This window comes from Aptenodytes patagonicus, chromosome 1 (assembly GCF_965638725.1).
Source record: "Aptenodytes patagonicus chromosome 1, bAptPat1.pri.cur, whole genome shotgun sequence".
Taxonomy (NCBI): domain Eukaryota; kingdom Metazoa; phylum Chordata; class Aves; order Sphenisciformes; family Spheniscidae; genus Aptenodytes; species Aptenodytes patagonicus.
The window spans coordinates 29,576,723-29,648,811 of NC_134949.1; the positions used below are offsets into that span (position 1 = coordinate 29,576,723).

Genomic DNA, 72,089 nt, shown 5'->3' on the forward strand with positions numbered 1-72,089 from the left:
AGTATGAAGATAAACAGACCATGACGTTAGCCTCTCACTTCATTATAATCTGAGAAAACACCCTTCAGTGTTCCCCATTGAAACATAATGATTAATGAAAAATTGATGGTGGCTAGATAGAGTTGTGAAAGGATTAGACCCTCCAGTGATATGCAGAACAAATTGAAACCAACATGTTGGTTCCTGTGTTCTACACTTAGTCAAACATGTTGTATTTAGTACAGTAAACATTTGTTTTACGTGCTAAAAGAAAGTGCTGTGTGAAATGAAACTTGCTATCAAATTTTGTAGCTGCAGGTTACCTATTCTTGGTGAAATTGAATTAAAGCACAAAACCCCCACAGATTGCTCCCCGTTTTTCTTATTAACTCTTTGATCCCAATTGTGCAACTAGTTTTCATGCTGAGTATGCATGTGACTGGTCCTGCTGACCCAGGAAACCACTTGAGGGAGGAAGTACTACTCAGAGGAAGCGAGTGTTGTGCTTTGCCACCCTCAAAGCATGAACTGTCGCTTGAACTTCGGCATCGCCCTCAGCCTCCTGAGGTATGACACTATTAAGGACAAGGTAGTCATGTGATTAGTCAAGGAAGGTAGTTAAATACGTTTAAATATGTTCTAAAGCAAAACATACAGTAGAAGCTTTGAAAGAAGACGTATTGTCTTCTTTTGGGTTACTTTTGATGTTCAAAATATGTATTCCCAAATGAGATTCCATGTTTCAAGGCATCAACAACAGCCTCAAAGATTCAACCTTATGAGGCTGAAGTTGATGATGTTGTTCAGGCTCTGATGGGTTCTGAAAATAACCCTTGGTTGCGTCCTTCAGATGCTAATTCTGGCAAAGAGAGAGAGAAAGAGAGACACTAGGGCACCCATTAAACTGATCTCTTTCCCTCTGAGCTTGAAGTTCACAGCCTGGCTGATCGTCTTGATTGGGCACTTGCAAGCCTTTTCTCAGGCTTTCCAATCCACGAGCTTATGTTTCAAATGGTAGCCACAATGTTTTTAGATCAGAAACAAGACTCGCAATGTAATGCTGTAGTTTACATGGGTTATCCAGCATTTCTGTGTCAGGGCAGAATTGCCACCTACTTGCTTGCAAGATTTAATAGAGGACTTTTCCACTAACCATTGTGAATGGGATGTACCTGGTATTTCAACAGCCTTGGCTGTTCAAAAATCCTAGTGATGACATGATAAGCTACTAATTGTTTTTCCTGGGTCTGAAGTCTCAACAATGACTTCTTTTAAAGGCATTCATTTGACCTGCTCTGTCCCTACCAACAATTCCCTGCCTGGCACATCCCAAATTTGCCATCATCCTCCTATTACTGGTGGCTTTTCATAACCTTCTGATGACTACTTTACCCTGTTTGTTCTCCTCCTCTCTTATTTGCAGCTGAACGGTTGCCAGATCATAGCAGAAATTATTGAGATTAGCTCCGAAATGTGTGATATGGCACTTCAGACTATTTATTACAAATCATCCCATTTCTGTTGCTGCAACTGTAAGCAGGTCATGCCTAAAGGGGTTCCTACAATAACAACATCAAAAGTTTGATTTCAATCCAAAATATTGGATTCACGATAGATTTTTAGGTTATTTCTACTGAGATTTGTGTTTTTATGGAACACTGCAGTTGCAGACTGGAGAAAAAATGCTGCTCACATGACAAGGACTATATATTCCTTCCTCCATATCCCCAACAAAGAAACACAGAATCAACCACATGTTCTGCTATTTTAGTAACCACTTTGTAAATAGAGAGGATTTTAAAGAAGGACTGGGCACAGAGACTAGACTTTGAGTGCCTACAAATACCCAAATTAAATCAAGAATAAGCAAAACCATATTATTGAGGTTTTCAGTTTTAAGGGCAGGTTTTCAGAAACTGAGGAAACTGGGGTTATTAAAGGGAGCCAGACTGAAGAGTTCAGAAATTTAAATGTAGTAAATGCCCAAAAGTCGAAAGCATGAAATGAACTCAAATCCTAAGCAAGAAGAAAAAATGTGTAAGAAAGGGCTCCTTACTTGAAAAGATGATCAGTCCTTTCAGTAAGTAAAGGAAGATTCTACAGGGAATGAAAGATAAAAGGGTGAGCAAAAAGAGCTACATTTGGAAGGGCTGAAAGCCCTGATCTTCGAGATAAAGATTTTTTTTTTTTTTCCCCAGATATGCCCTCGAGGAAAATATTCATCCCATACTTCTGGGCATCTTGCTTGTTCCTCCTTTCTCCACATTATTTCTGGAATTAACTTTTGTTTTCCTCTGAATCCTATCTTTAAAGGTGAAAGGGTGAAAATCTCTCTCTTTCCCCAAATTATGGTTCCTTCTAAAAAATGTAAGGCGAATTCCCTGTTTGATCCTTATTCTTTGTGGGAATCTTCTTGTCACTGCCTGAAATGTCTGCAAAACTTTCACATTAGAGGGAGAACCACCCTCACTGGCTCAATGTCTGAAGAATCAGAGGCAGGGAAAGCATACTGCCCACTCTTACTATACAGACTTTTTCCAAATCAGGGAAGCAGATTCTTCTTCAAATATTCACACACACTTTATTAAAGCAGCATTTTTGTTACTGCATTCTCTACAGTGCTGCTAAAACATTGGATAGTTAGAAATCTGAGATTTCCCACAAAACACCATAACAAAGATGGGGCTATCTTTATCAGCCAGACTAGTTAAATTGTTTGTAATTTTGATTTGTCAATAAATGAAATGTTCTTGAAAAGATGAATGAGGAAACCAGAGTATTTGGAAATTCTGTTGCAGTAATTCAATCTGTTTGGAATTTTCACTGTGCAAAGATTGTCTTTTCCTTCGTCAGTGTTTGGCTCTCTATCATCAATTTAGGATAAAGAGAGTTTTGTCAGTGACTTAGCTGTGATTGTATGAATCTGGGCTATCCCCTTACAATAATTCTAATGTTTCTTTTTTATGTATTTACAAAGACTGCAATTTTTCTGCTTGGCGCTCTGAAAACAATACAAATTTTAAAGAGTGAGCTGGTTTCTACTCTGGGTCACAGAGTAGACCAGTTGCAGTCATAGGACAAAGTTTTGTAAAAAAATTCTGACAGTGCATACAATCTGTAACTAAGAGCAGAAAACAATGGAGGGCAGCCTTTGTCCTCGCTCATCCTTTATTACTGACATTTAACTTCAATCATGTGTAATTTAGAGAGAAAACCTTGCTTAAGTGAAATGCTGTGCTTTCTTCTTAGCTGTACATACTTTAAGAATGAATTGCTGTTTCAAAGTACCTCTCGCAATATGCCAGCAATGTTTTTTTCTAAAGGATATAACCTTTAAAATCTTTCTTCTACCTCTTGTTCAGCACTTTTGACCATTCAACAGTCAGCTAGAATAGTGTTCTCTGCAAGGAGAAAATGTTTTTATGCCTTATCCTAATAGATGTATTTAATAGCAGTGAAGTAAGTAATACATCTCATACTCTCAGCTGAAGAAGTGCAGTTTTCTAGGGCATCAGGGAATACACTGTTAGGAAGCCAAGTGGAACCAGATTTTATACTGCTCATCTTTAGTCCATGCTTAAGACACAATTGTTTTTCAGTTGACACAGAAAGGTATATTCTCTCTCCTTCCAGTTAAGGCCAAGAAAGATCAGCTGGCCAGTGCTAAAGTAGGTATGCCAAAAACATAGGCAGGCGCAAATATTTTTTAATTAAAGGTCTATTTGGCTATTGCTTTTGTTGCTCTGCTGTGTGTTTAATTAAGCCCCAAGCCTGCTAAGTCTGTGACATTCTTCCCTGTCATGTTTACTATGCTGTTCAATAGAGAAGCTATCCCATATAGAGCCGTCTTATTTTCTACACAGTCTTCCTCAATTCTACATGTTGTTTCCACTGTTACTTAAATAGTATTTAAGAACACCTGGAAACCATTTGTCTTGATTCAACATTTGAATTTGGTGTGTTTAAAAAACAGTGAGGAAGATGAGGCTTTAGAAAAGAAGTGATTAGAGAAGTTGTCCCATTAAAATGTTCTAAAATTACCTGTTGCTGTTACAGTCTGAAAGGAAATAGTTCCTCTGTTGCCCCATTTAAATATTTTTGGGCACCATTTTGCAAGATGCAGAGAACAAATGATATTATTTTTCATTACAATATTTTCAGTGTTAATGCAATTCTTATATGTATAACTATGCTTGCTTTGGTGTTACTCTATATACATGTTTGATAAAATACTTGCACTGTCATGAAAAGTTTAACCCAGTACAAACTGTCCAGGCAAGTCCTAAATCAGATGGAGAACAGACGTATACCTCTACCCCTCTGTACTGGAGATGAAGCTTGTGGATAGGAAATTGCTTTCCACGAGAGTGTGGCCTTCCTCTGTTCTCAGCTATGTTTGTTGGTCTCAACCCTTATAACTACTGATATTTCTTTCTTGTGTGAAGGCAGAATCTTTTCCCTCTTTTATATTCTTTATAACATATATCGCTTATAAACATTTTTCTGTTTCTTATTTTAACTGACCTTACTAGGTACATGCTGCTTCTCTCACTAGATAATGGCACGGGACTGAAGACTTTGTCGCTCAGTGGTAGCACTTAGGCTAAACTGCTAAATAACCCTTTGGTTCCCAGCTCCCATGTTTCTTTACATCCAGGACAGAGGTAAAGGATTTGAACTCAATGAATGGCAAGACAGTTACAGGTGCACAGAATAATCTGAGCCAATTATAGTCACTGATATTACTTGGTTTAAAAAATAAATATTTGAATACATCTTTGTTTTCAGAACATCCTGCAGCCCTTGTCATGACATGTAGGGATTTGATGGCTTGGGCAGATTGTCTAACCTAGTACCTGCTGAAGCCAATGGAAAGGGTCTCCTTGACTGAACTGGTGCTCGACTAGACCAAGACAAATCACTGTTTGGTTTCAGTGAGCATTAAGAAAACAAAAATTACAACAAAAAATAATGAACAGATCAAAACCCTCTTTAACTGGACTTTAACCTATTTTCATACAGTCTAGCAGCAATACTAGTTTCCATGGTTTTTCTTTTTCTGCTTTTCTCCTTCCATTTTCAACTAAAAATGAACCCATTCTCAAAGCATGCCTTGGCCTGAGAGACACTCTTCTTTCCCCCGAGCACAGTCGGTGGGCAGCCCTCCTCCTTCCTGCACCTCTTACCTCTGTGACCCACCAGAGTCCACCGGGGAAGTTACCTTCCCATTTGCATTTGTCTGTGCAGCTTTTTGTAAAGAAACATACAGAATGAAAAAGGGGAAATGACTTTTCGCAAAAATATGTGTAACCCTTAGGGTAACAGTGTCATAAATAAGTTCTTCCTGTTTGTATAATTACTACAGTAGTATTTTCTTAGATTATGTTGACAGAAGAAATTGAGTTGCCATTAGAGCAAGAAGCCTCATTTCCCAAAATGTACCTAATTCACACAGTACAAAGCCAAAATGTGCATGCGGCAAATCAGCTCTGCAGCTATGTACAGAGCAGTAAGCGGGAGCAGGCAGAAGTGATGCTTCTGGGATCCCACTGAGAAAAACTCTGGACTCTTCCCTGGGGGGAGCTCTGGAGATCTCACTCCTTTCTTAGACACTCATGAATACATGGCTGGATAGCACTACTGTCTATCTTTAAACAAGAAATCTTGAATGCTTTTACCGTTGGCCCTTGTTGAAAAATACAGCATTGTACAGTACTGGTTCAAAATCACTAATATCCCAGAAGTTTATGGGCTGAGGTATGGGTTTATGTAGTTTATGGTAGAAAGCTATTTTATCTCTCCTTATATGCTGTTGTCTCCAAGTATGATGGTGCTAGGGGAGTATGAATGTTTTTACAGTAGCAGGTGGGATGGCTATTGAGAGGTTAAGATGGAGAAGCATTGGTAAGACCTGGAGATGCTCTCATGGTGTGGGAGGATGCCTCATCAGAAAAGGGGATTCATGGTAAGGTGTGGTTTACTTTGTTGTCTGGTGATAGACATACCCAGGTCAGCTTTAAAGCTACCAGTGACACTGTAACAACAGGGAGAGGGATTCAAAGTGGCCTGCAAGACCTGAGCCATTTGGAAATGTGAACGAAGAGTTAGGTTTCTAGCCTGCACTGAGATCTGTGATGATGCCGCTAATTCTGTCAGTCTCTGACGTGGCTAATTCCAGGCAACTCCTGTTATATTTATTAGCTCGTACTGCACCATTAGATTATAGTGTAGGCTTACCCTTTGAGACAGACACAGGGGAAACAGGAGAGGTTAAGCAATACGAAAGAAAAAGGTGACATGTTGAGTTCATGACCTTTGTCCCATAAAGACTGTGTCTTTCCATGCGTGGAACACCATAAAAGTAAAAGCCAAATGCTAACTGATTAAGCTGATTGAGAAGCCACGGTATCATTTCGTATCATGGGAAGATGTCCTGCACAAAGGTTGAAAACCCTTTAAACAGTGTTTCTTCCTCCTGTTTATAGCTGTGTGGCACAGGGTTTGTGTTTCAGGGTTGGTTGCACAAGTTAATTCTGCAAGTTGCCTTTCTCCCCGTTTGGCTGGATGATGCTAAATGCAGTCTAGCACTAGATGATTTCATAATCTAATTAGTGGTGAATTCAGTCATATTTACAATGATGCATTACAAGTTCATCTCCAGTGTACTCGCTTCAATGTTTTATAGCATTTCTGGTTCATTTAGGTTGTGATGGCTAATCCTTGGCTAGAAAAAGCTGGCATAGTCCTAGGATCTGGCCCACTGAGTTAGCATGGTACAGAGCCAGGGCAGAATGTGACATTGCACTTTTATATTGGAAAACATTGTAAAAAAATGGCCTTGAAAATATATGCAGGAATAGTTTACAATATAGAAAATATTTACCTGGTGAAGTATACATCCTAATCAGACATGAATAGCTCTTCATTTGAGCAATGTGATGAATTTGTTGTGCAACATAAGTTGATCGTCTAAAAATAGCTCCATTTGTGCAGTTTAACAATGAAGTTAGTTTTTAAATACTGTTTTTCTTCTTAGCATGTAGAGTCACATAAAAATAGGGAATGCAATATTTGAAATGTATCGTTGAAATTATAATACCTAATACTGTCAGATGGAGGACAGGCCAACATAGCTCACACACCATAGCATCTATTAATAGGCCTGACTCCCTTTTGCAATGTCAACTGTAACATTAATCCTTGTTTTAAATCACAGCGTCTCAAATATCAGCTGCTACTAGTTGTACAGTTCTCTTTCAGTGTATATCAGAGAGCCCAATGGAGTCTTTTGAAGGACCTAGTCGGGTTAGCAGGGCTAACTTATTAGAAGTCCCCACTGTAAACGATTTCTCTTCAGAGGACGAAGATGTTAAACCTGACATTAAACATCGTTTCTCTCCACTTCCCCGAAGGCGGAATTCTGCTTCTTCAGAGGAAGAGGAGGCAGATGCCCCCACCACCGTTGCAAGAAAAGTTTCATTTGCTGATGCATTTGGGTTTGATCTTGTGTCTGTTAAAGAGTTTGATACCTGGGAAATTCCAAATACAGGACAAAATGATGACATAGAAGATGAAATTTTCCCTCAGGAGGAATATTTTTTCTCTCAACTGTTTACGTTACCTGCTTCACAAGAAGAACTTTTGCAAAAAGTACGAGAGCAGAAAGTACTGTTGGAGTCAATCGTGTTCCTGCCTGGGATTACCTGTATGAACGGCATTATACGAGTCCTCAATGTATCCTTTGAAAAACTGGTGTATGTTCGAATGACACTGAATAACTGGCTCAGTTATTATGATATCCTCGCAGAGTTCATGCCTAATTCTTGTGGTAGTGAAACCGATCAGTTCTGCTTTAAGATTTCTTTGGTGCCTCCTTACCAGAAAGATGGAGCTAAAGTGGAGTTCTGTATACGCTACCAGACATCAGTTGGTACCTTCTGGGCAAACAACGATGACAAAAATTACACACTGATTTGTCACAAGAAAGAAACTGTGCCCAAGGTGGATAACAAACCACACAAAGAGGTCACTGATAAACATCTTAAAGGCTGCTTAAAGACGACACAAAGCAGGTGAGGTTACACCTTAACTTTTGGTAATTTACAATATAGGTGGCTAATGCTAACTTTCTAAGTGTGCTTGCTGGAGCTAAGACTGCCCATGCTGGTTTTTTCTATTGTTTTTTTTTTTTTAATGATAAATTAGACCTAGACTTGTTTTCAGTAAAGCTCTTGTATATATCAGCCAGTAGTTTTCTGCAGACAGATTAGTTGGGATCATAGTTTTAATATACGGCATGCATGCCACTCATTTGAAAAGTAGTGTGAGGGTCTATAAATTATGGGCTGTGTACCAATTTTGATCTCTGTAGGATATAAATTGAGCTGACATCAGTAAGAGCTTTGCTCCAGACTGAGGTAGCTGTACAGTTAAAACACTTTACATCACTTCCTTGGTAAGTCAACAAAAATTTAAAAGCAAAACAAGTCCTGGGTTTTCACATGATTTATTTCCTATTGCATTCTCTACATGCAATTATTAAAACAGAAATGGCACTGGTGGTTCAGGAAGCTGATAACTCAGGGAACAATCCTATTGCAATTTGAAGAGCTGGTACAAATTTTCTGCAAGTTGTTGGGCTATACTGCAAGTTGTATATTAGGGTAATAATTCCTTTTTCCTACTACTGGTTGATGTTTCTGTTTCACAAATAGTTAAATGAACAATGATTTATAAGGCAGAATTGGTAATATATTAAAGAAAAAAGATATATAGAATTTATCGCATATATATTATTCTAATTAAATGTACTATGTTAATTATAGAGTAAAGTGGCACTGGTTAACTTATAACAACCCCACATAAAGAGAGACACTCAGGTATAGTAACTTTTGGCTTCCTACTCTGTTTTTAATTCCTCTTCTTTCTGTAAGCAAAACAATGTTGCCCGCGAAAATCTAATTCTCAATTTTTTTCTCACCAAATTTGCTATAAATCAGTTGGAGTTCTGCAGAACCAAATCTATATTTTACCTGCAGCGTCCTTTGCAATACTTAGATCCCAGAACTGATTTCATGTTGAGTTTTTAGCTCCTATACTCTTTCCAAGTAACGCAGTGCTGTTTGATTTCCCTGGTGCTCTTCCACCGGACCGAACTGGTGAAGAAGGGGGAACAAAACCGCAGCAGTGATGGGAGCTTAAGGAGAAGGGAGACAGCCAGGGCTTCCCCTGTGCGGAACCTCTCTTCCCAAAACCCAGACTCGCTGCACTGAGAGCCTCTGCCAGCCCTAATCGCACGTCAGCCCTGTGAGGAGAGGCGTGCAATACCGCTTAGTGCCTGCATCAACACCATGGTGTAAGAGCAGCCCGGGGCTAACCTGAGGCCCGATTCATAGCCAGTCCACAAAGCTCTCCTGATAAGCGTCCCTTGGGCCAACTCTGGGGCCACCACGATGATGCTTCCACGGGGGTACGTCAGAGCAGAGGGAACGATGCCTTTACCTGCCATGTGGTCAGACCCTGACATTTGTGCCTGGTTCTGTACATCGTATCTGTCCTTCCAGAAGTATCACACAACCCATTCTGGGTAAATAAGATAGCCCGAGGTCCCCTGCAGAAGGCCTGTGATATCAAATACCGCAGGCATATGCAGGCAGTGTGACTTCAGCCTGAGTTCAGGTAGCCCACATGGAGCAGATGATGGACGCGGTGAGCTGAGTCTTAGTTTAGTGAGCCCTGGTCTTCCAGTTGCTTTCAGGACTGATCTGCAAATTTAGATAAAATTGGGCATCTGAGGTCGAATGACTCCTAAGAGTTTAATTCCCTGAAGTCTCCTGTGACATACCTAGTGCTAGCATAAGTTGTAGAAGCGTTTCTTCTGGATGATCCTCTTTTACATGTATATGCTAAATGTATTATATGTAAGTCAGACAGAGGTATTTTAAAAAAATGGGAAAGGAGATAACATGTCTACTCCTTAACATAAAACTACCTTGTTTCTAATCGGGGTGTAAAGTTGTCTCCCTCCATATCAGGCTGCAGAGGAATGTATATATGTATATATGTGTGTCTGTGTGTATACATATATATAGGTATATATACACATATGTATATATTTGTTCATATATACACATACACACATGTATATCTGTAATATTAAACCCAAAGTGGTCAGATTCTTGTTTACATTAAGATCTGTTACACATTTTTGGCAAACACTTAACTAATGTGCACTTTCAAGACCCTCTTTAGTGGCAGAAGGATGTAAAGAGACCTTACAGTAAATGCAAAAATAAGCTGAAAGTATTTTTGGAATATGGTTTCAGTGGTCATCAAGGCTTCTGAAAGACAGTTCTGGCAGATTGTAATCCAGGACCAATTTTATGCTGCAGGAACTTCATTGACTTCACAGGAGTTACAGCTTTCACCAGTGTAAATGAGGTCAGCATCAGGGCCTTCCGTTTCAAAAGAACTAAGATGCCAACCTCCATTGCTCACTTCTTTTTCAAAGTGTCTTTGTACATGTTGCCCCTTTGAGTGAGGAGGAACACCCTGCGGACATCTGCAAAAGTACCTCATTATTCTCCTTCAGACCCTCATTAAAACTCCTTTGCTTTGATGTCTAGAAAAAAGCACAAGAAAAACAAACCCCCCAAAATTGGCAAAGTGAGGCTGCTGATGTGCTATGACTCCTTCATATCACGTTGAACAGTGCTGCCTGTTTCCCTGCCCTCCTCCACCAGCCCGTCTCTCTCTCGCCTCTTGTTTTCTCTTCAGATGATGAACTCTGCAGCACTTATATATGCTGTGCTGGATGTTTATAGAACATTTAGCAAAGTGGGGGTCCTGGACCATAACTAGCTTGTCTTAGGAGCTGCAGCAATGCAAACAGATATACACAGAAGTAATAACAATTTTACCTATGGTTCACACAATAAATACACAGGTAAGGAATATTGCTATCCATGCCCAGGAGCTGGACATCTTAAATTAAAGATTTCTTTATAGCAATTTGAATAGAAGGATATTTTAACAGGACGCTTATTTCAAATTTAGAAACCTGTTATAACTTTTTTTTTTTTTTAAATCTTGGCTCTGAGATATTTATACTTTCTCTTAAAATGTGCAATTTACCTCTTCAGTTAAAAAATAGGACTGTTAAAGAATTATGTTTTTTAAGCAGGGAGTCTGATCCACTCTAGGGCATACTTGTGTGGCTCATTAAATGTCATTAGCGAGGATTAGTTGCGTCAGTTAAGTGAAAGGAATAATATGCACTTTCAGAGGAAGTTACTGAGGAAACACAATATGACTGTATCATGTTACCCTTAAGAATACGAGCCAGGACAAAGTTGTGTGAATGAGGGCAATGGGGTGGCTTCTGACACCATTATTAAGAAATAAAATAAAAATGGACTTAACCCTCAAAAGTTGCACCTGAAAAAAATGATAGTGAAAAGCAAAACTGTATGGAATAATTAATGCTGAAAACTGTCTAGATTTGGATATTCAGAACCACATGACTTAAAATCCTCCCTATTCATTACATGTTTCATTTGCTTTTGCTTCTATATCTAGGCATAAACAAATAGTCTTCTCTTAAAATTTCATAAAGTATATGCTTCTACCTGTATTTTTCCAAGCTAAAAATCTTTCCAATATTTTAGCAATTTTTGCATTTTTCTAAAATCTTGAAAGGATTCACAGGCACAAAATATAGTTTGAAAAAATAACATTTGAATGAATTAGTTTATGTTTACCTGGAAGTGTGCATTTAACTTATACATACTTATAAATATACTTTGGGGAAAAAAATTGACTCCTAAAATTTGAAGGCTGTCATTGGAAAAGAGAGCGCTTCTGTCAGTAAACAACCCTGATTTCTATCATATATATACACATCTAAACATTCAGAAAAATGTAAATTAATTGTATCAGCTCCACTCTTTTCTCTTTTTGTTTGACTCTTGTGCTTTTGGGACATGGATAATGATTCTGAACACAAATTTCTCCTGGTCCTCAGGTGTGGACCACATGATTTTGTTGTGGACCCCAGGCTCCTGCATCGGTCTGATCAGACAGGAGCTGGTTGTGTGTTGCATGAGGCAAACTCCTGTAGATCATGCTGCATGGCGCAGTGATAACTACCTGCAAACCATTCCCCCGGTCACTGGTGAGGCTGCGCCCCATTTCTGTGCTTGGTCCTGGTTTGCCATCTGTCAAGAGAGCAGTGGGAGCAAGAGCACAAGGAAAATGGTTGATAAGCATGAGAAATGTTTTACAAAAGTGTAAAATGTGTATTTAGACTCCTGTCCTCCGACAAGGAAGGGGGAGGCTAGTATTTTTATCATAACTATTAGACTTATCCCCCTCTTACCTCTCTGAGCACACAAGTGTATCACTCTGAACTGATGTTGGTCCTGTGCTTTTTTTCATAATTGCCAGACTGTACCTTTCTTTGAATGGTAGTACACCAATTCACTTCCCTCCATGATGCCACTTTAAAACAGAACACAAAATAGGGCGATGTCTTGTACAAGACCTGCCCTATGTACAATGCGCGATGAGAAGGAAGAGATTAAAAACCCCGAGTCTGTGGGCTGCCAGTGCCAACTTCAGCAGCATAAATGCTGAATGGTTTTAAAGCAATTGCCAGTGAGAAAATTTCTTCTGTGCATGAGTACTCTCCCGTCTTCAGCTGCTGTCTCATCCCCTTCCTGATGGAAGGCGAAGCTGCTGAAGATCCATCCTGGCAGGACTGCACTGTGCTCAGTCAGTCTTCCCCAGGCAGATGGCAGACCAGCGCCTAGGTTGCCTCGAGAAATGCAGTTCTGCATCAGCTCCTCTCGGCCTTTCCCACAAACCCATGATATGATTAAAAAATCAAAGACTTCTAAGGAAGATGTTTGGAAATAGCTTCACATATACTTTGCTATGAGGAACAACTGTACTATTCCCAGCTGGTCTATTTAAAATATGGCATTTAAATTATGTTCCCTTTTAATCCTTGTTCTTTTGATTATTGCACATCATAATCGGAAAGGGAAAAGGAGAGCAGAAAAGGTGTTAAAACACACGTCTTCTTTGTGTACTGCTATTTTATCTCAAGGTTGTTTCTGGCATCTCAAGTCACAAGTTACACCTTCATCAGCATACAGATATGGGATTTAACTAAAGTTTATTGCTATTATTAGGAAGTGACTGCAGTCACTGTTTTTACCAGGAGAGCAGCTGCTAGAGAAGCTATCCATTCACAGGGAGCCAGCTAAAAGCAGCACTCCTCTGCTGTTCAATCTGACCTAGTATTCCCAGCCCTTCTCTTGCCTCCTGGTCATTGCCAGTCTTTGCCAGTTGTAGAAGTAGGTAGCACTGGCACCAAAATAAGACTTCTCCAGGTACTTGAAGACCGTGGTTATCAGGGACACAGGATAATTTTTTAAGCTGGTCTAAAATATATTATTCAGACAAGTAGGGTAAAAGCAAGCTGTGGAACTGAGGCTGAGTATTAGGACATGCTTCTCAATAGCGACTCGAGTTATCTTTTAGGGAAATTGCTGCAGCCTTACTCTCCAAAGTAATTTAAAATAAGTTAAGATAAACCACTTGAAAAATGTTCTACAGGTAACAATCCTACTTGGCCAGGAACTACGCTCAATGGTCTTTTTTCTATCTGTCTAATCATAATATTTAAAAATCCTGGCATACTTACTATATTTGAATTATGAAATACATTAAAGACCCTAAAGATAGATATCTAAGTTAACGGCATAAGGCTCTGAATGCTATCACAGAAATGCTGAAGAAACAGGTGGAGGTTATGGATGAGAATGGCATGCACAGAGCAAATAGACACTTGCTAACCGTACTTGTGGTCTCCTAATTGGAGAGTACCTGCAGACTGAAAAACTGTCTCATTTTTGCTTTCGGTGATTGTGAACTGTGCCATCCATTTGTTGCACTGGAAATACTAAAATAAGCTTCTAAACTTTTAGGTAACAACATATGAAAATAATACGTTGCTTTGCTGGCAATCTTAGTGTAGTATTTACTCTGGATCTTATTAGTACCAGTGGTTTCTCACTCACTTCCATGATCTACCTTAGAAACTGCTCTCACCAATGTTACAAAACAGAAATGTGTGCTCTAATATATGGGAAATACTGGCTGCTATAAAGCTTTTTTGCTTGTTTGCATAAAACCATATAAAACTGATGCTTTGTGATCTGAGTATCATTTCTCAACCATATGATAAGTAAGTACTTGTAATTATACATGCATTGCTTGGCTTTACACTTGTAAGATTTTTTTTTTGCAGTTGCTACAATTTCATCAGTTTATTTAAATATGCCAATACTGTAACACTATTACAACTGACTCTTAGAGCTCTTTAAGGCAGCAACTGGCTTGATCCTGCAATAGGCACAATAAATAATTTAATGTACATCAAGAGTCTCACTGAGCTTGGTAGAACTCTGCATGTGTAAAACTATCCTTGAATGTTAATATTTACAGGACCAGAGCTTATTTCTGTGCTCTTTCAGACCACCGATTAAGGACCTTTGGACAAACAGAAATATATTGCTAAAGAAACTCCTGTATTACATTGTTCAATGACTCTTTTGTTTAGTGAGATATCTGTTTTGCAAATTGAACCAGGCTGCTAATGAACATTTCAATACTCTGTCTGCTGTCCACTGTTCAGGTATCACAGTTCATAAATGTTCAGTTGGAAAAAAATTGTTCCATTACATTCACCTTGACTTGGCTAAATGTTAGTACTGAAAAGATGTTTAAAGTCAGTGAAACATTAACTGAGAGCACTGGAGTCATATTTAATCAATGCATTCACTAGCAGTGTCATCTGAGCTGTTTATTCTGATTATGAACTTTAAGCCATGATCCAGCTACAGCACTGCAGCTCTGAAATGGAAGCAATTGATTCAGCTACAGTGTAAGTCCAGAGAACCAATCGCCCATCGTACTTTTAAGATAAAATGTGTATTATCTTCTCAGTTACAAAAGGTAGAAAAAATGGTCCAACCAAATACTTTGCAAGTTAAATGCAGTCCCTGCCTTAGGGCAAAGGAAAAGATAAGAACTTTTAAACACCGCAGGAGCATGTTAGAAGTGCCTATGTGATCCCTAGGCCTTCAGCGACACACAAGAAAATATTAGTTGATATGCCAAAGCATAATGGGGGCTTGGTTTTCTGACTGTCTCTCCACTCTCCTCCTGATCTGTGGAACCAGCTGGTACTCTGACGCTAAACCCAAAGATTTATTCCTGCTGGTTACAACTAGCAGTCCTAAAGACAACTGAAGAGCACCGAGCTACACAAGTGAATGTGAACTAGGTAAAGCTGTCAGGTTTTTCTTACCTTACACTTAGGTGCACCAAGTGGATTTGCATTTACATTTTGCTTTGATGCATAATAATTGTCCCTGCAATAATGTTTATGGCTGTTGGACAATAAGCATAAGATGTTGAAGCCTGGATCACTTCATGTTGTGGTAGAGGGTTGGGGAGTTTGTCAGTCTTTCTCCCTCCCCAGCTACTCTAGTAAATCCGCACCAGTGTCTCCTAGGTTATATTCCAGGTCTTCTTCATAGAAATATTGATATGTATCACACAGCTGCCTTCTTGCTGTGTGGTAGTAAGACAGCATGTGGAAAAAAAGAAGGTTATAAAAGTCTCTTCTTGTCATGCTAACACATGGGAATTTTATCCTCTTGAGATACTTATTGAATTTACAATTGCTTTCCAAGATTTAGATCATAGTTGTCCTTTCTCAGGAATGACTAGCTAAGTCTTTTTGTGGTCACCCATTCTGTTCTCCTCCCCGGGGGTGGTATCTGTGTCTTAGTCTCACCTGACTGCCATCTATCTATCTACAGTCTCTCCAAGGCATCTGTCACCTTCTTGCATACATGCCTCAGCATATTGCAGTCAGCCTCTAGGAAATTACTCTCTTCTGACGTGCCAGTAGGGGACTGCTCCTTCTCTATTTTTTTCCACATGAGATCCAGGGAAAGACCAGGTGCCACATAGACTAAGGTCTTTTTCCTCTCAGATGTATCCAAAATAGATACAGTTTGGGAGAAGTGCAAGACCTGTTGATGGTACTTGGTTTACTCTCCTTCCATCTTTTAAAACAGTGGGAGAAAGAAGCAAGAGAAGAACAGAGGGGTTCTACCCCCAACTCCTTTCTACAACACCATTTTGATATTTGGCCATGGGCCTTCCAGGCAAAATAGCAACCTAAGAAGTGTCTCCTCTGACCTCAGGCCAAGCTTAGCCCTTAGGAAACTTGACTCCTAAGTCATCTTTTCAGTAGCCTGGCCCTGGAAATAGGCATCCCAATAGTAAGGTGCTGCATTAATAATTCACAATGGAGCTGTCAATAGATCTTCTGACCTTGTCCAGGGAAGTCTTTCCTAAAGAATTTCCTTGTTTCTCAAATAGTTAACCCATTCTGTTGAGGGATTTATGCAATTTTCTGACCAATCTGTGTACAAAGCAGCTGTGTAAAAAGACTTCTGAACTGGTTTATTTTCAACATTGTTATGTGCATATCATAAGGTACAACAATCATGACAGAGCTATAAAAGGGTCTGATAAAAGTTGCACTCTTCCTGTTCATAGTTTCTGTAGCTTAATTTGAGATATAACTGACTTATTATGCATGGCTTTTTCTGCAGTCTTCATACCTATAGGCATGAGAACTGGGGATAGACAGGGCTATATTAAAGGTTTGAGCCTGGCACGAAATTGATGTTGGGCTCCTGGTTCAGACTGTATGGAACTAAAATCTTCAAATGGACAGATATACATCTATAGTTTTAAAAAAATTGTACTAATGTTTTGCCATTAAAACTCAAGGTCTTTTTTAATGAGCTAGAAAATAAAGACTAATTTCTTGGGACTCTGCTTGCTTTGAGGCTATGATTATTCTCATCCCAAACCAGGCCAATGCATTTTGTTCTGTGCCACCTATGTCCCTGCTTCAATCATAAACTAAGACTGAAAAATGAAAATGTTAGTAATTGGAAAATATAATCCCCTGGATAGCACCAATCCAATAATCTTAATAAAAATAGGTTTATTACAAACATTGCCTGAATCCTACGGGGAATTATCTTTTCAGAAAAAACACTCAAATTCCCTTACAGCTGCTCTCTTGATCAATTGTCCCCCTCGATACTATTAATCATCATACTATATACTGCTTATTCTGAGCATCTTTTTCCACTTTGCTTTCCAAACTTCCTTTCCAATTTCTCTTTGTTTAGAATCTACTGACAGTCCTTCATTGTCCTTTTGCCTTTCCTCCTATTCTGGTGTCAGCCCCTTTTCTTAGAGGAGATGACCAAAACTAAGGAGTATTTCCTCAAGGTGGGGAAATACCACAGATTAATATTTTCTTCCTCAGATTTCAAATACTTAAGTAGAGTTTCCTTGTGGCTCTATTTTTGTGCACAATGCTTGTGAAGGTTGTTAGGCTGGCTCTCCTGATAATGCAGTCTTCTATTCACAGCATAGTATCAAAATGGTAGCTGCAGTGCAAACCTTCATTGCCATGCCAGCGTGCGAATATCCTCACCTACTGCTCTAATGATGAGTGGGTCACTCCATCTCTGTGCCTCTATCCTCTGTGTCCTGACTATCAACAAGGGAGCTAATTAGTGTCAGTCCTGTTTGTTTGGTGACACCTATTTACTAAGAACTAGATTGAGCCTTCTCTAACACCGCTGGTGGTTGAAGGTCATATAAGAAAATCAATCATTAAGGTTGGAAAAGACTTCTAAGATCATCGAGATTGAGAAATCTTGCCTAGATTTGTAATAAGGGCTCTGATTTTATGTACAGCTTAATTCTAATAGGATCACTTGTAATGGCATAATATTTTAAAATATTTTTCAGTAATTTCTAATTAATGTTCGCACAGCTATTCATTTATGGCTGTTGATTTTCTTTGCAGCTTTTGCTTTAATTTCTGAATCTTTTCCTGTGTGGTCCAAATCAGTTTGGAATCTAACAACGTAATTTGAATTTTCTGCATTGTTTAAATAAAATTATTTTTCTGTTGTGCTTCTATTTTTTAAATACCTCCTGAAAAAAACTTAAACATATAAACAGAAGGCAATGATACTGGGACACGTGACATGCAGTAGCAATGTCGTGGTTCAGGCACACATAACATGACATCTCCACCAGGAGGGATCATTTGAAGCTGAAATGCTCTTAGGTAGGAATTAGCCGTATATTCAGGTAAAGCCATCTGGCAAGTAGAAATTCAGGTGTGTGCGTTAGGAGCCCAGAACTGAGGAACGGTGCTCGCTGAGCTTCAGTCGCCCTCTGCTTTGTTGTCAGCACGGACAGCAATGCTCCACGCCGCGCTCACACCGCTCTCTGCAGTTTCTTGGTCTGTCTGTAATTTGTGCAGCTGTTGGTTTCTGCTCTACCTAAGGTCTAGTTCCCTGGACTCTGCCTCGGGTTTTTGTAGGAGGCAGTTATTTCAGGCTGAGGACAGCCAGCTGCCCAGGCCCGCAGCCCAGCCACCTCCTGAGCTCTGCTCCCCAACACCTCCCTGAACTTCGGTCAGGCGCCATCGGTTTCCAACACAGCTGTGACGCCCCTACCTAGCATTAAGAGCAGCTTCTCTTAACAGTATGTAAAAGCCTGCAAACAGCTTAGAGCATTTCCCTGAAAGGTGGTACAGCTGAGTACTTAGTTTTCTTGCAACTTTCTTTCAAAGCCACTTTACTGCTTTCCCCCCCCCCAGTAATGGATTTGGTAATTCAGAGCTTACACATGCTGCAGTGTCGACACTGACTGCCTTTTGCTGGTTGTCGTCTTCGCTCTGCTGCTCACTTTGTCCTCTCCTCGCAAACCCTGGGCAGACTGTCCCTAGTTCTGATTTTAGGTGCCCAGTACTTCTGCCTTCTTGGCCAGTCATAATTCTGTGTCCAGCTGTTTAGTGTTCTCCCTAGGGTCTAATATTTGAATTTTATCTCATTGGGTTTCATCCCTATGTCCTATCTTAAAAAAGCAGAGGACCGTTTAATTTTCTCATGCAGTAATGTCACTTTTCTTGTATTTTCTTCATATCTACCCTAGTCTATCGCAACATGTCTTCTTGTAGGGTGCACATCTTTTTTTATGCATCCTAATCTTCATATGCTGCAAATCTGGTTTGAATGATTGAAATTCTTTAGCAATCATAAAAAACTTTTTTCTGTATTTAGATGATTCCTAAGAAAAAAATGTATTCCCTTAATTTCTAGCAAATTCTTATCAATACCTTTATATACAAATTGTTATAAAGATAAGCTATTGTTATCTAATGGTTTCTAGGAGTTTAAGACTGTCTCAGCAGGAGTTGCTGAGGGATGAAACTCTAATGATGATTTAAAGCAGTGAAGTGTGTAGGCTGAAACTGAAATAATTATTGCTGTAACCCTCTAAGCACTCTAAGTTCCTCAAGAGAAAATACTTTGTTCAGAACAGACCCTGAAAAACAAAATGCTAAAAAAGTAAAATAATAATAAAAAAAACCCCTTGGAGCAGGATGATAATTTAGAACTAGAATCAGTATAATGTGAGGATGTTCTCAACAACTGCTCACAAATGCATCAGACATCACAATTAAAAAGGAATAATAATTATGGCCCCATTCTAAAGTATGTAATATTCTATTCCATTCAATAAGCCATGAACACTTTAAAACCATCAGTGTAATCCACAAACCTATATTTACAACATTAAACTGGATGTTCTGCCTTTTCAATAACTGTCATCTCATCTCTATTATTTTCACCTCAGACTCTAATTGTTTCTTTTATAGGAGCTAACCTACCAGTGTCCTTGGCAGTACAGTTTATGGCTCATGCATTTACAGTAATTGTTTGGGCAATTTGCCACACAGTATAACAATCTTCACATCACAATCAGTTTTTATAATAAACAGCATTAGTTGTGAAAAATACAAGTGATGCATGATTCTTATGGTAGAATAAGGGCACTGAAGATGCCCTTTAGAAAAAGAAAGGAAAATGCTCAAGCCTTGAACTGCTTGAGAAAAATACTGATGTCACAATAGAGCTAATTAATTTGATGGTACAAACAAGAGGGGGAAAGGGCCTTGCATTCATTAGTGTCAATTCCAAATGAGAGCATACCGTTCATAAAAATAATATTCTGCCTTCGTTTAGACAAAATGTGCAGGTAAACAAATGAGAAATAAGCACCAGTTCCTGCCGTAACGATGATTTCGCTCCTTAGCTTTATCAAGGCTCTTTCTCTTCTTTAGCCGCAGGGAGCTCAAAGCCTGCGGGTAGACCTCTGGACGAGGTCGGATCCTGTTGCCCACCAGCCTGGCTGGCTCCTGTGTGGCCAGCACTGCCGGGCGCTGCTGGGCACTGGAGCCTCTGTGCATGGTACTGGTCTGCTCCTGGGAAGCTGAGCGCTTACTTAACGGCTTCTCTCTACAACCCATAGGTGGTTGCGCATAAAGATGCCCCACCTCATGCGGCTCTACTGAAGACATTTTGTGGCCTCTCGATTTTCAAGCGCCCAGAAATAACAGGTCAAGCGTTGCTTGGTGGGGAGGCTGTTTGACACACCTCCAGCAGGCAGTCTCTCCCGCGTTAGAAATTCTCCAGAGAAATAAGGTATATGCCCTTTTATGCTGGTGTACAGGCAGGTAATCCTCAGCCTCCCTGTCATCTCCACGCCACCTGACAGCCCTGGCTTGTGCTGAGGCACAGTGAAGTGAGGCCCCAGGAAGCACAAAGGTGGCTTCAAGCCAAGGTTGTACCTCCCGTTCTCGAGCTAGGCTGTGAATTCTCTGGCAGCACCAGGGCTTGAGACTAATATTTATAGGGTGCTGGAACCACGTGTGATAAGAAATCGTGGAGTGGTTGTATTATAAGACTATAACTTCAACAGTTGATAACATGGGCATCAATTTAAATCAGTAGGAGACTTGTCCCTATAGTGAGTTTTGGACTGAGCCTTATGGAGGCAAGGAATGAGTTTATCTTTACTTGTTAAATATTTAGTTCGTATGTTCAATGAGGGAGATAGATAGAATAGAATAGAATTAACTACGGACACCCCTTCAGAAGAGGAGTCAAAGACTGCACTTTGGAGATACACACCGGGATTCTCGGTGGCTCCCAAACCCCTTTTGTGAGTTGTTGTACAACGGCAGAGAGTCCAGGACATGGTCTGGATCCAGATCCCGGAGGATGGGTGGGATGTATCTTCAGTGGTAGTCTCACCATGATAATAAGCCTAGAATCAAGCTTATGGTTTTAACATTTTTTTTTATAGTACCAGCTTTTTTTCCCTTCTTGCATTTTCTTCTCTCCATGAACTGGTTTTGCTAATATTTTGTCCCCTGTCCCACTGGTATTTTAAGACAAGTATAAATAGAGCAATATTTTAAATGTAATTTTCCAGTAAGCCAACTGTTTAAGGGGAGTTATATTAGTAAAAAATGGGTTGAATTCTTACTCTACTGTGTCTTACAAACAATTTAAAAGAACTTTAAAGCTCTGCTTAGAACTTTACACATACACAGCCTTTCCTACTCCTTTCCAAAATTTCTTCTTCCTTAGAAATTTATTTTTGTTGTGTGTTCAAGGGTTTTGAATGTCATCATTGCATACAATACTACTGAAGTTCAGAATTACATGTGGAAAATCCTTTATTTAGTTTCTCATAAATGTTCTTTTAACCCAACTCCTCCAAACCTTTTACAGGCTTTCTGCTTCCCATGTACATGTAAGATTTTTTAAATAATTTTTGTTGTTGCTTTTTTTTTTTAAATACATGTAGTTATTTCCTTTTCTACTTCCCTTTGACATGACATCTGCTGCAAAAATAACCAAACCAAACTACCAGCCCTTCCCTCCCCACTTGCCCCTCTTCTTCCCAGCTTTGTGGGGTTACAGATCTGTGCAGGATGCCTGTTTGGCTCCAGTGACATCTAAAACCTGAGCGCTTACCTGCACTAATTTACTTTTTGCTCTTCTGCTTCTCAGTAAAACATTGCTGACACATTTAACTACTTCTTTTCAAGCATCTCGTATGTTGTTTACATCCCAGTGGCATCATTCTTCAGCAAGGTTGGCTATTTTCGGCACTAGATCCAAAAGCACTAGTTGTATTGAAGGTTGCTGCTGTATTAGGCTCCTCTTAGGTTTAGAAATCTGACCTGAAATTAAAATAGAATTACTCTTTGGTTAGCAACTTCAATCTTGCCAGCTCCTTTCATGAGGACATTTTAGCTTCATCTCAACTTCAGGGTAGAAGAGGATTGTTTTGATTTTGAATGCACCTTGAAGTAAAAACCAGAAGCATGAAAGATTCTGTGAGAGCCTAAGCCTATCTGAATTTTTAAATAAATTTTATTGAAAATTTTTTTCCCTCTTATGTGTTTTTAACTAAATATTTGAGAAATATATTCTTTAAATATTTTAATGTCCCCATGCCTTTTTAAATTTCAGGCTAAATAATATATTCCCACGTTTTCTTTTAAATATGAGATAGTATAAAATTGTTCAGGTTGCATTAATTTCAAGAGTTTTACAGGTACATTTTCATCTTTCCATACTCTGTACTCCAAGAATTTTAGCCTTTTCCCGCATTCTGTAAAATAAATATCTTGTGATTTAGGTATTATGATCTAGCACAAGTGGATATAACACAGAACAATGTGAATGATGCTGTGGGTTATACAAACATACAGACACAACTTCTGCCAAATATTGGTGTGTGAATTAAAACCGTGACAAGCTATAACAACCTCACCCATTATGAAGAGATTAGTAGCTCCTGGCTATAGTCCCAAACCTATTTCAGACCAGACCAAAGCACCTGTTGTTCCACAGTGAAATGTGCGCTCCTGAAAGCATAACTCTCAGGGCATATAGCTGCATAGGAGCATTTGAAATAGGGCTGGACTGGGACTACGGGACCATGAAGTGCTTATCCCTTAGGAAGTATGTTGCATAATCCCGTTCAGAAAAAGATATCCATATTTCCATACTGAGACCTTCTCAGATTCTTGCGCCTGGTACTTGCACTGAAAAATTACAGGATATACTTTTGTAATGGTTACGGATCTTCTTTTAAGTTTCCACAACAAATGTTTTTGTGAACTCTTTCTGTTAATACATTAACAGAGTCTTGCTGCTTAATATTTTTTTTGCCTTCTCAGTATTTACCCCTTTGCTATAGTAATAGATGGCATTTATTTCTCCTCTCAGACTTTATTTTGCTAGGCTGAAAATAGAAATACTCAGTTTGTCTCCTTAGTTAATATAAATTTTTCATCCTGCCAGTCTTCTTGTAGTTCTTTTCTGCACCTGTTCCAGTTTGAATTAATCTTGAACACTGTATACAAATGTTCCAGAGGAGCTCTTACTAGTGCCTGGTGCCGCGACATAAATATTTCTTAGAAATCTTTCATTACTGGGAATACCTACTCCGACACATTACTGCAGAACTCTGTTTGCCTTGTTGCCACGGCCATGTCACACTGGTGGCTTCGAACTGTTTTCTGCCAAAAACAAACTCAGATTTTTCTTGTTCGCCTGTTTCTTCCAATTTCTGACCCCTCATTTTGTGGCAGAAACTCTTTCTAGTCCCTAAATGTATAACCTGGCACTTTAAAATTTTGAATTTCATCCCTTATCTATTATTCTGATCCTCCAGGCCAGCCATTTCTTTCAATCCTCCTCTGTGTTGATGATGTCTCCCAACTTCCTATCTGTCACAGATTTAATTTAACTTTGACTTTTTGTGCCTTGGTCTGTAATAACATGACTGAGTAAGTCTGATCACATGACTGGTCCTCTCCAATTCCCCGGTGACGTCTGCCAGCTCTGCACAGCCCAGCTCGTGGGGCCCCGCTTGGCACCGAGTCCCTCTCCCACCACCCAGCTCTTGCACTCATCTCCCTCTTCTCCAGTTTAATTAATAAATTTCCCATGTGGCTGCACAACAAATGCTTTAATGAAGTCCAGATAGATTAGATAACTGATTTTTAGACAAGGGAAATATAGTATTCTTATCAAAGACAGATATTATCAGGTGAGTTTGGCATTTTTATGCCATTTTCCATTTATCTGTATTTATTCTCTCATTTAAGTTTTGTTCTAAATCTATTGTGAAAACTTTTTGAAGACACCTGGGCCTGTAGTTGCCCTGACACCACTTCTCTTCTTTTTCCTAAATATAGATACTACTTTTCCTACTCTTCTGATACTGTTACAGTAGTATCAGGACCAATTTGATAGATTTGAATAGCAAAGATTTTAAACCAATGTGTGATTTCCTCTGTTGGGTCTCTCAGTATTTTGGGTTGGAGATTATCTGCTCCTCTTAATTGGAGCATATTTAAACACCAAGTTCTGCTCCCAGACTGGATGAAATAATACAATTTTCTAAATCTCATTTCCTATCAGTTGTGCCCTGTAAGATCTCTGTTCCTGTAAGATTCTGCCCCACTACTAGCACTGTGGTAGAAAAGTTTAGAAGTCTTTTGTTTGTGGGGTTATACATAGATTATCTGAAATCTTGATAAAACCTCACTTCTAAAAAAAATAACTATTTAACTTAAAAAGACTAATTGCAAAGCATTGACATGTCTTACTTTATCCCAACCCTTTCTGAAGTCAAAGCAATATTGTTTATTGGCTAATTAATTTTTTTTCTCATCACTTATTCGTTGTCTATCTACTCCTCACATATTTAGGGTTCAAGTCTGACATTTTTTCTCTGTTTGGGATGCCAATTCCACATAATTTTGGGACTTCTGAAATCCTTCGCATAAAGTCCATCAACTTTTCAGTCTTCTCAGTCCTACTAATTAGTCCCTGGACTTCACATTTGTTCGTTCTAAATGCAAAATTATAGTGATAACCTGTTTTCATTCCTGCTTTCTTTTTATCACTCAGTCCAAGTGAATGATAATTCCATCAAGAATGAATCGTATGAGCATAAGTATTTTTTTTGAAGCTGGTAGAAATTCTTAAGTTCCTGATGTACTTTATGAAGATGTGCCCCATTCAGCTGAAGGAGAAAAAGCAACTGAGTTTCTGCAGGTATACAGGTACTTATGTTGGAGGGGAACTGCATCAGCTGATATCATGGATTTTTCTAGCTTGCATTGTTGTCAGAATGCCTGGATCACTTACAAATAAAACTGAATGTTTTTAAACAGAACACAAATTTTGTGTCTCTCACTACACAATGTAGGCACATTTAGATCACCCTCCACAACACAGTGAGATAATTAATTTCAAAAACAAAAGCTTAATTAATATTATAATTAAAAAATCTGCTCATGGAATTCTGATAGTGAGCTAGGAACTTTGCAGAGAAATATGGAGAGAAGTCAGTCAAAAAACTTGGTAACTAGACAAACACCTTCTAATTGCCACTGTTTGATGAAGGGGCTAATTTTTGTTGGCTTTTGGGAAGTATTTCAGTCTTTAGGGTGTACATATATGTTTGAGATTGTTCTGTAGTTGTATGCACCCGTAGTCTCAGCACCTTCATATTACTTCTTAGACTGAAGTAGTGCTGTTAAATGACTATTTTTTTTATGCTCCTATTGTGATCCTCAAAGACTGCAGTATCAATATCCTCAATTTAGGTTAATTTTAGATTTCCCACTAGAATAATTATATGAGGACAGGTATTTCTGATGTAGAAGTAAAATAAGGAAAATAGCTGTTACACTGACTTTCCCTGTACTCAGGTATTTGCAGGACAGGTGTGCACAAATAATGGGTTGTAAACCAGCAATCTTTATAAAATTCAGTGCAACATGCAAGAAGTTACGTTACAAGCCCTGCAGTGTGGATCCAGGCTGTGAGGCTGTATTATCATTGCTATTTATTACCTATGTTGCAGCTGTGAAAAGAAACTCGGGGACCAGATGCTACTAGAACAAGAGTTAGGGACAAATTCAACTCTAATCACAACAAAAGTAAAACTGAGGGGCTCAGGTCATTCACTGTGTGTTACAGCCCCAGCCACTAAAACTCAATAGCTGCATTCCAGTTTGAATTTAGAGTTACAAGGTGAGATTCACTCAGCTGATTTCAGTTACCTAAAACTTATGGTTCCAGCCTAAGGCAGTCACTGTAGGTTCCTTTTATGGTCAGTCTCTTCCAGAGGCAGAGAAGCTCCTTTGAAGGATATGTCGCTCTATCTCACTCGTGGTGTCCATGACAGAGGAAACGAATTTCCCTTCGGAAGCGTTAATCTCTCACTGCTGATGATAGGGATGATGTACACGACTGCCTGAGCATAGGTGCTTAGAAAACTAAGGCTAGATAAGGTAAACCCCATCCTGACACATGCCCATAAGCATCCAGCTTGAAGCAGCATTATATTTGTTCATTTAAAGGTTCAGAAAATAGGTACTCCTCCTTAGCATCCTTATTCAAAGATTGTGTCTATATTTTACATTGAAAAGTTGTTAATCAAAACCAAAAATAATCACTGGATAGGGAACATAGGGAACAGGAGACAGAATCCGGTTTCTCTTTTCTCCAAGGAATGAAGAGTAAGCTGAAGAGTAAGGATCCTGCTTGTACATCCAACTTCAAGAGCAGTAGGCAAATCTGCCCTCCAGTTTGCCCCCAGATGGTCTGCATCCTGGTAATTTGGGTATTTTTTGGATGTGTGCGCAGTGGGATTTTCAATCCCATCAGGGTGTGACAGAAGCTGAAAGTGCCACTGCATCTCGGATGTGAGCTCTGACTGCCAGTAGACTACTATGTCAGATGTGGGCATGAACATCTCTCCTTCTTCTGGGAATGCTTCTTGAAAGAAAAAAAAAGTGTCAAATTCCATTCCTTTAAGAAGTAGATGAGGGCCCCTTCTAGCCACAAAGGATGCCATCCTTCCTTCCCAAGAGTTGCATCCACATGGCTGAACGCTGCAGGTAGCCAGCTTTGAGACGCTCTTTTTTTCCCACTGGATAGCAGTAGAAGGTTCCCTGCTGTGCCCATGCGGTTTTGGGATCATTATTTTGGGGTGACTGACTCAGCTCATGTGTTATACATGTCTTGGCTCCTAATTTGGGGCTTTTGCAGACACCCTATTAGCACCTAAATGCGTTAATGCATCTGTCTCATGGTTAAGCCCCAACCTACACAGTGTCTAGGCTTATGGAAGCAGGTGGGTGAAAAAGATGCAAAAGGGCAGAAGAAAACTGAGAACTAGATGTAACACTAAGACAAGCATTTGAACAGTAAAAAAAAAAAAAAAAGTATAAATAATAAGCAGTAATGATGTACCTTAAAAACCCCACAGATCTACTGAAAATAAGGGCCTGGCTCTGCCAGCCTTTTAAGGATGAAATGCAGATTATAGCAACTGCTGGCAGGGAAAAGTACAACTCGTGAGTGGGAGAGTGAGAAACGTGCGGAGGCTATGCATGTACCAGAATTTGAGAGTGACATGACATTCATATGGATAGCAAGAATATTCAGCATTATTGCAATTAATGGTGAAAAAGAACTGTTGAGAGAACGTTAAATCTTGTGCTTCAAGGACAGCTTCTAACAACAAAAGGCCAAGAGGAAATTTAATAGGGCAGTGCAAATTATTCGAAGTATTTTCCTACAAGAACTTTACGTCTTCCCCTGAAGTGCCTGATGGTGGCCAGTGTCAGAGATCGGATGCTAGACTGGCAGAATCTTCTGTCTGCTTTAGTCTGGCAATCCCTATAAAGGCTGGGTTTTAAAAAGTTGGTGACAGTCAATGTCTAGGTTCTTTTAACAGAGTATAAATTTAGCATCCTCCTTCTGAATTAAGCATTTAGGTGGCAGAGTTAATGTTATATCAATTCAAATGAAAGACGCTAGGAGAAAATAGAAGGGGAAAAGATTAATATTTGAAAATTAGAAAGTAATTTTCAGTAACAGAGGTGGACGGCTGGTTGAAAAACGCATAAATTAAGGCCTACAGAAAAAAAATTGCTCCTCATAGAGAAGTCATTAGGAGTGATATAATAATTTACATTTTACATAAGTGACATTCTTTTTACATTTTTTTTCCCTTTTCCGCTAAAGGTTACATCCCTATAAGCAGGCAATTCAAACTGCTATCACTTTGCATTGATATTGATGAGGACTGCAGGCACTCAGCATCTCTCTGTAGGTGTTTGTCGTGTTGGACCTGGCCTTTGTTTTCACAGCCAGCAAAGCAACAGCAAAAATTGCACTAGCTGCAGGGAAGCAGAATTCATTCCTGCCGGCCAGGCATAGCTTAGCAACAGGATTTATACTGTATACACGCAGGGAGAATCTTTTGATTTATTTCAGGTAACAAAGATGTCTTTTTCCAGGGATCTCTGTATGCATACAAATATTTGAAAAATATAAACAAGAGAGAGGCCCAGTCTCCTGAACACATATATCCTTCCAGACCCTTGCCTGACCCCAAAGTTACGCTCTCCTGTCACTGACCCATCTAATCACCTTTGTGCTGCTTTCTCAGAAAAGGCCTGGGAAAACCCATCAGCTTTGCAATGTAATCTGAAGGTCAACACATTTTCATTTTCTTGGCCAATTCTTTCTTTGACCAAGACTTAATATCAGGTCACTCAAAAAAAGCTACATTTTACAAAGCTGTTATTTTAAGAATTTCAAACAACATTCAAAATTTCATGTAATTAACTACCGGTCTTTATAGCTGAGTCTAAGAAGAATGAGAACAATAATTTTTGCAGAATAACACAGGAAGTTTCTTTTTGTTTAACAGCAAAGAAGAAATATTGGCAATGTCTGACGATGACACATGGAATAATTCAAGGACTTCAGGTACAACACCCGCTTTAATTAGTTCTTCCTTACTGCACAAGTTAATTAAAAAATAGCGAAACAAACAACCTGATGGAAATTATTCAAGTATGTTTTTGTTAACTCTTCAGACACAAAGATTCCAGAGATTGTGTATTCACAAGCAGAAGACAAAGACACCAAACCAGCCAATGAAAATATAAAAGAGAAAAATGCAGAATACAACCAGGGTGATCATGAAGAAGATGAAAAAGAATTAGAGTTGCTGGTAAGTGTTAAACAATTATATCTACAGTATTAAACAATATGAATCCATTTACGCTTCAAAGCTGGTGAAATGCCCGCTTTTAACAGAGCTGACTGATGCACTAATTTACAAATGTAAAGCCTTGGTCCGTACTTTCATTGAATCTCTAACGTTAGATTCAACAATAGAAGGTGCTTTGATTTCAGTACAGTGCGTCAACTTTTTCTGGTCTTAAATTAATGACTTCTCCCTTTTACTTCTTTACCAGAGGCTCTCAATGACAGTTTGAAGGAATTAGAAGAGTAGCATTTCAAAAATCTCCCCTCCTAGCCTCTAGGATGGGAATATTCTTAAATAAATGCTTTATATTTGGTAAAATTCTTATATTTATGGTACTGTTTGCTTTTGGGGTTTTTCAAAGGATAACTATGTAACATGCTATGTGAGCAAAATAAATATATATATTTATATTAGCAGATTTTTCTATATCAGTGTTTGACATTAAATTTTTTATAATAAATTTCACACTCAGTGAACATTCAATCTATTTGGATTTGTGTGTGTGCATGTGTGTGTGTGGTTTGGCTTGCATTTTTCAGTGTGAAAGAAAAAATGGCAATAAATGAGACACATACAGCAATCTATTATTCTCAGTGTCTGTTCTCAGCTCATATCATTTGAGTGCATAGATTCATAATCATAGATTATAATAGCTATCACCTGTGAAAATGTGAATGCTGAATCAGACAGGAGAGGAAGATGAGAACCATTCTTTTTTTTTTTTTTTCCTTATTGATAGAGAGAGAATAAATTCCTCTTATTTGAATATAATTTTTTCTTGTCTTTTACTTAAAAAAAGTTGAAAATTGTTGCCTATTGTGGGACCTTTCACTGCCTGAAAGTCAACGTCTTTTTTTTTATGGCGAAACATAAAAAGGAGGACCTCTAAAATCCCTTGTTGTTCTCGGTCCACCCTGTTACAAAAAGCAAGATCAAATATAACCGTTTGTTTATCAATTGCCAGGATTGTCCGTACAATAAATGAAGGGGGAGCTATAATTTAGATGTTAATTTGCACTATGCGCTCTTTAATGAATTAAACAATGAAGGCTTATAATAGATGGAAATACAACCAAATCTTTGAAACGCACAGGCATTGGCTCACAAGACAGCTGTGCAGTTGACAAGTAACATGAGCCTTATGTGAGAAGAAGGGGAAATCGTAAGATTTGCATATAATTATTGAGATCATGCAAATGTCAGTTATGAGGAGGGGAAAAAAACACAGGCATCTCACTGTTAAATCCTGACAGTTGGCATCACCGAAGAACTCAAATACACTTGAGCACTGGTTGGCAGAGGGTCATTAAAACAGAATTTGCAGAGACATTAGCTCCCTCACTTTTCTTTGAGTGACGTTTTACTATTAATAGTTTGCAGAGGCTTTGCAGAAAACATATTAATAAGAGAAACTGTAATGGGGGTATCTACAGCAAGTGCAAATGCATAAAGGGGTGCCCAAGAAGCTAGCCTCTAATTGATCAGCTAGTGCTATCACTGAGACTATGCTAAAGTGAGAAGAGAGTGTAATGACAAGCAGGCATAGCTGAACAATACAATATGATATTTGGGAGCTAGGAGGGAGAGTGATTAATTTCTGGCCTTTTACTTCGCTAATCTCATTTCCAACTCATGTCTTACCAGATTGTCTAAAAACAGTCTGGTTTGAAGCCTGTAAAATGGTCCCTGAGAGAAATGAAGCACAGATAATCCTTACAGTATTTGTCAGTGTGAAATGTGTCTTTGTTTTACTGGACAATACTGTACATTACCAGGCTTTGATGTACTGTATCAATGCCCTCATTTAAGCGCCAGTCCTCCCCCCCTCGCCCCACATCTCCCTCTCTCCAAACCTAGAACCGAATGTATAGAGAATGAATTAGCCTTTAAGGAAATATTCTCTTCAGATTTAATTTGTATAAAACGCACTAGCAGCTTACTGAACTCATGAATAAAGAGAGAAGGTTCTGAATGCTATTTTATTTCCTGCTCCTTTCAGCACCACCATAAAGCTCATTACCTATGTTAAAAAATACATACAATGCAAATTTTGCAAATGGTTTGGAACACGTTTCCATAAAAGCTTTGTTACTGAAAACAAAACTTTCCACAACGAAATCCTGCCTCCTTCATTTGGAATATTTTTGCAAAGCGCTTTTTGATCATTCTTTTCTATTCTATTGTTTCAGCTAAATCAGCACTTCACAGGAGCTAGAGGTACCTCTTCCAGAGATGAAAGGAATTTATACACAACAGAACCAGTTAATTTTCCAAGTGAAACTGAAAGATTGGAGAAAAAGCTAACCTGTATAGAAAGAAGCAGTGACTTGCTAAGGTACCCTGTGCCTATCAGTTCCTCATCTGAAAACACTTCACAAGAGATAGGAGGAGAATTAAAAGATAAAGTTAAGTATTCCCTAAGAGATTATAATAGTCAGCCATCAGGCAAGGAAGTTGCTGCTGGCTCAGTAAACAGTGGTGAGTGGTCTTTGGAACATACTGGTACCAGTGAAAGCCTTTTACCAGCAAAATATTTTCCTGGGACAAAGCAGAATGAGGCTATCGATATTACGGCTACTGTCTCAAGCCGACAAGGAGAGAGCCACACAGATATTTCAAAAGGTGAAACACATAGAGCCTCGGGAAGTAAGATGATGGAAAGGTTATTCATCAGTGAGGATGCTGCTGATACCTCGAAAGGGGCCTGTGAAACGAGACCAGAAACCATTTCTCCAGAGCATGATGAATCCATGCAATTAAATGCATGCATAGCGGGAACGCTGGATGGCAATGCTAATCCAGCTCCGGAGCACCAGGCGCCGCAAATGTCTCACCAAACTCTGGATTCATTGTTGTCAGACGCTGACAAAAATGAAGGAAAAATCAAGATGATTGAAAGCCAAGTTCGGGTACATTTAAGAGGAGATTTATATGCCGACACTTTTGCACATGCTGATGTCTCAATAGATTCCACAAAAAGCCAATATATGCAAAAAAAAGAAGTTGGTGGAATGTCAGGAAAGAACTATAACACTGATGCAGGGAAGGAGAAGAAAGTCATCGAAGTTGCAGACTTAGCACTAATCGGTGAGGAGGAAGCACCCAAGCCTTTCAAGTCACATAGAAAATGTGCCGCCAAAGCGTTGAATACAACGCCTCTGTCAGCCGAAGACAACAAACAGGCACCCAGGCCCTCACAGGCAGATCCCCCGGCATCCTCTCCGGGGGATGAAAGGACAGCTGAAGACACTCGGGAACACAGAGGATTCACGAGGTTAAAAGACAGAGGAAAGTCAGACAACACAAATAAAGAAGGACTAATAGGAAAGGAAAGCAAAGCAAACCCTGCGGAGCAGAGGTGGCAAGAATTGGGTAGCGAGGTTTGGTGGGGAGCGAGGGGGAGCACAGGGCCTCGGAGTACGGCTTCCACAAAGGAGTTGTTTACCTGCCAGGAGGCAGAGAGTTGTGAAAAGTCTTCTGTCTCCGAGCAGGGTATTACAGAGGAAGCAGAGGCAGGTACAGCTTATATAATTAAAACAACATCAGAAAGTGCTCCAGAAAAAATGTCTGCCAGTGAAAAAGCAGTAATTGCTATGCTACCTCAAGAGACTGCACTAAGTGACAGGCCCACAGAGGAAAAGGAAACAGCGTTTGATACACATGAAGGGAGAAATGATGGTTCACATTATGCTCTTTGTCAACTCAACACAGTGGGTGTATTATATGACACTGAATTTGAAAAGGAATCAGTTTTAGATATTTATAATGCACGCGTACATGAAGCACTGCAAGGAGAAACGATGTCTGTATGCAATAGCAGGGAAAAACGTGCCAAAGCACAACCAGACATCGGCAATATTCTACCTGTAGAAGAAGCAGTAAAGGCTTCTGCTACAGGAAAGAAAGAAGATCTGCAGCAGGGTTTATATTCAGAAGCAACTAAACGTCCCTCCAGTGCCCAGAAGCATCTATACAGTGAGGAAGCAGAAGCGCTCTGTAGGGAAGAAAGCCATGTTGGTGCACCTTCCTATTTATGTGCTGAAGCTGAAACAAAAATGCCACCTTCTGGTACAAGTGCTGTGCCCAGTTGCCATTATAAAAGCTCTTCAGTGGCATCTTCTGAAGGGTCCACTGTGGTAGGAGGTATGGAGCATCTGTATAGACACTTTGAATTCAAAGTCGTTGACAAGGTTGCTGCTGAGTCAGGGTACGATTTAAGTCTACCGAATGAAATGACATGTATTAATAAAAACCTCTCTCCTGAAGCTGAGAAAAAAGAAGTACCTTCCACTTCAGACATAGCAATTTCTAGAGAAGGAAGAGGAAGGAATATAGGTCAATGTTTCCATCAAGCAGAGTTCAAACAAGAGAAGTCATTGAGGCCAGAGGTTTTAATTAGTAAGCTTACCGAAGAAGTTGGAGGGACAAGCTCTCAATCTGACTGTTTAATAACTGAGGGGAAAATGCTCAACTGGCTTGATGACTCACAGAAGGAAAGCCAGCACATTTCTGATTCCGCAGATATTTCTAACCAGAAGAGTGAAGCACTTAAGTTACCCAGTGAGTCTCCAGGTTTAAAACATATTGCTTGCAAAATCTTTTATTTCTTCTTCTTTCTTTTATTTGCTACAACACTCTACCACTATGATTTGATGGTTTGTCTTGCACTCTACCTGTTCTCCTTGTATTGGCTATCCTGCGAAGGAGGAAGAAACAAGGAGTCTGTCAAGAAGGAATAACATTGATTGTCAACTGTGCTCAAGATCCATGGTCAATAGTCTCCAATTCCTCCAAAGCATTTTCACTGTTAAAGAGCTTATTCGTTGTTAGAACCAAAGCAAGTTTTCCACTGAAGCATCTTTTTAAAAGATTACATATGAAGTTGAGCCTTCATATAAGTAATTATACTATATAGGACCATTATGTTTGGGTCATTAAATACCTATATGAATATGAGTTCTGAAGCACGTCAAGTTAAAATGAAGTACAGCTGTTGCTCCTTAGCAGGATATGAAGAAGCAATGCTTCATATCTCTTTAGTACTTAAAAACACCATTTTCTTGCATTAATTTCTTTTGCAGTAAAGCTTCATATTTTTCTGGGAGTTTTTTCTAAGGTTTTGTGTAGTACATAACAACACAGGGAACGGTATAAAAACTAACTCAGTATTTTGGCACTGACATTGCAGTTGATAATCTGCTGGTGTAATTAGCCAATGCTCTAAAAAATGTGATATTACATCATGTAACTTTCAGGATGTAAATGCGTAGCAGAACAGATGTGCTGTTTCCACCCTGAAGAGACCGAAGGCCACAGCCACAAGCCTCTTACCATTCACTCACATGCACAAATGTTTTTAGTTTTTGTAAATGAGGACTGTGTAACATGACTGAGAATTTCACTGAACTAAGTGTTATTCCAGACAAAGCTTTTGAATGACATTTTCTCATCAGTGTTGCTTAAGCATATCTACAAAGCATTAAATAAATTTTACAAAGGAGTGCTATGACTGTGTTGAGCATGTCTGAATTAGGTTTACTGCTTTTTTCTATGGCTTGTTACCTAGAGCTAATCAAACACCAAGAGAAAAAACAGAGCATAGCTTTGGCATTCAGTGAGGCTGCTTTGTGTGGTTTGGGTGAGGCAGAAAAGCCTGGTATCTGCCCTAAGGAGAGTGCAGGTTGATCCTGTGCAGCAGGAGTCCCACGGGGCAGGCACACTGGCAGCTCCACTGCTCCAACATCGTGGGTCTCCCACATAGGGTCATGCCCAAAGTTTGTCTGGAAAGAAAAGGATGGACAGATTATGTTGCGCTTCAGCCATTTTCCAGATGATGGTCACAAATGCCATCATAGGTAGTATATTAAAAGAAGCACCAAGGCTACATAATGTTACTGGAGCCCTAGAATTTAAGAAGGAAAAAGAGTTGTTTTTAAGCTGTGCTTTTTTCCCCTCTCCTCACTCCCACTGTGAAATACCACATCAACTGTGAAAGGCTTGGTTGCAATATATGGCTGAAGCTATATAATAGTGAAGTTATTTAGTTGTTAGCTTAGCTCTAAAATAAATCTTTTAAAGTCCATTTAAAACTTATTCACATGTTTCAGGATGTTAGGAGACTCTGCTACAGGAGACACCTTGGCATTCCTGTTCTCCAGGGGGGCAAAACTTTGGAGCATTGTGGAGCGGTGCATTCAGTGGGGTGAGCAAATGTGTGGGTGATCTATTGCTGATGTGCGTGCTGACGGCTGGATACCTTGACAACTTTTCACAGCAGTCCATGAATGAGTTATAGTGATGGGCTAGAGGCATTAAGGAGTGACACGGAAGGCTGTAATACTGGTCCAGATATTCAAAGGTACATAGGAGCTAAATGTTCATTGAGATAAAGAAATTAATTCAATAGGCATTAGGAGCTAGATCCAATAAAAAGCTTACGCTTAGACTTAAAGCGGGATTGAGGTTGAATCTGTGTAAGTCCAAAATAATGATCGCAAACCCTTCTTTACCTGGAGACCACAAATGCTGAAAGAACCTAGCCTTTTCATGATGTTTATTGGCACTTTTAAAAAAAGCATGACATTCTCTTACTTTTGGTGGTTCGCTCTCTGCAGTGTGGCAAGTCCCTTGGTCTAAGTGGTTCAGAATTTCAGCCTCACTGGGATAGAGACGTCAGATATTGCTTTGCTTCCCAGTACAATGGGAGCTCTCAAGTAGTGTCTAATATATTCTGACAGGATCAAGGTCCTCAGTTAGAGGGCTAAAAAGGTGAAGAAAGCACCCTGCATCTGTCCTGATGAAACTGTCACCGTGCAGTCAAGTACCAGACTCCTGGGGCCAGAGAGGACAAACACGTAAGACACATTTTAGTCTAATAGTTAAAACCACCATGCCAGAAAGAAGAATTTTTAGATTCAGTTCCCAGTTCAAAGCCTTCTTCAATCTAATTTACCCTATAACTGTTTAAAGCAAAATTCATAAAATTCAGAGCAAGGACCAAAACCCAGGTTCCTGTCCCATTAGGTAAATTCACTAAACCACAGGATTCAAACCCATGTTTGAATATCTTCAGCTTTACCGAACCTGGGCCTTCCATCCAGCAGGATGTACTTTAACCATTGGAATACTATTGTTGTCAGGAGGATTCTGGTCCCCAGGGTTTGGAATTACCTCTGTGCATAGGTGGGTTCCTACTTTCTCGACTGAGTTAAGCTGAAAGTAGTTCTTTGCTCAAAATAATAGCTACTTTGCTTTCCATTTAAGGGTAGAGATTTTCATTTGCAGCTCACATCCCGGGGGAGTTTTCTTCTCCCAGAGCTTTGGTCCTAAAAGAGATATGTAATGTCTATTTCTTACAGAAATCTAAATCAGACGTAGTCCAAATGCTTAAGCATCTGAGATAGCTAAATAACTTTAAATATCTTGGACACAGGCCTTATTGCAAGCAGAGGTGAGCAGTTCAGCCACCATGGAAGTGGGAAAGCCTGGTTGCATTTTTTACTGAATCTTGGGGACTCCAAGAAGTGTGCACTTTGGGAAATCTTTTGCTCTTTTACCTGGGAGCCATGACATGCTGGAACCATGGGAACCTCTGTGTGGTGGTCCTCTGTATGTAATGTGCAAGTTGAAAGTGGTTTCTCTCATTTATTTAAAGCCAAAATATTTGGTCAGTTATCAAAGATGCAGCTCAGCTGATTGGACAGCAAGAAAAGGGGTCAGGGATAATCGATGGGCCCAGGACTATGGGTGGAAGAAAGTCGTTGGATTGAATCTGTCTCTGGAAAACAGCAGAAAAATGTTACGGAGAGCCCAGGAGGGTCAATATGACCTGCAAAAAGAATGCAGGGGTTAAACAGAGAGGATCTATTAATACAGACATTAATTAAAAATCAGTGGGCTTTTAGTGTGTGTCATAATATATTTAAACCAGTTGCTAAACATCAGCTAAAATTTAGCTAAGTCACTTCAAGCTCTGCAGAAAGCTAGTTTCAAACAGCTGTATTCCTGTGTCCAACAGGTTAAACATCTGGGTCTGCCATTTTAACCCATACAGTCATTCAGAGTTGGAATTTAGGGTAAATATTTGAATGTTAGAATAAACATACTTCTTCTACATGCAAGTGGAATACTGTTAGCATTTCTCAGATTTGGAATGGGATTTTATGTTCTATATTTAAGATATTTAGTCAGCGTAGCGTACCTTATGATTGCAAAACAGGACTCTCGACTGATCTGTGAACACAGGTGCCCGAACTTCTAAGTACTTACGTACTTAAAACAACAAAGCAAGTAATTTAATCTTTTTTATTTATCATTTGATAAGCTATCTTTTTAAAAATCCTCTTATTTTTGTTTGTAGTATAAACACAACACCTTTATAACATTGGCAAAATATTCAGCTTTTACTTATTTCAGGGAATAAGTGATGTGTTGCATTTTTGCAATGATTCATATTTAGCTTGCCTACTAGGCCTCAGTAATATATATTTCTAGTTAATACTTTCATTTCTAGTAGTTTCTAATTATTTCTTTAGGCTATGCAACAGAAAGAAGGTATGATCCTATGTGGCTGGTCCGTGGTCATGAAAGGCTCAACTATGATATAATACAGAGATTAAAAACAATATAGTGGGAAAAAGCTTGCTTGCATTGCTACAGGTATATGAGGTATACACAACCCATACCAAGGGAGGTGTATCCCACAGCTATTATCTGAACTGTAAATGTAACAAATACATTAATTTTCATATTGTGACATCTATAATCTGTTGAATTTACTTAAATCTAAATTCAGGGCAGCAGGAAGAGGAGTGGGAAGAAGTTCTGTATCCAGGTACCTTGCTAGCAGATAGTGAGAACAAGCCGCATCATTAATGCCTCAAATATTTATTGTTGCTAATTGTTTGTTGCTTCTTATCCATCAGTGACTTTTGGCTTGACAGTAGATAGGCTACAGAAACAAGCTACAGGCTTTAAAGGTCTATTCAATATTGGAAATGAAAAATAAGGAGGACAGAGTATGAACTACATCCCTAAAGGAAGTTTAATATGCTAATATTTAGAGTCACTACGCTAAATTTTAGGTGCCTAGTGGTATCTGCACCCCTGAATAAAACATCTAAGCTCTCTAGTCATCGAACATATGAATGAGAATCAAAATAGACAATGTGTTGAATAGGGAGCTGCCAAAGTTATCTAATAGGAAACCCTGATGGCAGAGTTGGGTCTTATACCCTTGCCCTGTCAGAGGGATTAGATACTTAATGCTGGGTTGCAGGGACATGTTTTTATCAGATCAGGTTTCATATCCTGCAGCCGCCTTGTGCACAGAGGTACCTAAGCTGCTGCTTTCAGAAACAAAACACTTTGCAGAAAACAATTCCAGAGTTTTGGGACTGGAGAAAGGAAAAGTTTAACCCCTTAAAGCATGGATTGGGACATTCACCTAAGAAGGGATATGTGGAAATAATCCCTGTTCCAAGAACAACTTGTGCATTTTATGCGAAATTCTAGTTAGATAAAATACAAAACTGACACCAAGACCTTGATGTCTCCTCGGTGAGGTCAACTTCTTCCTTAGTCTATAAAGTCGCTCTTCCAGGCCTACACCAGTGCCTCACAAACTGGGACTGGAGAATTGTTCCAGCCATGAAGCTATCATAGGAAAAGGGGTAACATCTCCAATGGCCGAGCCCACTGCTTTTTGAAGAGCTTGATCTTATAACTGTACTTTAAGGTCAGGCCCCTCCTGATCAAGCACAGTCAGGATTGCTCTGCTCAGTTACATAGACTGGACCAAGGAACTGGACTGGTAAAATGTGTAAATGTCTAAAGATGGTGGAATTTGTGGATTTTTCTCTTAGACCTACAAATGTGCTTAAATCCCAACACAGTCCCACTTCCAGCAACCATGTCCTTTAGTGAATCTCAGCTGAGCTTTCTAAGACTTGCAGCTCTTCTGAGAGCACTGTCTGCAAAGGAGACCATGGAGGTACATGGATAAGGACAAGACTCAGGATGCTTTGTTGATACAGGAGGTCTCGATGCTGCTGAGGATTCAGAGTTGAGGTGGTAATCCAGAGCTCTGGTATTCTCTGGGTATCAGGGGAGATTTTTTGACCAAAACTACATATGTCTGAGTGAGGACAATATTTGTGAAACAGGGTGGGTAGGTTGAAGGGAACTGATAATTTCTGCATTCTGAGCAGGCATGAACTAGGTGAGCTGAGTCATTTAATGAGTGAGGTATGTATGACTTGGTGGTACATATGAGATTTGTGTGTGCGTATGTGTGTGGGTGGCACTAGGACAAGTGGGTGGAAAGGTGAGAACTAGATTTCATGGGTGAATGGAGAAGAAATAATAAACAGAATGGCTAATTGGAAAGTTTCTGAACAGCCTTCTCTAGAGATGTAAAAGTTTAATAAGTTCTGAGTAGGTTGGACAGATAACACAAATACGGTATTAGCTATATAAAGTAGTAAAAATTAAAGTATATGCTAACTTCTTTTTGTAACATCAATTACCACTTAATGGAATTATAGTGGAGAATATCTTGCCCTTGACCTTAATAGTCAATGATTCAAGATTAGAGCGTAGCTCTGAGGACCAGAAACACAGGCTCCTTCTCAGGATGCTATAGCCCTCCAGGGAGGGACAGCCTCCAGCTGGAGCCATGAACCCCTTGTGGCCATTTACTCAGGTCAGTCCCCAATGACATGAAGCTATGTGCATGTGGTGGGTTAACCTTGGCTGGATGCCAGGTGCCCACCAAAGCTGTTCTTTCACTCCCCCTCCTCAGCTGGACAGGGGAGAGAAAATATAACAAAAGGCTCATGGGTCGAGATAAGGACAGGGAGAGATCACTCACCAATTACAGTCATGGGCAAAACAGACTCGACTTGGCGAAAATGAATTTAATTTATTACTAATCAAATCAGAGCAGGATAATGAGAAATAAAAAAAAATCTTAAAACACCTTCCCCCCACCCCTCCCTTCTTCCTGGGCTTAACTCTACTCCCAAATTCTCTAACTCCTCTCCCCACAGAGGCTCAGGGGAACGGAGAATGGGGGTTGTGGTCGGTTCATCACACGTTGTCTCTGCCACTCTTTCCTCCTCAGCGGGAGGACTCCTCACACTCTCCCCCTGCTCCAGCGTGGGATCCCTCCCACAGGAGACAGTCCTCCATGAAATTCTCCAATGTGGGTCCTTCCCACGGGCTGCAGTTCTTCACAAACTGCTCCAGTGTGGGTCCCTTCCACAGGGTGCAGTTCTTCAGGAACAGACTGCTCCAGCGTGGGTCCCCCACGGGGTCACAAGTCCTGCCAACAAACCTGCTCCAGTGTGGGATCCTCTCTCTACGGGTCCACAGGTCCTGCCAGGAGCCTGCTCCAGCGTGGGCTTCCCACAGGGTCACAGCCTCCTTTGGGCATCCACCTGTTCCGGCGTGGGGTCCTCCACGGGCTGCAGGTGGATATCTGCTCCAGCGTTAACCTCCATGGGCTGCAGGGGGACAGCCTGCCTCACCATGGTCTTCACCATGGGCTGCAGGGGAATCTCTGCTCCGGTGCCTGGAGCACCTCCTCCCCCTCCTTCACGGACCTTGGTGTCTGCAGAGTTGTTTCTCTCACATATTCTCACTCCTCTCTCCACTGCTGTTGCACAGCAGTTTTCACCCTTCTTAAATGTGTTATCACAGAGGTGCTACCACTGTCGCTGATGGGCTTGGCCTTGGCCAGCAGTGGGTCCGTCTTGGAGCCGGCTGGCATTGGCTCTATCGGACATAGGGGAAGCTTCTATCAGCTTCTCACAGAAGCCAGCCCTGTAGCCCCCCCCCACTACCAAAACCTTGCCACACAAGCCCAATACAGTGCATCAGGAGAAAACAAGAGTACCTCTCAGCCTGTGGTTATTAGTGCAGAAATAGAAAACTATCTGTAAATAGCTAATTTCCTGCAATCCCTGTGTTGTCTAGTATAGTTCAGAGCCACCTAGGAACGTCTTTAATTTCTTTTTGGTATACATGGCTGCAGGATGACATTCAGATTCCCAGGGACCACAGGGTATGAGCATGCCTCGCATATGTGTGGTGACAGGGAGATCGTAGGACATATAGACTCATATGAGCCACTATGCTGGTTGTATTTATGTTGAAATTTCTCCTCCTCTCCACCAGGGGATCTTTCTGGGGCTGAGTGTGCCAACTGTTTGTGTTCCTGGCACTGCCTTCTCCAGGAGAAGACAGAAGACTGCTCCATACTGCCATACTTCCCTGGAGTCTCTGAAGGGGGGAATGAGAACTGCCAAGGGATAGACAGTGAAAAAGCCAGCTTACTAATTAAGGCCCCTTTATTAGGGAGGAATACCTTCTACTCCCAGGGCAATCAGGGACAATTAGGAGCAGCCTGAACTCTAAATACAACAACAGTGACCTATTTGGGGGAAAGTCCTGATTAAGCTCCTCAGAAACTCCTTATTTCTTCATACAAGCTGCACTCCTGTCTGTCCCTCTGTGTTATGGATGACCCAAGATCCATGACTGACAGATGACAAGGGTAGGAGGCCTCTCTTGTGTAGGTTTCTTACCTCCTTGAATGGTCTAAGCAGTTGAATGTCTTGGGGCATTTAGAAACACTAAAAAGTGCTTTGACCATCCTCAGAACTAGGCAATCCTATGGGAAATGAGCCAGCAGTCACAGGGGTACTTGGCTTGTACCCATCATAATTTCATGTTATGGGGGACCGAAGTCAGGCTTTTGTAAGAGATGATGTGTGAAAGAGAAATACTGGCTGATAAACTACTGGTTTATCCATAGCAAAGTATTTGCCTAATAAAAGGACCTTCTAAGTACTAACTAGAACTCTTTTACACAATTTTGTGATGTAATTTTAGTGTATAATTCTTTTATATAACGCTGTATTTTTGTAGAATTATGGCAGAATTATTAATAAACCTTTACAAACCAGAGGGAAGAAAGGAAGAGAGAGAGAGCTGGAAAAGAGAGCGAAAAAGCAAGCAAGCCTGTGTCTGCATTGTTCCACAGCGGGCAAGAGATTCAGAAATAGGAAAATGTTATTCTTCTAAGTTCAGGTTGAGCTTGTGATCAACACATCACTGTTCTCTAAGGCATGCTGTGCTCCAGAAAAGGATACAAACCCAGACAAGTCTTTTCATTTCCCCCCCTTGTATGTAAGTAATAACAGCAACATCAGTAATAGCAAGCCAATTGCTGAAAGTTGTGCTCCTAAGGGCAAAGGCAATGCCTCTGTTCACCTTGCAGGAGAGGTGGGCAGGCTGCTGTAAATGCAGAGTGTTTGGATGGTGTGGCCGGGACGTGCTATCAGCCCACTTTGCTGGGTCTCTGCTTCCACGTTTCACGTACACCCATTCATGTGACCATCAGCAATCAAGTAAGCCACCTATGTCCTGGAGCACGGACACTTGCCTTCAGTCTTATGCTAACGTGCATGGTAAACTGCACGTACATTAAAGCACTTCTATTCTTTACATGATATATAATTTGGTATAAAGAAATGTTTAAATAAGCTGTTATTATCTTGAAATTATCAAATATTGCAAGACATAAAGTGCAAGAAACTCAACACTAGCAACTGCGGCTGCGACCTTTTAGACTAGCTGATCTGGACAGACTTACACCTGTAGCTGTACGTCATCTTTTAGTGTAATCATATCAAGTGATAAGGAAACATTGTGGTTTTTCAAAAGTGTGTTGTTTAATACCGCATAAGGCAATAGCATGACTTGCCATGTACTTTCCTTTTAATTCTACAAAAGTTAAGAACTTACACATTCAGCAAACATTGATTATAAATTAGATTCATGACAACTGTAATCTCATTAATTATATTTTTAATAAACCAGTGCTAACCCATGTTCTATTGTGTGGATACAAAGCTACATTTTTTGCTATGTGCTAGGCATCACAATTTTCATGTTTATTTGTTCTGTGGGATATTTAAGCCAGTCATACTGTTATGGGCAAGTTTTCTTCACAGTCAACTGGGCTTGACCCAGTGGAGGGCTCAGATGCCCACCAGCTGGGAGTGCAACCCAGAGCCCTGAGTAAGGCTTCTGTGCGCATAATCCAATGCCACGGAAAATGAGCTATTTCAGAATGACATCTCAGAAAGCCACTGAATATGGCCTCATCTCCCTTTTGAACAGAAAGGCACCTGGTGAGTCTAAATAAATCCAGAATTAGGTAGAAGCCACGGTCGAGTGTACACAGTGGGGAAGAGGTGCCAATGCTCTGGAGAGTTTTACCCTCAGAGAACTTCCCACTCCAGACTCCAGGTTGGGGAAGGTTGGGCTGCCCCACCACTCCTCTGCACATCTGTGTTTCCTTCTCCGGAGTCACTGAGAGGAAAGGACATCAGGTATATGTCAGGTCTCCTGGTGGGGATGACCAGGAGACCATAACTTGGGGCACGCTGTGGACCCTGCCTTACAATGAAAAGCCATCATGAGTCACTGGATTACAATTTTGGCTTTACATATCTCAGCTCCACCTAATTCTTGTTTTAAGCACCCGAGACCTTTACTGAATATAGGCTAACATTATCCAGCCTCTTCAGTGCATGAGAAGAGACAGTATTTTGGAATAGAATTTAATGTTACTATTAATTAAATTAGTAATAAAAACTTGCAGTTCCCCTTCAATACCTACCTTGTTTCTTTCTTGACAATATTTTGCTTCCTGTCTGGCATCATAGCTACAATTAAGAGAACCTCCTTTTTAGGTGCCCAGTTCCTTAATACTTATGTCCTTTTAAATGTTCATATGCCACAAGCACTCCCATTCAATCTGACATTATGGAGACTGCATTTGGCTTTTCATACTTCTGCTTAGCACAAAAGCGTATTTATGCAGCTATATTTTACTCATATGCAAATAAAAACCATAGGATTATTTAATTTATTACCATTACATTTGTGGTAAGGAAATCATGTCCCAAAACAGACTGATGCCAGATATGCCTGAGGGTGACTGGAAGGTCTAACAAATCGCACTGTATGACTTCTGGGGTAATTTTGGCTACAGTCTTTGTTATATGCTACAGTGATAATCTATTTCCTTACACCATATTAACAGCACCTCCTTGCTATTATTACTTGTGCTCTGTATTATGAAGACTGTGTATTTTGGGCTGAGTATTTTCCCATAACAAGATGCCTAAAACCACAGCTACCTGTTCATCCCTTGAAACTGAGTGGAAATTAAAAACACCAAAGAAAACTACAGATACAACAAGGACATTTTCTGAAGATCCTGGCTACTGCCTGGGAGCTGCAGACACCTCCACTGAGCTATGAAATGAGAAGAAAGCAGAAGAGAGGACAGAAAACAAGCAGAAAGAAACCATCATAGCACAGTCCCCTTGTGCTTGGCTGGATTTCCAAACAGAAATCCCTACCTGACTTATAAGTACTGCTTAGGCCAGCTATAGCTCCCCTACTTAGGATCTATCCTCCTCCAGTGCCTCGAGGATGGGACTAAGGTAGGCTGGAACTGGGTGACAAATCCTCAGGTGGCTGGCTCTGTCCTTTAGCAAGCGCAGGGACATCCCCTGGGCTCCTGGATCCCCTGGTTATTTAGGTGAGAGGCAGGTCTAGTCCGCACCCCCAGCCAGAGCAGCAGGGGTGGGAAGTACTTAGGGTAGAAATGGAGAAAAGTCTGCGTTGGAGTGGAATTTGGCTCACTGCTTTGCAGCAGGTATGTGAGCTATTCATGCCTGGGACAGCATTTAGTTCAGTGTTTGAACATCTCTTGGCACAACAAAGTCCAAATATTTAAGTCTAAGAAGTAACAGCTGTGATTTTATATGTATTAGGGTAGTGAAATCAATGAAAGATGGCTAAAACACCTCTTAATTGGGCTCTTACATCTTAATAAAAGATGGGGGATAACTTTTTCTTTTGTAAAACATTTTCAGAGCAATTACTATATTATTTTTATTCTAACAAGTAAAGAGATTTCAAGGCCACGTGGAGGGGTGTACTAGGGGCAATGTGAGAGATGCGGACCAAATGGGGACAAATAACTCTAAAACTTGCTGGCTGTTTCATCTGCAGGAAAGAGGGATTGCAGGCTGATGGCAGCTGACAGGAGCCAGAGCTCAGGCATGTGGTATGTGAGTGTCCCAGGAGCCAAAATGTTCTTTGACATCTGTGGCAAAAAATGATCATCATTATTATGATCTCCTGCATAGCACAGATCGTGGAACTTCAAATGGCGAACCCAGGGTAAGAGATGGTGTCTTTTAAAAATGGACCTACTCTTGATTTAAAGAGGGTGAATGAGAATGTATTGTATCCTTTGATAGTCGGTTCCAGCGATTAATTATTCTCACTGTCAAAAATGCATGTTTTTTTTTTTTTTTGTTTGGATGTATGCTAATTTCAAACAGGTTTTTGGTTTTGATTGTGCAATTAAAAAACTGTGGAGAAATTTACAAGGCACTTTAGACAAATGGAAATTCTGAAATACTTCTTTATTATAAAACTTCACAATTATACAATTATGATAAAACTGTTTTTCACCTCTCCCTTTAGCTGGCTTGTAATGATTTTTGAAAGAATTTGGCACTTTAAAGCTATAATTAGGAAGTAAAGGTGTAAAACATTTTTATTTCTATAAAACAAATGTAGATTTTATTTTAATTGGGAAAAACACTTTAAGTTAGTAGTTTATTACCAGCTTAACTGTTATAAGGCCACAGCTTTTGCCAATCAAAATAGGACTGCACTAAGTGTGAGATAAACCATTCTGAGCCAGCCCCAAAATAAAGCTGGTCTCAGAGCCTCACTTCTGAAATAATAAAATGGGGAAAAATGAAGTTATAACAGGTTAAGACCCACGTGCTGTTGTTGCACCGGGTACAGAGTCATAGTACGTGCCCGACCCACCTCTTTATAGCCCACGATACCCTTTCCCCACATCCATGATCCTGCAGCACATCCCTGGCCATCCGAGAGTGTGCTCTGTGAGCTCTTGGCAGCGATGCTGCTGCCTGCCAGCACATGCCACACACAGCCCGTGGCACCACATGCGGCTGCATCCTGCTCTAGGAAAAACAGCAGTTCTTAGGGACACTACTTAAGGGTCAGAAGAAGGTGTGGAGATCAGCCATGCACGGTGGTGATGGTGGTGGTTCAGGCTAGAGCCTGCACAAAGCTGGAGTAATGTGGGCCCACGTGATGGGAAATACATCTGACAGCAGTGGCACGGCATCAGCCTCTGCCTTCTGCAGGTTGTGGCTGGGGAGATGCTGAAGTTTGTTGTGCTGTTTGGTGTCTGTTTATTATTACGGCTTCTCTCACCAAAGCCCAGCCTTATGTCCTCAAGTGTATGTCCTACCATATCTCGTATGAAAGGTCTGTGTGTATTTCCTTTGCTGTTCACACGCATTATTAGCAATGAGAACTTGCAGCATCTCAGAGCAAAGCAGAAGTCTGTGAATGTAGCAGAATCTTCCTCTCTGGATTAAAACCAGTTCTGGACAAATAGGACACATAGTTTGGACCAAATATAGTTTATACTGCTCACCTCTTCCCTTGCAGTTCCTCAAAAGGTAGCAGAGAAACAACCAGCAGAATGGGAAGCAAAAATCTACTTGGTCGAACGTATTTCTTTAGTTTCCTAAGCTTCTGTGGCAGCTTAGACGTGCTGCAGCACAAGCTCTTCCACCAAGCCGTCAGGTCAAGATGTGACTTTAAGCTGGCCAGTGGGAAAAAATGATAGGGGAGCTTGCAAGTGAAATGTCAGGAAAGAGGTATAACATTTGGCACATTTGTGAAGGTGTCTTGTGATTTTGGGTGCTTGGCTGAAATAGAATATGGGCCAGGCATCTTCAATGGGCACAGGAGTTGCTTTTGGAAATATTAGCTATAATGTCTCACACATGATGTAGTCACGCCGTAGTCAACAGGGCACTGTAGGTCATGACATAGCACAGAATTTGCACCTGCAGTGTTCACACAGAAGGGCGCACTGCTGTCCTCACACCTGTGCAAATCAAGATCCTTTTCAAGAGTTAGCATGTTGACTTGTATAAAATCAGGACAAATAAGATCATGTACTGAATAGTGATTGTAAAATTCTGGAATTATTACAGTTTACACTAAGATATAACAGCATAAATTGAAGTTTGCATCACTGTTTTGAAAGCAGTTTGATCTCAGATATTGTATTTGCTACTAATTCAACAGTAAACCAAGCTAAATGAGAATAAGATTTACAGATGGTTAGTTTAAATGTTAATTTTTCATTTATTGTTATTTTTATTTCCCAAATTATTGTTGCATCCTGCAGTGCTCAGAAACTTATTTTATAAAAGTATTATCTTGTTACTGTGAGATGTGCTTGTGAGTCACACCGCAGTGAGGAAAACAATGCTATATTAGTCAGCCCAGCAGCACTGAGGTAGCTATAGAACAGAGCTGTGTCCCAGGGACTCCATGAATCTTTAACAAGGCTATCAGTACTCCATCTAGATGCTATAGTTATGGTCACATTAGGAATAACAGCTAAAACCGTACAGATATGTGGCTTCCAAAACAAAATTACTGATGCTTATGTACTAGATTTGGCAGAAAGAACACAAATTGAATTTTAAATGTCCAACTTGGTCAAGCTGAGTTGTCAGTGAAAAAAAAAATTGCTTTTGACCTTGTAAAGCGAGCACATAATTTTCTTATGTGATTTTATTCAAATTCTGCATTTTAAAATAGCATATGTACACCTATAGTTTCAAACTGTAAAAATAAGAATGTAAGAGGAAACTAAGAATGCCTGGTATGTTAAATGACACAAATTTCTTAGGTCTCATATATTACTTTCACAGTCTCACTACCATTAGCCTCAATCCTTTTTAGTCCACCATACCAGAGAAGTGAGCTAGACAAAGTGAGTAAGTGAATTCTCCATCATTCACTTCTTTATGTTATTGTGAGGATCAATAAATGCCCATTCAAAGGAACTGAGGTTAAGCCACTCATTAATCCTGCCTCCCAGAGATTCTAAAATATGATTTTATTTTCTCTCTCATCACCTTTAAAGCATGCAAAGTGCAGTTTATGGAAAGTGGGAATAATATAGAAAAGAACTTGATGGAAGATTAAGCAAGTATTTGTATGGGGAAAACTCAGTGTTCATCGAACAGGTCCTCTTGTAATCTGTGGTTGGGCCACTTGTAGCACTTTTTTTCTTGGCAAATTCTTTGCTCTAGGACCTGATTTCTGTCTGTACTTAGTTTTTTTTTTTTCAAAAGATTTGCGTTGCTTCACAGACAAAAAAGTGTGTCCTTGAATGTAAACAGCATTTGACAACATTTTTTAAATAATAAACTTGGAATATAAACAAAGGAATTGTCAGACCAAATTCAATTAAAAGCTGCTCAGAACTGTCGGACAGCTCAGAATGGCTTTGCTTATGCATCCTAATATTTTTTCACTCTATAATTTTTATCTTCTTTTAACTGTCTTTTCAGTAAAGAGGGAATCGCTGCCACTCACGTTAGGCTCTAAGGTTCTTGAAACACCAAGGCATAGAGTGACTGTTGCAACTCTTTTGTCACTTGTAACCGAAATGCTTTACCTTGCGCTGCATACTGCAATCCATTTATGCTTTCCCACCCGGACTTTCAGCGCTGGGACTCACAGCAGCAGGTGCTCCAGCTGTTTGAACAGTACTGTACAGACCGGCTATCAGGAAGGTCTGCTTCTGTTTGATTTTGTGTTTATTTTGGCAAAAGCCCTAGACTTAATGTTTGTTACTCTAAAACAACTTTAAAACTTGCTTGGGAGTGAACCATTCAAGGTATGTACAAACAGATATATATCTGTGCTGGAATACAAGTCTGGCTTGGGAACAGGGTAACAACATATGCCTGAGCTAATAACCTACCTTGGAATATGAATAAAACAAACTTGATTTGGTTTGCAGCCATCTACTCAGATGTGTCATAAATTGTCACTCAGATCAGGGTCCACCTGGAATGGCAGAAGAATAAATAAGTTGTTAACTGAACCCACTGCACCGCACAGAAAGATGCTCCAGTATGAAGAGAAGAAGGAAGCATGCAGCTAGGGCTGCGGGCAGAAGGCAACCTGCCTTTCCAGCTTCAGTTCACTCTAAACGCAGCTGTCAGCATGCATCCCAACAATCTAATAAAAAGTGAGAGACTTACTGCAATGTAACATTATAAACCAAACATTTCAAAATAAATGCATAAAAGGCCTTAATGAGAAATTATTTTACTTTCCTCAAAATAGGTATTTTTAAAACCTTCAGGATTCTAGCTTTCCTAGAGAAAGAATTTACAGGAGTAGCCATGTTTTATTTCTGTGAAAAGTTGGTGAATTTGTGTGAAAGTCTAGTCACATACCCTGCATGAGTGATAGAGAAGTATGTATAGAGCTTCTTGTCTAGATAATTCATTGCAGTACCAATCCTATTCTGTAATGTTAATGGGATACTGTACAAGACTACCACTGCATAGGAAACCACTCTTAAATCCATTCATCTCCTTTCCATCACAACCACAGGAAGAGAAAGACAACGGCAGGATGGATTTTATGTCTATTCAGTTACATTTTGTACACAAAGAGAATACAAATATATTGTTAGTCTTGCTCTTTATTAATTGCCTCACTGGCTATTGACTCAAGCTCAGGTGGCATATTTTTCAAAAGCATTAATAACCTCTTTGTGTTCTAGGCTAGTGCTTCTCAGCCTTTTCAGGATGATGATTCCTTATTTCAAGTCAATATTACAACCACCCTTCCAACATTTATTGCAGAGTAAGAGTAAAAAAGGTTTACACACTCATAGCGATGAGCTGGTTTAATCCAGTGTGTTTTGAAAGAATGACTCTATCCATGTCTAAAAACCAACCATAAATGACATGCCTGGGGCCTCCGTACCCTGATTGTCCCCATCTGGGACATGACCCACCTGTGCCCTAGGAGGTGCCCAGCTTCCCTACCCACACAGGAGGGTTCCCCAAGACAGATGCCGTGCACCCAGCTCTTGTCCTAGTTGAGACAAAAGAAGAGATTTTCACCCAGACTGGAGAGCTAGGAAGCGCTACACAGTCCAGCATTTTGGTTTTAGCCAGAAAACACTGGTGTTTTAAAGCTGAAGTCCTATGGGGACTGAAACAGCAAGGAAGGGTCACTTGTGGTGGTTGAGAGGAGCAGATCTCAGGTACCTTGATGGTTTTGACATCCTGAGAGTTATTCTGGGACTTCTTTTCTTTGACATGGATTCTACTCATACTTCCAGCTCTTTGCAAACCCACTAATTTTGCAGTCACAAAGTATCACAGGGTAATGATGATCCAGCACTGCTACTCCAGTGTAGCAGTGTCTACTACAGAGGGGGTGTCTTATGTCTGGTTCTGCAGTTCTCCCCCTTGTCCTGGTTTCGGCAGGGATAGAGTTAATTTCCTTTCTAGTAGCTGGTACAGTGTTTTGGATTTAGGATGAGAACAAAGTTGATAACGCACCGATGTTTTAGTTGTTGCTAAGTAGTGCTTACACTAGCCAAGGACTTTTCAGCTTCCCATGTTCTACCGACTGAGAAGGCTGGAGGTGCACAAGAAGCTGGGAGGGGGCACAGCCAAACTGGCCAAAGGGACATTCCATACCATGTGACGTCATGCTCAGTACATAAACTGGGGAAAGCTGGCCGGGGGGGGCCGCTGCTCGGGGACTGGCTGGGCATCGGTCGGCGGGTGGTGAGCAATTGTACTGTGCATCACTTGCTTTGTGTATTATTATTATTATTATCATATTATTATTATTATCATTTTATTTCAATTATTAAACTGTTTTTATCTCAACCCACGAGTTTTTCTAACTTGTGCTCTTCCAATTCTCTCCCCCATCCCACCGGGTGGGAGGGAGTGAGCGAGAGGCTGCGTGGTGCTTAGTTGACGACTGAAATTAAACCACGACACCCCTATTCACAGAGCCCAGTGTTTTCTTTGGAAACCACACACACATGCAGGTTCAGTCACGACCACAGTGCCTCGTTTCTTTGCACCTCAGGCTTCAGCTGGCCTTTTGGTTTTGTGGAACCCCATAAATTCTCTTCCTTCAGGCCAATACTTCTGGCACCAATTCACTGCAGTCACCCTGGCAAGCCAGAATGTATTTCTTCACTTGAATCCTTCTCTCCTTGAAGCCATTGCAGGGCAGTTCAGTCACCTGCCAGCCTTTCAAAAGCACAGTAGCATTAATTCAACACAAAAGCATATCAGAGAAGCAACAGCTTTCCATATCTGAAATAATGGGTAGCCAGTGCTTGAGGTTGTATTAAAACCCAGATAAAATAGCTGAAGAGACTACAGGCACTCTGCTGTCTGTGCAAGAAGGCAGTTGGGTCTAGCTGGGCTTACTGGTTTTGTTCATGTTTCTGGACCTTCTCTGGTTCCCACAGAGCTAGGAAGGAGCTCTGTGCTGTCAGTTGTGCATTCAACAAAACTCTCCACAGTGGGCAAACTGCTGGTCCTGAGATGGTTCCTGTGTCCTAATAGTACTGGGCCCAAATTAAAAGTGTCCTTGCAGAGTAAGTAGAAAGTACTGTGGAGCATGAGAAAAGTTAGTGGAGCAACATGGAATCAGTTCAGGTCCTACCTGGCCAGAGCAAATGGGCGTGGTAGGACCCAGCTTGATTCCAGGGGGATTGGCTGGGTGTTGCTGTGATGTTTTTAAGTGCTTCTAGCTCTGAAAGTGCCTTGCAGGTTTGCATGAGCTCATTCTCCGTGGAGCCAGCTGGGTTCGTTCATTCCATCTCCGAGCCGTATGGAAAGGAGTCAAACCCTTCCCGAATCTGCAAGCCAGGGCTGGGAAGGGGTGCTCTCACACACCTGCCAGACCTAAGCTGTCATCTGCATCTGGGGCATGGACAATCCACAGACAAAATCATATCATCATGGATACAGCTATTTATACACACACATAATTTACTAAGTTGTCTTTTATCTTTCATGTCCTGATATGTCTAAAGGACTTCAGGAGTGACTGCATGGCCTGTTTCAGTCTAGTGTTTGCTAGTTTTCTTGCAGCATATCTGTAGGGCAGAATATAATTTAATGTCTCCTTAGGCATTCACCTAGGTAAATGGAGGTGCTTCCTCTTCAGGAAGGTGAATTTATGTGACCTTTCAAAACGCTCGTTATCATCCATCTTTGGCTGCTGGAGATTTGCCTTTGTTTACCTCCTGCTGCCTTTAGAAACTGCAGTAAATGCTCCTTGTTGTGGCCACTCAGACAGCAATGTTAGAATTTGCAAGCCTCTAAAGGTACATTTGTAATGCTGTGCTCATGGTGTGTTTTAGTAGGTTTGGGTTCTGTAACACACAGGTTTAATGTGTATTCAGAAACTTTTCACCCAGGCATCCATGGACTTCAAACATCTGCTTTAAATTGGAAATACAACTCATGGGGTGTGGCTTTGAAGGTAATTCCAGTTTTTATCAAGTCAGATGTTTAGTTTAGCACTGTGTTACTCTCTGTAAGGGAAACCTAATATGGCACTGTGTAAAACAAATTCAGATATGGTGGAAAAGTATATCAGTGTTCCCAAGATAAGGAAAAGTACAGTTTCACGTGCAGTATTTGTACTCAGACTTATTCTCTGCACGTGAAATAGCAGTGGGTCAAAAGACAGATAAAATCACTTCAAGTGGCTAAGTCACAGTTCCTTCTTGATTGTTATCTTCTGTGCAGAAACACCACCTAAAGTTCATGGTATAATATTACATTATTATGGTGTTTTTGCATGAACGTGCTGCATTAGACTGAATGAAAATACTCAAAATATCCCTTATTGAATTTCTTACTCTCTGTAACTAGTACCTACTGAAGACTGGAACACCAAAAAATAAAATAGAATTGCATGCTACAGAAAATTGCTTGTCTGAAACCAGTTTACTACTATGAAGTGTGTTATTGCAGCAGAGTTGCATAGTTGCTATGTCACAGAGTGACACATTTTGGAAAACATCAACAAAGCTGGAGTTTTCATTATGTTTCTAGGGGATTTTAGAAAAGGAAAATAAAAGTAGATTTTTTTTTTATATGCTTCTTCACATTAGCTGATTGAAGCGTTTTGAAGTAATGGTGAAAAACCCAATTATTATTATTTTTATTTGTCAGTAATCTTTAAGGATCTTTGTCTTAATTAGGCTAGTAGAAGCTTCATCATGACATATTTTCTGTATCCAAAAGGCCTTCAGAATATTTAAAGTCATAATGCAACAAAATAAGAAACCGGACCATAAAATATAAATACAGTATGTACAGATGAAACAGTAATATACATGAATAGAGGGGACATAAAATTTGCCATAAAATATGATTAACCCAGTTCCAAGGAAAGACTTACAAGTGGTGATCTCATTAGTGACTTATGGGGGTTTCCACATGAGTGAGGAAATCACGTATAATGGTTGCTCATTACATACCCTATTTATTCACAGGGCATCTTTAGAAAAGGTTTTCTCCCCGATTAGGTTGGGACTAGTGAAAAAAAAAAAAAAGAAAAAGACAAGTAGGAGATTCCCCAGAACTTCAATTTCTTTGATTGTATGAGTTCTTTTCACTGAAATGAAAGTTTGTCAATGCAAAAGTAAGAAAACCAACCAACAACAAAAATCCCTAAACCCCTAACTCTTCTCTTTTTTAACAGATAAATAGGAAGTATGTTGATTTTAGAAGTTATTTGATAAGGACAAAAGCAACATGTCTGCATAAGGTCTCTGCAAGCTTTTTCAGCATCAAGATTTCAACTTCATAGACATTTATGGCAGTAAGACCAGGGTACCGTGACGTGGGCAAAACTGAACAAAACCCCTATTTTATATGTACTAAGAAATATTTTCCAATCAGTAAAACTAAATAAAGAATTAGATCTATTATTACTTTGGAACTGAATAACAAGACAAAGGTACAGAAATACCTGGGAAGAGTTGTAGGCTGTGAAAACATCTCCTAGCTGTCCTCAAACTCTGCTGCGTAAGGGCTGCTTAAGTATCAATAACACAAATGTAGAGTTCACAGATAACAAAATGCTGTGAGATACTCCATTAGCCTACTCTCATCGATTAACACCTAACATCTGAAGTTGATTTCCCCCCCCTAGGTTTAGTGGGAATATTTACAAACAAAAAAGGGGAATCTTGATTTTTTTTTTTCTTTAATTTTCTATTCCACGGCATTTTTGTGCCATGAAAAGCACTAAATGAAACCAGTCAAATGTGGAAACTCATACTCTTTTAATAGAATAAAAATGGAATATCAAGAGCTGAATTAGCATTTTTGGTACAATTCAGAGCAAGAGACTATTTATGAAATAGTGAGACTCTTTTTGGAACATACACTTTTGAACATTGCTGATGTTCCATGTTTCATTGTTCTAAAAATTTCTAAAAAATGTCAGGGTACCTTTTTAATATATGCTGGGACAATTTTTCTCCGAATACAGTTTTCCCTTTAACTAATAATATCACTAAAACAGATATTTTCAAACAATTTTCACTGCATTAATATTTTGTTTTCCCTCAGTGTGAGTTCTAACAAAACCTATGGTATTTTGATAATGTTTAAACTTGAAATACAGAGAAACCGTTCATAATAAATTTCACATTATACCCTCAGCAGACAGGATACAGTTTGGGCTAGCTTGCTCTACTCCTAATGGAGGGAAATGCTTTCTCTGTGTAGTCCCTCTTCTCACATATCTGTCTTAAAAATAACAGCAATAAAGGATGTGATATGCCAGTAATACTCATTAGGCCAGACCTGGAGCAATTCATACTGCGGATTAAATTTCTAGATATTGAAAATTAATCTAAAATTCTGACACTAAGTAACACTCACAATAGCATCATAATATTTGTATCTGAAATGTCCCAACTAGAAAAAGTGATGTGATTCTAGAAAAAGTGATGTGATTCACCGGCCGGTCCCCATCCTGATGGACAACACGTGAGCCTTTCTGCTCAGTGAAAAAGGTAACTTAGCTACCTGCTTCAGGGGATGTGTCTGACTGCTTACATTTCACGTTTTCCAGGCATGGAAAGCCAAAAACTTGATGAAGAAATTCATTCCTAAGTGCAAAAAAGGAACGTGCCTGCTTTCTGCATGCCACTTTATATGAAGAGTCTGGCACATTTATTAAATTTTAGTGACATTTTCTGCAATACAGCATGTACTACAGGGAAAGTAACAGCCTTTTTCATATATAATCGATACTGTACCAACCCGGTTCAAAGACAAGTCAGACTAACAATACTTTGAGATGGCTGGCACATTATGCATTCTGGAAATTCTAATTTTATGTAAATTTGGGAAATATATGCATGTGCCAGAGTTGCTCTTTGTTCATGCACTGTTTTAGCATGTCTAAGTAGGAGAGGCTGCCATACAACATGGGTTGCAAAACAGCAGATGGGGGTGATTTAGTCTCTGAGGAACTCTAATTTCCTCTGAAAAAGTACTCAGGTTTGTTATTTTATTACTGTGGGGAAATATGTATTTTAAAATATATTAACAGTTACTGCTTGCCTAGTTGGAAAATATCTCAGAATACCTTTAAGAAATAGTTCTCTGTGTGGACACTAATTCCTCTGTAGGAGTCCACTGTGAAAATGGATTAAGTTAAACTGGAAAAAAAAATCCCAAAGTCTTAGTGTTGAAGAGCATCTACATAGAGACTTAGAGCACAGCAGTTATGGTGCTTAAAATTCATGCCCTGACATATTTTGTTGCAACTTCCCCATACAGACAGACCCACACTTTATTACCTCCAGATGGAGTTATGAAATGCTACTATTTCTTTCTGCATTTACTGATAAAATTCTACACTGAAGCCTGATTAGGGGTGACAAAACTTTGCAGTCAGAGGTTGAATAGTGCATCCCTGAAATACTCATTTTATGCAGATTTAGAAAATAAATACATTTACAATGGTTTCCTCTTTGTTCTGCCACTGTTCTGGCATGTCAGATTAGTGGTAGATGCCACACAGCAGGAGCTAGGAAATTCTGCCTGAAAAAGAGATGAGGTTTAGAGTCATTTTAGTCTCTGTCAAGACCAGAGTTCCCAAGTAAAGGGACACAGATTTAATACTGTTGTAATCAGGATATTTTAAACATTTAAAGGGTTCATGTTTGTGTTGTCAGATTATTTGCTGGAGTTTCATACCCAAGCAACTGTGTGCGTGTGGCGGGGGCGTAGGAAGAAAGGAAGCTTGTAGTTACTGTGCTCTTTTACATTACTTCAGCCTCAGGAAGATTTGTAGCTAACACAACTTTGATGTAGAATGTCAAATTCATACCCCTGAAATCCTCATTTTGGTTATCACCTTTCAGCTGTAGAATGCAAAGGTGGCTCTAAGTCTTGTTGGCAGTAGGATGAGGTCAGTGCACACAGGGCTTGATCCACCACTCGTCTGAGTTTGTGCAAAAGTTCCCGCTGATTTTAATTGTACAGAATCAGGATACTTATGCTAAACTTATGGTGTTTTTGAAAAGTGTGGTTAGATTACAGTGTCTACAACCTATGACTTTTCGAGAATGTCAAGATATATTTGCCTGTAGAAATACTATGTGCAACTGAAAGTCCATGATTTGTCTGTATTCAACTTGGATCTTTTGAACATATAATTAGGTAGCAAGAACCTGTTGCATTTCTTTGAAAAATACTGGTTGCAGTGAAAAAAAATGCTGAAATACTGTTAGGGGAGCAATCACAAAATTCTGTACGGTGATGAACCTTTAGTCGTTAACAGGCTGGCATGGGTTTGCAAAGTTCCCTCGCTAAGCATTTATCGGAATTCTGAGTTTGAATCCATGTATTCACTTGAACACTTTTTAGCTCCATTTGCTCAGGGCAGCCTTATAGGATTGTCCTTTTCCTTGGCCTCTGGCTTACATCTAGGCCTAGAGTGTCTACAAGACACATCATCTTCAAAGTGAAACCCAAATATACAAGCGGCTGAGGCCCCAGGAACAGGCCTGCTAAGTTTCCCTGGTGACAAAAGCGTTTCTTCCTCAGAATAACCCTTTCATGGAGATTTAAGTAAATATGTTTTAAGGAAATTCATTTTACTTTGCAGACCTCTAGGAGCACACATATGGAGTCAGCTGCCACATTTCAAACAAGCCACCGCATTTCAAAAGAGAGTATCATGCTTAGCAACTATGGAATTATACAGGATCATTTTTATCTTTCTTTTTATAAGCATATGTGTATTAGCAGGATCCTGATCTTGGATTTTACATTCTGGTGGACACAATGACCCAACTACCCTTATTCTGTTCAACTATGAAGAAATAAGTAACCACACATTGGATCAGAGAGAAAGAGAGAGATTCAACTTGCAGGCTGGGATATGAAAGTCTCTTTGGTTTTAGTTTTCATTGGAGACGATTCTGTTTCATCCTATCTGTCGCTCCTTATAAATCATATCACAAATTTGAAACCTGAAGCTTGCTGTTGTTGGCATTTGAACCTAATGTCAAAATGCTTTTGCTGCTTTACCTGTGAAGTAGACAATCTATATTGAATGTCCTTGAAATAGTCATTTTGGTAGACTCTGACCTTTTTCATGCAGAGCAATCTCGGTTTAGAAGCACAGATAAACCAAATATTGTTAACATTCATTAGCCCACTTTCTCACTCATGAAGTGAGAGTTATGAGAATTAGCTATTAAATTACCAGTGGGAGAAAAATGCAACAGTCTGACTGCCCTTCTACAATCCTGCAGTCTTTGGCCTGCAAAGGAAGAGGTGCGGAAGCTTTACTTGTCCAGGGGCAGCATCGGCAACCTCTATGTCTGCCCCATAAGGAAAAGCATCATCTATCTCATGACTGTTTCACTAACTACATCTTCCATGACAGTTATAATGCTAGTTTTACATAGTCAGTAAATTACATTTTCATATTTTCACAATTGAGATGGTCTTGGATCCAGTCTTGGGTCTAAATCTGATAAGTTTACCAGTGTGTAAACCTGATAAGCTTCACAGTGTAGCTTTGCATAACTAAATATTTTCAACACATTCAGTGGATCTGTGCTTCACATTAATTCAGGAACATGCGTGATCCAAATAGGCCCTGGAGAGCATGACGTGACTTTCTAGAATATGCAGATTATATAAAAATCCAAAGTATATCCTAGAGCACAGATGCAAGCTGAGAAGCTAGTACATTGATATGACTGAAGCAATATAAGTATATATAAATAATTTCCCATTTTAAGAAAATATTTAGTTTTGCTCAAATTAATAATAAACATTTCCATAGTGGAATAGTGAATATAAAATAATTATAATTTTATCTTGCCGCTTATACTTATTTACATCTTGCATTAGTCATACATTCTTTTTTTCCTTTGCATTTCCTTTTTCCAATGTATTACAATTACATTCTAGCACTTACTTCTTTCAGGCTACTTCTACAGCTCACCTCTTTCCTGGATCCACTTATGAAGGGTGTATCCTTCACTGACAAAACTCAGCGCTGTTTTGTCTTTGATATTTCAGCTCTTGTAGCCATATCCAGCCTCAAAGATTGACACAATCGCTGCATGTCCTATTGATGCAGTAAAAGGTACACTTTTTTTTTAATGTTTGCATTTAAAATTGCAGTGTATATGAGGGTTCAGCTGAGGTTTTAAGCTGTGTTTGTACACGTAAAAACTCAGATTTTGAGGAGATGGACTGTGCGAGAGTTTTTGCACCTAGCACCAAAACATGCTGTATTCAAGTTCCGCTTGCCTCCTCAGATGAAAATTGCAAAGAGGGCGTGATGGGGGTGTGTGGGTGTAATTGTATAATTAGGCACATCTGCTGTATTTTAGCACATACTGTCCCCTGCTGGGAATAATCATATTACTAGTAAAAGTAATCTTTAAGTGCAGGTATGTGTTCATCCTTCCACCTACCATCCCAAAAGGTAGGCTGGTAAGGCCTCCTTTGCCTTTCCCCCTCAGATGAAGGTATGGCCTCCCTGACCCATCCCTTGACCACCATATGATTCTATGATGCCAAGAATGTAAGCATTTCCATTTCTTGAGGATTTCACCCCATCAGATAGGACTGCTGTACACAGGACGCAGTTGAAGGCACTGCAGAGGCTCCCGCGGGAGGGGAATGGCATAGTTCGACCTTTTCATGGGATGGGCTGCCATGTGCCCATCAGCGTGTCTGATGTCCAGATTTGTTGCCCTGGGGAAAATCTTCTCATGGTGTTAGTGATTGCCTGCTGGCTGCCCCACACAACCCTCACTGAGCTTCAGAACCATTTTATTTTTCCAGAAGGTGTCAAATGGAAAGGAGTACTCTCTGCAAGAATTCCCTGTTTTATTGCAGATGAACATTTATATTCCCCCCTTCTTCTTCCCAGAGGTCAAAACCTTCCCTCACTACTGCAATGCAGAGCAGCCGGTGATCAGTGGAAAGCAAAGGTCTGGAGCATGAGGGCAGCCTGGCTGTCATGGCCTGGGGTCTGAGAAACTTAACAGGGCTTCTGGCCTGACCATGACCCCGTGCCCATCCCTGCTCTCCCCCATCTCCAGGTCACTGGAGGTCTCCGAGGTTATTTCACTGCCCACACTCTCAGCAACGGCACATCAATGCAGTCCTTTGGTGAACAGCAGGATCGGTGTTATTAATGCAAAGCTGACACTGGTGGGAGTCAGATGTTTTTGTTTACTTAGAAGATACAGTGGTTTTTTTGGGTGCGTCTGGCTATCCAGTTTAAAATAGTTCTTTTGGTGCAGCTTTGCTAGACTTCATGAATTTGTTTATGCTCCTCTTTTTCCTCTTCAAAATTTGATTTGTTAGCTCTATGCACATGAGGTAAATTCTTGCCATGCATTTCTACCTGGCAGTGGTGAGATGAGAAGTTTCAGGAACTGAAGCTCCATACATCCTTCATCAACAAATTTTCTATTTTGAAGATGGAATTTCTGACATTCATGTGGCATTTTCTATAAAACTTAGCAATACATCAAATACAATGACTGCCTGGTGAAGGTCTTAACAAAATTATGTACATCTTGACAATTTTGCAGCCTGTGTGTGACTTTCAGAAACCAAGAACAATTTTTGTTAGCTGCATTTTATGTTGATGTCCCTCTGTTAATTGCCATTTTGTTTTATCTTTCTCGGCAGCTGTTTGTCTTCCCTTTTAGAGGGTAGACTGTATCACAGACCCAATGTGTTACCAAATATTTGTTTTTCTTGGAACCTCAGAACTGAGTGTTTTGGATAAGAAAATTTTTCACTGTGAACCACTGTTCAGATTCTTCTTCAACACATCGTGTAGATAATATTAATAAAGATATAAAATAATGTGTGAGTAGGAATCCTTTGTTCCCTTATTTAAAAACATAGTAACAAATAGGCAATCCAAATTATCCATTGCACGTAGAGATTGATTTACAATGTCAGTCATGGGACGTGTTGGCACATTATATGGACTTTACGTGAGCCCATTATTAGAGGATGCACATGCTTTTTTTGTTGTATATTAGTAACTTTAATAATACAGACTATAATGAAATGGGAACTGTAGGAGAGAAAATAGTCTAACTCAGAGCAAACAACTTCTGGGGCATTTTGATTTTAATATGTTTTTTCGTTGTCCTTAATGCCTCATCTCTAATGTTTCTTTACCCCTTCCCTTTTAAAATTATTAGTTTCCTGTTAAAACAGAAACAAGAGAATAAAAAATGAAAAGGAAAGGAAAATAGGGGAAAAATTCATATTAAGTGCCACATATGTGCATGTGGAAACTGGGTGCTCTGTAATACTCTGTCCATATGGCAAGTGAATGTATTAGACAAAATCTCCATTCAAAACCATTGATGTTCTCTGAGTAAAACTCCTTTAACAATTTTTTCCTTTCCCTAAAATACTAAGGACTTATACAAAGGATTTCAGCACCCACCAGGTTCACAGGAGAAACTTGAACGATAGATAACTGCTTAGCAGGACTGACAGCTTCACTCCTGCGTCCTTCCTTAACTTACCAGTTCTTATCCACCTTGCCTTCAGCTCATGTTGTAAAAAAGGTACAAGACAGAAGTGTTATCTTTCAAACTAAAAATCTAAGAGTTACATTCACAAAAAAGTGGTCTTTGTGGAACACGGGGCACATCTACGTGCATGGTGAGACTGGATTGAGCTCCTGTCCCTGCTCCAAGCTGCTGGAATGGGGCCGGATTCCGGCTAGAAGCTGTATAGCCAGGCAGAGGTGATGCTGTCTCTATGCTAATATGCTGAAAGAGAGGTCATATTGGTGTGCATGCTTTTTTTTTTGTTCTGTTTTATGTTCTCCTGAAGTTAGCTCATTCTGGGAGAAAAGGTGAAGTCTCACTGTAAAACACCCTAGACCCTAATGCTTAAGGTATCCTCCTGGAAAGCAGGAGATATGAGTTCAAGTTTCTTCATTGGCTGGGGAAGCTCTGCATGTTTGGTGCCTGAGGAACCTCACTGGTGAAAGTAAAGGATATCCATGATACCTCTGAAACATAAACCCAAGCCCCTGCATCCCCACTATCTGTCTTGCTTGGGCACAAGTTTTGTTTTAACAGAATTGGGTAGTTTGGGGTCTAAATCTTATGATGACTTTTATATGCAACTATCCTATATTCCTGCAATTTATAGATGGTACCTCATCTATGACTTTCATCCTCCCCAGACTGGTCCCTAATGTACAATACAGATCTACTCCAGGGTCCTTACCTGCCTACAAAATTAAGTGTTAACAGAGTTGGAGTTTTGAGGATGTAGGTTTGAATTTAGGGTATAAAATATGATTTCACCACAATGGACACCTATATTCTTTTCTGGTAATAACAAGCTGAAATAACTCTGATGTATTACACTCAGGCATAAAGGTCTTAGGGAAACTTAGCTGTATTTTTGGTTAATAGAGAAAAATTATATTTTTCTCTATTATGTTTATATGTTTATTCCTTCATAAACAAAACATATTTCTGATTCATTAATTTTAAAATATATTGAGCAAAAGGAATATGCTTCACTGGACTTGAAAGTCACTGTGAAGAAAAACAGGCTGTGGGAAGCAAGAAAATGCATGCGTTAGCATCTTGTGAAATAAAAATTTTCAGAGGATTTCCAAAGGTAGAGTCAGAGGCTCGATACTCAGCTGTCACTTGTGGCTTTAAAGTCCTTCCCTCGTGATGAGCAGTTGCCTGCAGGAGAGCCAAGGGACTGGGTCTCCCTCCACTCTAATGAGCGTGGTGGGAGCACGTGCCTGGGGTTTAGGCAGAGGACAGGAGGGACAGCACAAGGTGAGTCACTTCTCTTACCAGATGCCTAACCTCTTTATTTTTGTTACGAACATTTTTCAAGTGAAAATGTCTGTGTGAGAAAGCCATCACAAGCAGTGGCCAGGCTTTGGCTGGTCGCTAACAACAGGAGCATCGACACTCTGCTGTCCTGCTCAACTTCCCCTGTTGCAGTCAAAGCTTAAAGAAATAATGTGCTTTTTTACATCTGTTCTGAACCTACAGCTTTTTGAAGAAAAATTGCCAACATAAAATAATAGAAAAAAAAAGTTACCTTTGCAGTAGTTTCCTTTCGATTTAAACTAGACTAGAGAGCATGAAAACTGAGCAGATAGTTATAGGAGAGGTATCACGCTGGCACCACTCTTGTTGCTCTTACTGAAGAAAAGATTTTCATCAAGAAATGCATGCGATGTTTAGACTTTCACTGCAACACCTCTCAAATATAATGTTGCCCTAAACAATAACATTGACGTCTGTTTTCCTAAGCACTGTATTGGTTAGTACAATGACATCTATGTAATTAAATATGCAGATGGGTGTTTTAAATTAAGTTTTAAAACATTTTGAGTTGCAGTAATTAAACCAAATTCACTATGTAAACAATATCAAACCATCTTTACAAGATAATTATTCTGATACCGAAACAGTACGCGCTGTATTTTTTGTCTCTCACTTAATACAACAACATGCAGTGGTGGCAACGTTAGGGCATGCATTACATTAGTTTTCTTCTCATGCCATGTGTATGGCAGAGGTTGATGATATCTGGAAACTGTTGAGATTGTTGGAAAATACTCTTACCTTTGCTCTCGGGTTCATGGTGATTTTAGCCATTGGTAACAGAAATAAATCAACTTATTTGAATCAGCTTATTATATTTAAGTACAGGTCAATAAAGATTCACGGAAGTATTGAATGGCTCTCAGAGCAACTGGAGGTTTTTTACTGGTTTTGAGAAGTATACGTTTATATAAACCATCTGAATTATCCAAACCTCTTTGTTATGTGTATTAGGACAGAGACTATGAAACTATGGTTTTCCGTGGGGTAATTTACCACTTTTGCCCCTTTTCAGAGCTGAATAGAAAAGATACACTATGCTGTGTGATCTGGTGGGTTAAAAAGCAACTCTATTATTTACCCTAATAAAGATTTCAGCCTACACTTGTTTCATGGGTGAGCAGCTTTTTCGAGCCAGTCGTTCCAGTCATCTCTTAAACACAATATATACAGAAATAGTCACTGGATTTAAAATGAATGTTTATATCACAGAAAAATAATATATTTGTGTACATAGGAATATGAGACCTTGTAAGAATGTCATCTTTCCAGATGCTGCCAGTTCTAATGATTTGTTTTAAGGAAAGTCAACTATACTTGACCAAGTGTGGAGTCTTAATTAAGCTGAATAAACCAGCAGTGAATCCAGTGCTTTTTGGCTCGTACTGGGCTGTCTGATTTAGGTCCTGCAGGGTGCAGTGCTACCTTGCTTGGTGAGCTGAATAATTATTTATATCTCGGTGAACACTAATATCACCCCTTATCTAACTTTACACAGGCTGTCAAGTTAGCAGTTCCTGAAGAGATCATTCAGCTGGGCAATGTTGTCCCACACGGTGGGTCAGGGTCCAGCTGCCCTTTTCTCATTCTGTGAGGATGGCTTGAAAGTGCTGGAACAATGGTTTTACACCACATTGATTTTATAATCCCTAATCTAATGTCTCCAGGGGGGACTATAATTCTATGTAACAGGCATAAAACAAATAGATAAATGTTAAAGTTCCTAATGAAAGTAGAGGCATCAAGGACCCACTGAGGGTCTCTGTATTTATTTTCAGGCTAGTGATTCACGCTACTTAGGTAAATTATTTTTTAAAAAGCATGTTTCTTAGAACAGCGCAGTACAAATAATGTATGTAGCATGGTGCCAAGGTTTGTCAAGTTGCTAAATTGAACCCACATTGATTCCACATTAATCGAGTTTATATAATTTAGTGATGCTGTACAGTAGGCCTTTATGAAAGAGTATTTATGCCTAAGGTATGCACTGAGGCACTGAGGCGTGAGGCTGAATTTATGCCATTTAGCTTCACATACTCCTACAGATATAGTCTAGAGAGCCTTATTTTGACTTGGAATGTGAAATTATCAAAGATTAAGGAAATTATCTGAACTCTCAATTCATAAAATACTCATGACTTTTGTCTACAACTCCACAGTCATTTCAGGGTACAGGAATAGTGCATGTTTCTATTTTGTGCTGGAAGCATGCACAACTCCAATAAATGATCTGGATGAGAATAAAATTGTGGTTTTAATAGTAATAATGAGCTTTAACAATGGGAAAGCGGACACTGAACTCCATAAAAAACATGGCATTACCATCATTTTTCCAATTTGTCAAAACACTCTTGAATTCCTGCTCCTGTTCTCCAGCATCCTTACAGCACTTCCAGCATAGTGTGGTCTGCAGATTTAATAAGCAACCTCTCTTTTCCATCATCCAGGTCATTAGCGAAAATGCTGAAAAGCAACAGAACAAGACAGACCCCTGTGCAAGCCCACTGCATGCATCCTTCCAGTCCTGACAGTGAAGCACTAATAAGTACTCTCTGAGTATAGTTTTTCACTCATCACATAGTAGTTTCCCGAAAGCTATGTTTTCCTATCTTGCTTTTAAGATTATGATGTGAAGTAAGTTTCAAAAAGCTGTACTAAAGTCAAGATATATGACATTCATTGTTCTCTGCTATACTCTGTTATTTTATGCTGTCATACAAGGTGATCAGGATGGTTTGACTTGATTTGCTTTTGATAAATCCATACTGGTTGTTACTGATCTTAATTATTTTTAGCTATTTATCCATCATTTGCTTGCTTATTTGTGCCTAAGTTTTTTTGGTCCCTGAAGGAAAATTGCCTGTTTGTAACTAATTTTCTAATTTTACAACTTCTTTTTCCCTCTTTTTAGAGATTGTCACTACAGCTGTATTCTTGTAGTCTTCTGGGACTTCCCTTGGGCTCCAGAAGTTTCTTGAAATAACAGCTCTACTATTGCTTCATCTGGTTCTCTCAAGTGCCTGAATTTTATTTGACTCAGCGGCTTGGAAAATACTGAATTTATCCACATATTCACTAATGTCACCTATTGTGGGAGTAAATGCAATACTGCCCTGGCTTGCAGCTCCAGTGGTAACCTGGCAAAAGAGCAGGCAGGTGGTTTGGGGAAGACACAAACATAGCTGATGCAGCTGCTTGCTTCAGTGCATGGGGCAGAATCCCACAAAGCTGAATTGCAGGATCCAAGTGGCCAGGCAGTCTGCGGGCCAGCCTTTCCCACATACCAACACCAGGGCCCTAGGGAAGATGCACTTACATCAGCAGGAGTTTTTCTGTTGAAAACCCTACACAGGATGTAGCAAGAAAAAGAACTTTTTTCCCATGGTATTTTTCCTGTATTGTTGTATTTGGAGTCTCTACAGGCACACTCGTGTCAGTTAGCCAGCAGAATTATAGAGGCTGAAGTTGTTGGTGTGGACCTGCCCCAGGCTCTGCCCCAGACCTGCAGGCTGAAAAATGGTGCTTGAACTAGGAAGTCCAAATTCAGGAGTCTCGGAGTCTACAAGACAAGTCTGTGCAGACTATTTGGCTAGAAGCTTATTTTGCTGTTCTGTTGGATCTGTATCTTGTGTCATTGTTTGAGACTCAACTAATCTCTGTGATTGTATTGTATTATTATCTTGGTTTAACATTCAGAGGTCCTGAGCCTTGCCTTTCCTTATAAGCAAGAAATTTAAATGAATTTATATCATAAACCTATTTTTACAAAAGATAAATCTCCATACCTTGATGCTGTCACAGTTTGTTGAGCATAGCATATATATATGCTAGTCTGAAAATTGTTAATTGAGCATAAATGGTGAACTAGCAAGAAAAATCAAACATCTTCTGAAAAAAAATCTGAATTTGAGAATTAAAAGAAAAAAATGTCATTCCTGAAAGAGCACTCCTCCTTGAACACTTGGTGCCATTGAACTTTGTAGCTGTCAAGTGTGGGAATAGAGTAAAAAAGATGGCTGGGGTCCTTTCATCCTCACAATGGTAGAAAGAGTTATGCTTTGTATGGAACAATTAAATACTCATCAGACACATGGGAGGAGGATCTTTGGTGAACGCACAGCTCCCTGCTGAAGCCCAGCCACAGCAGGCCCAGGAGCACATCCACACAAGTTGAGCAAGGGTGGTGCTCTTATCTTAGGGCCATAGCACAGAGCCTGGTCCCCTGGCTAGCTTGGTCCCCAGTGGGTGTGTGCAACAGGGATGTCTCCACTGCTCAATGCAGCTATGTGCATCATATTGATGCCCCAATTAAAAAAAAAAAAAAAGCCTCTGAGGCCCAAAGGGACCATGGTGATTAGTCAGGCTAACCGCTAAAGCCTAGGCTTAACATGTCTTACCCCAAAATTCGTCCGTGAAGCCCACAGTTGTTCATGATCTGCATATCCTTTTGTGCATTTTAATGGATTTTCAGTCAGCTTGAGGACAGCACTGAACAGGCTCTGAATAGTTGAAAGAGCTTCCACAAAGAAACAGTTTTCCTCTCCTATCTTCTCTGTGCTCAGAAGAGGCTACAGGATCATCTAACATCATTGCTTAATGAGGAACTAATTCCTCTTGCAAGTCTAGCAGCTGTGGTGGAGCTTCAGCTAATCACTCAGCAATATCCAGTCCTGCTAAAAATATTCAGTGACGGAGATTTTACTAGAGCTTGGTAAGCTCTTACTCAGCATAATGGGAACTAGGGGAAAGGCAGCTACTTTTAGACCACTGTTCTTGATGCGCTCAAGGTTCCTGGTGATAAATAGAAAGTGTCTATATGACAGCAACATCTTATGGAAGTCCTAAGCTCTGTAGCACTCTCCTCATGGTATCCTACCCTGTGGTCTCACCTGTCTCTCCACCTTCATCCTCACAAAGATGCCCCCAGACATCTGTTTTGTGGCTGTCTGTATGCTGCAGGGAAACATGCAGTATAATGAAGGCTTTTAATGAAGCTCCAGGTATTTTATGTAGTAAATAAAAGCATGAACAGAATCTCATCCTGTATTTACACAATTTGAAGGAATGAATTATGTTAAGTTTGGTGTCAGAGAGAAGTATTTGTCATTGAAAATGTATTTAATGATGAAAATACAAAAGCCAGCAAGAAATGCCATGCATTCACCTAAAGTTTATAGAATTAATTTCAAATATAAAAATAATTGCAAATTAGAGTTCAGTACATCTGAATTCTTCAAGTTACACATTGAATAGGCTAAAATCCCCAGTAAAATAAACTATAATTGATCTCATGGTGCAATTCTAACAAAACTCAAAAAACAATGTTAAGAAATTAATATATGTATTTTCTGTAGGTAACATGACTGTAAATTGAATTTCTCAAATGTCTTTAAAAAAACATTACATAAGAAAAGGTACAAGAAAAGAAGACATTAAGTGAACATAAAATTCCTATACCCAAAACTGGAAGCAAAACAGTAACGTCTCGTTATGTCCACTGCATATATAGGTCTGTGTAAATTAACTGTGCGTATGTATTTGGTCCCAAAAGTCATCTGTCCTATGACATAAAAAAGTGTTCTTTGGGAAAAGGTTTCACTAATAATTCTTTATGGTAGCAGATCTTTTTTCCAGGGTCAAGCATTCCAAATGTTGAATTTCAATTTTTAACAACAGAAATTATAAAACAGAATAATTTGAGATTAGTCAGAGAAGGGTTGACAGATCAAGGTACTGGGAATAAGTATGCATTTCAGTCTAAAACACCTCTTTCAGAAAATGCAATCTGTTTGTCAGCAACGAAATAAATTGTGAAAGCTTAAAATAATATTGCACTTAAAAATTGCTCAAGAGAAACTAAAAAAGAAGTTGTACCAAAAAACATTCAGAGCCACAGCAGCCCTTCTAAACCTACCAAGTTGCTTCTCATCCAAAGCCTGCACGTAGGGTCACTGGATAGGAGACAGGTACACATCATCCACATGATAAGCCATGACTGCCAGCTGGCCAAATGGCTGATGCATGATTTGCTGTATGATACAGGCAGTTCACAGCACGAGTCCCATGACTATCCAGGCTGAGTAACTTTCCCAGACAAGAATTTGGGCTTGTCTACTCTAGACAGCACTGCAAAGGCACTCCTAAACAAGGTGAGTGTCAAAGAAGCATGGGATTATAGGCTGCATATCAATGAATATTGGGGGTCTTAAAAGTAAGACCCATTAAAAAGGTGTCAGAGCACTCTGCAATTAGGGACATGAGGTTGTCCCAGGACAATTTTTCATGGTGACTTGGCCATGACTGTCTGGAAGGTGGCAGATCATGCATTTTAAAAAAAAAAATTGGCAGGTGTTTCACACCTGCAAAGCAAAAGTGATCCAAATCTTTTCAAGGGAATAAATAGCAGGACACAGAAAACTGTTTCTCTGTGGCTTTTTATATTAAAATTCAAAGGAAAGTCTTCAGAATTTTACACTGATATGAAAATGTATTGGCAATCACAATGCACAAATTTTACTTTTCTCCCCAAATGTTCAGTTAAACACTATAGAAATCATAGGCTGTTGAGTACTTCCTCAAACAGAGCTGAACTTGCTAATTCACAAATAGCCATTTAAGTAAACATAGCATAAAGGAGTATACCTATTTTGCTGAAAAACAAGATCAGGAAAGATTTCTAAAATGCATTTCTTCATTTTCCTATTCACCTGTTACTATCTTTTCTTCTTTCCCTTCTCCCAAGTGTAAATTATATTTAGACTAGCATACCAACATGTAATTACATGTATTTTCATTATCTCATAATTTGGCTTGGGAATCTACACTGTATGCACAAAATGCTGATTGCCTGCAGCTGCGGACAAATGATTATTTAGATACGCAAGCTAGTTGATGAGATGAACCAGAAACTTGGAGGAAAGTCACTCTCAGTCTTGGTGCTTGGTAGAACAGCTTGAACCCCTGGGGCACATTGGGACTAAAGGGCCCAGATAAACTCATCTACTGTATTTGTTTTGGCATTAGTCCACAACAGTATACAATATCCTTGACTGCTTACAGTATAAATATTTACTTCAAAATGCTTCTGCCATTTAGACAGTGGTCCAATTTTAGGGATAAGGCAGTGAATAGCAAAGTAATACTGAATAGCATTTATTTTAACCAACTTTACTAACCATCATACCCCTCGTCTTCGTTTCTTCACAGCTCGCTGTTTATTTAGCAAGTGGTATCTTTCAAATTAAAAAAAAAGGCAGCCAAGAAAAATGGAAAGCTATGGTAATGATTATTTCACATAGCTTTCTGAATGAGAAAGTAAATGTCTGCAATTAATTGTAACACCTGTGCTTTTCAGGTGTCAAAACCACAAAAAACCCCTGAATCAAAAGAAATCTGAAAAAACAGCTTCAGCCTCCTGAAAAACTAACCTTTCCATGTACCTCAAATATTATCAGCAACTTGAAAAATAAGAAAAAAAAAGGAAGATAAAACATACTTCCATAACACAGAACTAAAACTCCTGGTAAGGAAAAACCCAAAACATCTTTAACACCCTCACTACTTTCCCAAGCATCTGAATATCTCAAAGCCTTCAAAAACTCAGCCTGTCCCTATGATCTTGACAAGTCAAGAAATGCCAAGTACACAAATGCAGTATTTTAAGGACAATATTTCCATTAGTGGCAGTAATACAGTAAAACACCTTCTTTACAACAATGACTACAGAAACATAGATTATTTGAAACTAATAACGTGGGACTGACAGCATCCCTGATGTCCAGCTGCAGTAACACCTTCCCCAGGTCCTGTGCAGCCTCCCGAAGTGGATGGCCCCGGGGCTGCTGCTCCGAGCCCCCGGCCCAGTGCCCTCCTGCCTCCGCATCCTGGGGAGCGGTGCTGCTCCACCCCAGCCTCTGCTCCGTGCTAATGCTACAACAGGCCTTTCTCCCCAGTAGAGCCAAAATAAGAAGGTGGCCCATTGTGGGTCCAGTTGAGAAACACCAGATTGTGTGGTGAGACCTGCCAAAACTAATTTGCAGTGGGGAAAACGAAATGGAAAGAAGCATATATTCACTTGCAAAAGAGGATTTTAATTTCATGAGCCACTATGACCTTAAAGATAACAAAAAAGGCAGTATGGTGAGGGTACATTGTTTCTGCCTTCAGACAGGGAAACACGGTTGAAGAGATGGCCTGTCAATATTCTTTTTGGCGATATTTTCTATGAGTTTTTTTCTTTCTAGGCAAAATGTTTTCCACGTAGTAAATAATGACAAACATCACTGTAAATTCTGTACTTTCATTCAGCTTTGTTTAATTCCTATTCTGGAAACGCATACCTGTAACAGAAAATTTGAAAATAAAATCTCATCTGACCTTCACCTGTGTAACATAGCTAGGTTTAAGATAGTATTTGAAGATGAAAATCACTCTAGTAACTCCAGGTGTATCAGATATATATAGTTCACATGAAAAATAACCGAACACAAGAAGCCTTCTTTTTTCTTTTTTCTTTTTTTTTTTTTCTTTTCAGAATGCAGGTGATTTTATTAGGTCAAGTACGTGGTATATTTTTTTTTTTTACAGGGCAGAAAATAATTTCAGTGTTGGCATCCTATTTTAACAGCCTGACTGGAGTTGCTTTAGCAAGATATATATTTTAAGACTGTGGCAATGAAAGGTCTCATTTTGAACTCTGTCCTAAATACACAGAATCCGATGCATGTATTAACTATTGAACTTCAGTGGGCTTATATAATTAGATCTGAAGCAGTATTTCAGAGGTGATTCCTGTTCTATCTCGCTATACATATTTTGCATTACATTTTATTATTTGTTCTCGATTTACATTTGAAAAAACAGTGTCTAAAACAAGCCACGTATATATAACGTTATCAACACATTTATCTGTGAAGCTTTACCATTGCAGTCGGTAACGCTTTAAGAACAAAAAGGTTGTATCTGCGTATTGTTAATAATTATTAGGAAAGTGTGCAAATGTAGCAGTCCTGTCCCAGGGTTTGGTAAGTAAGGTCATGGTACAATACGGGTTGCAAGCTCTGTAAGCATTAGTTGTATTTGCATATGTCAGAACAGTCTGTGAATACTAACGGCACAAACACTTCACATCTGCTTCTGTTTACTCCCATGCTAACAGTCAAAAGTACAAAAGTACTGTGTTAATTGCTCTGTTACATACTGACTGTTGACACATTCTCCATAGAGCTTTCATAAATACACTGTTGCAAACAAACTGCTAATGACTTTGCTTATTTCCAGCCCATCTTTAAAGGAAATCCAGAATATATACACAGATTAATGATTCCTCTATTTAGCAGTGTGTCTTGCTTGCTATTGTGGAGGCTTGTATAAAGGCAGTATCAATTAAGTAGCAATTATCTATGAAGTGGGAAAAAAAGTGATGATATAAATAAGTAATGTGCATGAAGTGAGAATTTCTGAAAACAACTTGAGGTGAACTCTGAGGCAAGGGCACCGACTAGTGAACAAACCCTCTCCATCTGCTCTTCTATCTAAAACCATTAGAGCCCAATTTGAAGTC

The 72,089-nt window shown here is 39.7% G+C and overlaps 1 protein-coding gene across 1 annotated transcript; it reads left to right on the top strand.

The window, feature by feature from the left end:
- Window positions 1–7,204: 7,204 nt before the first annotated feature.
- On the top strand, window positions 7,205–34,618 carry PPP1R3A (protein phosphatase 1 regulatory subunit 3A). Its single transcript, XM_076330634.1, has 4 exons — window positions 7,205–8,051; window positions 28,768–28,826; window positions 28,937–29,073; window positions 31,302–34,618. The coding sequence occupies exons 1-4, from the start codon at window positions 7,258–7,260 to the stop codon at window positions 33,849–33,851; spliced, it is 3,540 nt and encodes a 1,179-aa protein (XP_076186749.1). The 5' UTR covers window positions 7,205–7,257; the 3' UTR covers window positions 33,852–34,618.
- The last annotated feature ends 37,471 nt before the right edge of the window (window positions 34,619–72,089 follow it).

Bases quoted from the DNA above. Each gene is read 5' to 3' on its own strand.
- PPP1R3A (XM_076330634.1), top strand. From the start codon at position 7,258: ATGGAGTCTTTTGAAGGACCTAGTCGGGTTAGCAGGGCTAACTTATTA. The intron at 8,052-28,767 runs GTGAGGTTACAC...TTTGTTTAACAG, and splicing joins TTAAAGACGACACAAAGCAG to CAAAGAAGAAATATTGGCAA. The intron at 29,074-31,301 runs GTAAGTGTTAAA...CTATTGTTTCAG, and splicing joins AAAAAGAATTAGAGTTGCTG to CTAAATCAGCACTTCACAGG.